The sequence below is a fragment of the Lepus europaeus genome, chromosome 1, assembly GCF_033115175.1.
Source record: "Lepus europaeus isolate LE1 chromosome 1, mLepTim1.pri, whole genome shotgun sequence".
NCBI classification, from domain to species: domain Eukaryota; kingdom Metazoa; phylum Chordata; class Mammalia; order Lagomorpha; family Leporidae; genus Lepus; species Lepus europaeus.
Genome location: NC_084827.1, coordinates 66,759,229 through 66,830,377, shown reverse-complemented (window position 1 = coordinate 66,830,377; position 71,149 = coordinate 66,759,229). Strand labels below are relative to the sequence as shown.

The following is a 71,149-nucleotide window of genomic DNA, read 5'->3' as shown; positions in this document are numbered from 1 at the left end:
CAAATTGTTAAGTCAGCAACAGGAGTCACTGTGTACTTACATCCCATGTGGGATCTGTCCTTAATGTGTTGTCTAATGTGCAGTGATGCTATAACTAGTACTGAAACAGTATTTTTACACTTTGTGTTTCTGCATGGGTACAAACTGATGAGATCTTTACTAATTATATACTGAATCGATCTCCTGTATATAAAGATAATTGGAAATGAAAAAAAAAAAAACCTGGTGTTAAATTGGAAATGGCATAGAAAATTAATTAATTTTTTTTAAAAAAATATGTAGGATCTCTGCCTTTAAAGTGCTGTACACTCTTATTTAATGCTATAATTAGTACTCCAACAGTATTTTTTTTTTCACTTTGTGTTGCTATATGGGGGCAAACGGTTGAAATCGTTACCTAATTTATACTAAACTGATCTTTTGTATATAAAGAGAATTGAAAATGAATCATGATGTGATTGGAAGGGGAGAGGGAGCGGGAGAGGGGAGGGTTGTGGGTGGGAGGGAAGTTTTGGGAGGGGGAAGCCATTGTTTTTTTTTTTTTTTTTTAACTTTTATTTAATGAATATAAATTTCCAGTATACAGCTTATGGATTACAATGGCTTCCCCTTCCCATAATTTCCCTCCCACCCGCAACCCTCCCCTCTCCCGCTCCCTCTCCCCTTCCATTCACATTAAGATTCATTTTCAATTCTCTTTATATACAGAAGATCAATTTAGTATACATTAAGTAAAGATTTCAACAGTTTGCACCCACATAGAAACACAAAGTGAAACATACTGTTTGAGTACTAGTTATAGCATTAAATCAAAATGTACAGTACATTAAGGACAGAGATCCCACATCAGGAGCAGGCGCACAGTGGCTCCTGTTGTTGACCCAACAAATTGACACTCTAGTTTATGGCGCCAGTAACCACCCTAGGCTGTCGTCATGAGTTGCCAAGGCTATGGAAGCCTTCCAAGTTCCCCGACTCTGATCATATTTAGACAAGGTCATAAAAGACAGGGTGAGGATAGTAACCAATGATCCTAAGCGTGGCATTTACCAGGTCTGAACAATTATACAGCATTAAGTGGGGAAGAGGACCATCAGTACACACAGGTTGGGAGTAGAGCCATTGGTGGTAGAGTAGAGGTTATGATTACAAAGGAATGAGGCCCAAGTGCACTAGACAGGGTCTAGAACAAAGGACAGAGTCATTATTAGAGGAGCTAAGAAAGGTGCTGTCTAAGCTACAATTAAGTTTTCTGATTGAGAGGCAAATAGAACCTGATAGAAGGGGCTTGATAATAATCTGGTGGGCTTTAGGCCTTGTAAGTGAAGAGGCCCAGACCTATCTATCTCTTCACATGGGGTACATCCTAAGGGAGGTGTGAACCTCCTAGGGGAAGGCACTCTGTTGACTTTCATTACTTGGCTGGCCTGGGAGGAGAGCTGGCCAGGTAAAGGCAGGTGGCATCTCTAACAAGAAATGTACAGTTCTGCCTGCAATGTTGCTGACCCTACTTGACCATCCCCTCAGCTGCAGTGGTCACTTTGGAAGTTGGGCTGAGTGAAGGGCTTTTCAGCTTGGAGCCAATAAGATCTGTGGCTCTGACCTGGGCAACCTTCGACTCCAGGGCAGGTCCATTTCCAGTGATCCAACTCTTGGCAGAGCTGCCAGGGCTCTTCACAAGCTGACTTCTGCTGAAGCCCAGACTTACCACATTGAAAGCCACTGCAGTGGACTGGCCTGTTGGGTCTCCTTGAGGGCAGATCACCGTAAAGATCAGCCATTAATAGGCCTGCCACCCATTGCTTCTGATGCCTAGCTTTCTTTTCTTCCTGGTTTGTGTTAAAACAGACCAGAGGATGCAAGTCAAGGGAGTGCCCAAGTCCCATCTCTAATCTTCGGTGGCCTGAACTACAAGTCTATAGTCACAGGCATGTTCTGTAGTAGTTTTTCTAAGGTAGACAATGCCCATGAGGAAAATTATATTCTCACTTTAAAACTTTCTTTCCCTTTGGTCTGAAAGGGAGGTTTTTTTTTTTTTTTCTACTTACTGTATACTTCGCTGATGGCGATGTGAATCTAGCTATGAGATTATTATTTAAGCTCTTATTTTGGCTATGCTATTACAGAAAAATGTTAGCCATCTCTTATAAGGTCTAAAGATTAAATTGTGCGTCCTACAGATTCCTTCATAATAGAATTAGTTCCCTACCTTGAAGAGAATAGAGAAATGAAAGAACAAGTTGGCCTTAGAATAGAGAAATGAGGGAGCAAGTCCTAGATCACTTGCTGACAATAGCAATATTACATGAATACTTAGCAAACCGTTTCAACCCTTAGATAAGAACTTAATAAAACATTTACCAGAAGGTCCAATGCCTTCTATAAATTTTAAGAATCATGTATTTGAAAACACCTCTTAAATATCTAAGATGGTGTAGTTTGTTTAGCCAGTAAACTTAAGCACAACCATGTAAAATGTTTTTAGTTTCTTTCTACCAACAAGTTTAAAACATATGATACACAGATTCAGGTCACACAAATTAAAATGTATCTTTGATTGATTTTAGCAGCTTAAATTTATGGACAATCCTATCTAAAAGCCATTTAAAATAAAACTCTTAATAAAATTTCCCCATGTGGACACACAATATGCACGCACATATAACACAGCATAACAGACCAACATCAAAATCCAAAATATCTGGTTGAACTAAGATTCCTTAAAATCATGACATAACATAGACCAAATTTGATCATTGTTACAAGGTGATTATTCAAGTCTTTGAAAATAAGCACATAGTTAAATAACCCATAGCTCTTAATAAAAATTCAGCTGTTTTTGAACAATTAGAATTTAACAGACATCAAGAGAACATAATAGATTACTTTAACACATTGCTCTAACAGTGCATCAGAGTTTAATTCTATGTCAAAGAGAAATTGAGCTTCCTATGATCTTTTGCTGTGAGGTTTCCTTCCTTTACCTTCTTTCATATTGGTGACCATGTTTCTGTGTTTCTGTGTGTAACACATCTTTAAGCATCTTTTGCAGGGCAGGATGAGTGGCAACAAATTCTTTCAGTTTCTGTTTGCTATGAAAAGTCTTAATTTCACCTTCATTCACAAATGAGAGCTTTGCAGGATATAATATTCTGGGCTGGCAGTTTTTCTCTCTTAGTACCTGGGCTATGTCTCGCCATTCCCTTCTAGCTTGTAGGGTTTCTGATGAGAAGTCTGCTGTGAGTCTAATTGGAGATCCTCTGAGAGTAATCTGACGATTCTCTCTTGCACCTTTTAGAATCTTTTCTTTATGTTTCACTGTGGTGAGTTTGATTATGACGTGTCGTGGTGAGGATCTCTTTTGGTCATGTTTATTAGGGGTTCTATAAGCTTCCTGTACTAAGATGCCTCTGTCCTCCAAACCTGGGAAATTTTCTGCTAGTATCTCACTGAAAATGCCTTCTAATCCTTTCTCCCTCTCCATGCCTTCAGGAACTCCTAGAACCCGAATGTTAGATTTTTTAATAGTATCCTGTAGATTCCCGACAATATTTTTTAGATTTCTAATTTCTTCTTCTTTTCTTTGGTTTGCCTGTTTCCTTTCCTGTTCTCTGTCTTCTAAGTCTGATATTCTCTCTTCTGCTTCGCCCATTCTGTTTTTAAGGCTCTCTAATGTGTTTGTCATTTGATCTATTGAATTCTTCATTTCATTATGATTTCTCGTCACAATCACCATTTCTTGTTCTACTAGTTGTTTCATTTCATTTTGATTCCTCCTTAATATTTCACTTTCATGAGAGAGATTTTCTATCTTGTCCTTTAAGGATTTCTGTAGTTCAAGAATTTGTTTTTGAGAACTTCTTAATGTTCTTATCAATTGTTTGAGATCCGCTTCTTGCATTTCTTCGATCTCATCTTCTTCATAATCTTGAGTTGGGGTGTCTTTTTCATTTGGGGGCGTCATAGTGTCTTCCTTGTTCTTGTTACCTCGGTTTTTGCGTTTGTTGTATGGCATGTTGGAGATATTTGGTTTCTTCACTGTGGTGTTTTTTTTTTTTCTTGTTATACTATGACTCTAGATTAAGTGGACTGTCTGCTTTTGGTGGAGCCTTAGAGGCTTGAGATGGGTGTGGACTGAGAGCTGTGTTTGGTTCCTCAGGGTTGAGGGTGTGTCAAGATGACACTCCCAGGTTAGGTGTGGTAAATGTCTCTTTCTTTTGTTGATTCGAAAGGGAAGTAATTCCACACAGCTGAATGTAATTGGAGGTAGTTAGCAGGCAAATGATATACCCACAGGAGCCAGAGATTGGAAGCTCTTTCCCAAGGACCACACAGGGAATCTCTGCTGCCCTCGGTGTGGGCTCCAATTCTCCTGCAGTCTCCCACTGGGTTGCCAAGTTAGATGCTAATCTCCAGTTATTTCACCCCTCCCCCCAGAGTCAGGTTTTTCTGCTAGGCTCAGGGCCAGTGCAGACCTGAGGTCGCCCTGCTTATGACGTATGTCCAAAATGGCGCCTGCTCTTTGTCTTGCTCGCCCTTGAGGGGTGAGCGGAGAGAGAGAAACTCGTGTCCGTTTCGGTCACTTTTTTTTTTCCCTCTCTCTCTTCTAGTTAGCCTGGTGAACTTTTCCCCACGGAGTTTCAAGCCTCGTTCCCTTTAGCCTCCTCTTTCCGCTTGCCCGCTGGTGTCTCGGGCTATGGAGGTTCGGCTCACCTCGCGTTCCAGCGCTGGTGCGTTGAGTCTGCTGCTGGTGTCCCGAACTTGGGCTCCCACGCTCTCCACGCAGGTCCACTGTGAATCACTCGTTCCGGAAGAGTTTCCTCTGCTGTTTCTTCCCCTACTCTTCCTTGACCCTGCAGTATCTCCACTTTTATTAACCTGTGTCTTGCCGAAGAATATCAATGTGCTCCCTTCCTATTCCGCCATCTTGGATTTTGTTCAGGGGGAAGCCATTGTAACCCATGAGCTGTACTTTGGAAATTTATATTCATTAAATAAAAGTTAAAAAAATAAATAAAAAAAAAAGTGGGTGTCCCTGGAGAGGGAGGGTATGGGCTGCCCTGATCATTTTTTACTTTAAATATTGGGTTGTTTTGTTTTGTTTTGAGAGAGAGGACACTCCCATGCACTCATTTATTCTACAAATGCCTGTAAGGGCCACAGCTAGGAGCCAGGAACTCAATCCAGGTTTCCCGCGTGGGCAGCAGGGACCCAATTCCTTGAGCCTTTATCTGCTACCTATCGAAGTCTTCCTCAGCAGGAAGCTAGAATCAGGAACCAGAGCTTAGCATCTGTCGAAACCAGGTGCCCGAAAATGGAATGTAGACCAAACACATGCCCCTGCTCCTTTTCATTTATCAGTCTCTTGTCAAGCTCTCCGCTGTAGTCTATGTGCGTGTATAATGCTGTTCTGGGAGGCAGTCTAGTGCAGTGGTTATGAGCCTAAACTCTCTGAGAGCCTGAGTGCTGAGCTCACATCCCTACTCTGTCGAGTATGGCTTTGCTAAGTTACTTCAGCTTCTCTGTTCTCAGATTCCCCATAAGAAAATTGGAGGTAACCATGAGGCCAATTCCAAGGGGTTTCTCATGAATATGAAATACATTAAAACACATTGAAATCTCAGGGTTGTGTGAGGGCAGTAATAGACATGTTATAAGGGTTAACAATTCTTATCTCAGGGGCCAGTGTTGTGGCCCAGACTGCAATGCTGGCATCACTCCTGCACCACTTCTTATCCAGCTCCCTGCCAGTGCAGGGAAGGCAGCAGGATAAATGCCTGGTTATGCCTGGGCCCCTGCCACACCTGTGGAAGACCCAGGTGGAGCTTCTGGCTCTTAACTTCAGCCTGGTCCAGCCCCAACCGTCATGGCCATTTGGAGAATGAACCAGAAGGCGGAAGATCTATCTCTGTCTCTCCATCTCCCTCTCTCTCTGTCACTCTTTCAAATAATAAAATAAATCTTTTAAAATACATTTATTATAAAGGTATAATAAAAGTTGACTTTAGAAACTGGGGCTGGTTCTGTGGCATAGTGGGCTACGCCTCTGCCTGCTGCGCCTGCATCCTGCATGGGCGCCGGTTCTAGTCCTGGCTGCTCCACTTCTGATCCAGCTCTAGGCTATGACCTGGGAAAACAGTAGAAGATAGCCCAAGTTCTTGGGCCCCTGCACCCACAGGGAGCTGGATCAGAGGTGGAGTAGCCAGGACATGAACCAGCCCCTATATGGTAAGCCAGCCTCACAGACAACAGCTTTACCTGCTATGCCACAATGCTAGCCTTGCCTAATATTTCATAAAGTACTCATTGTAGCCCCTACAAAAGCTACTTCAGTTGTTTTGCTATGACAAAAAATACTGCTTTATATTCCGATAACAGTATGCTTTGTAAATATCTCTTTAGGGTAAATTGTGACTGGGGGAGCAAGGATCTCAAGCAAGGGAAGTGGCATCAAAACAGAAGAGGTAAAAACTGATACATAGATTCATGGAACAGAACAGAGAACCCAGAAATTCATCCCCACACAGACATCCAATTGATTTTTGACGAAAAGGCTCAGACCATACAGTGGAGTGAGGATAATCTCTTCAACAATGGTGCTGGCAAAACTGGATGCATATATGTAGAAGAATGAAATTAGATTAATATCTCTCACCATAGACAAAAATCAACTCAAGATGAATTAAAACCTAATTTTTTTTTTTTTGACAGGCAGAGTGGACAGTGAGAGAGAGAGACAGAGAGAAAGATCTTCCTTTTTGCCATTGGTTCGCCCTCCAATGGCCGCTATGGCCGGCGCATTATGCTGATCCGAAGCCAGGAGCCAGGTGCTTCTCCTGGTCTCCCATGCGGGTGCAGGGCCCAAGGACTTGGGCCATCCTCCACTGCCTTCCCGGGCCATAGCAGAGAGCTGGCCTGGAAGAGGGGCAACCGGGATAGAATCCAGCGCCCCAACCAGGACTAGAACCCGGTGTGTCGGCGCCGCAAGGCGGAGGATTAGCCTGTTAAGCCACGGTGCCGGCCAAAACCTAAATTTAAGACCTGAGGCTACGACGTTGCTGGAAGAAAATGTCAGAGAAACACTTCAAGACATTGGAGAGGACCCCCCCCCCAAACATAGGCAACAAACACAAAACTAAACAAATATGACTACATCAAACCCAGAAGCCTTTGCACAGTAAAGGAAATGATCAACAGAGTGAAGAGACATCCAACACAACGGAAAAAAAATTCGCAAGCCACCTATCTCACAAAGGGTTAATGTCCCTAATATATCAGCAACTTAAAAAAAGTGAAGAATAAAAAACTCAATCCAGTTGAGGGATGGGCAAAGGACTTCAATAGACAGTTCTCAAAAGGAGAAATACAAATGGACAACAAATATATGAAAATGTACTCAACATCACTAGCCATCAGGGAAATGGAAATCAAAACCACACTGAGGTATCACTTCACCCCTCTCACAATGGCTAAGATCCAAAACACAGAGAGTAACAAACACTGGGGAAGATGTAGAGAAAGGGGAATACTCATACAGTGTTGGTGGGAATATAAATGAGTGCATCCATTGTGGTAACCGGTGTGGATATGTATTAACTATTAGAAATAGACTTGTCATATGATCTAGCAATCCCTCTTACTGGGGATACATAGGAAAAACTTGAACACAATGAATCAGAGAGATGCCTGCACCACCATGTTTATAGCAGCACTGTTCACAATGGCCAAAATTTGGAACCTACCAAGGTGTCCATCATCAGATGAATGGATAAAGAAAATGTGGTATATATACACAATGGAATATTACTCAGCTATTAAAAAAAAAAGAATGAAATTCTACCATGTGCAGCAAAATGGATGCAACTGCAGGACACCATGTTGAGTGAAATAAGCCAGACTCAGACAAATACTGCATGTTCTCCCTTGTATGTGGAAGCTAAAATTTTAAAAAAATAAAGAAGGAAAAAAGGAAGAAGTGTCTGCATATATCAGTATTGCTCCAAATATAATTTTGTAAAACTTTTATACTTTTGTCAAAAAATGGTTAAGAATGTTATACTACTATAGTGTTAATGATCTGTGATTATCTTAAAATTTACTGTATTTGGGTGAAAAAATAAAAACAACACAGAATAGGTGGCACATCAGAGGTATACAGTTGACATCCAATATCCGTGGAGGATTGGCTCCAGGACACCCACAGATACCAAAACCCTCAGCTGTTCAAGTCTGCTCTGTAGAAAAGCATCCTATTTGTGCATAACCTGCATTCACTCTCCTACAGTTTTAAAATCATCTCTAGGTTACTTATAATACCTAATCCAATGTAAATGCTGTGTAAATACTATACTGTCCAGGGAATAATGATGAGAAAAGTCTGTGTGTGTTCAGTACAAATGCAGCTTAAAAACAGTTTTTTTAGCCTGGGGTTGGTTGAATCCACCAATGCGGAGCCCATGGATTTGGCGAGCTGACTTTGTGCTGCAAAATTCCCAGTCTCGCTGCAGGCTTGCTCTGTCCTTCAGAGGATGGAGTCAACTCTTCTGCCTCAGGCGGAAACCCTGAAGATGTGGAATCTTCAAAAAGTTCATGGAAAATACATACTGTGAAAAACTATGCATGGGTTTCAAATATTTCCCACAACAAACTTATTTTCTAATTCTGTTTCCTGCTAACTTTTTTGAAGTGTCCTTTTAAAAAAATATTTATTTATTTGAGAGGTACAGTGACAGACACAGAGAGGGAGAGACAGACAGTAAGGTCTTCCATCTGCTGGTTCACTCCCCCAAATGGCCACAACAGCTGGAGCTTGGCCTATCCCAAGACAAGAGCTTCTTCCAGGTCTCCCATTCCAGTGAAAGGGCCCAAGGACCTGAGCCATCCTCCACTGCTTTCCCAGGCCATAGCAGAGAGGTAGATCAGAAGTGGAACAGCCAGGACTAGAACCAGCGCCCATATGGGATGCTAGTGCCACAGGTGGAGGCTTAGCAACAGTCCCTTGAAGTACCCTTATGTACTATTTCTATAACTTAGGCTCCTCTTCTTCAGTGTTCGATGACATCCAGAGCTCTGGGGTCAGATGTACCTGCTGGGTGACCTTGGACAGGTGTCCTTCAGTAGTTTCAGTTTTTCATCTATAAAAAAGGAGAGAGAGGAGAGGAGAGGAGAGGAGAGGAGAGGAGAGGAGAGGAGAGGAGAGGAGAGGAGAGGGGAGGGGAGGGGAGGGGAGGGGAAGGAAGGGAGAAAGAGGGCTGGTGCTGTGGCATAGTGGGTAAAGCTGCTGCCTGCAATGCTGGCATCTCACATGGGCGCTGGTTCACATTCTGGCTGCTCCCCTTCCAATCCAGCTCTCTGCTATGGCCTGGGAAAGCAGTAAAAGATGGCCCAAGTCCTTGGGCCCCTGCACCTGTGCATAGGAGACCTGGAAGGATCTCCTAGTTCCTGGCTTCGGATTGGCACAGCTATGGTGGTTGCAGCCAACTGGGGAGTGAACCAGAGGATGGAAGACCTCTCTCTCTCTCTCTCTCTCTCTCTCTCTGCCTGTCCTTCTCTCTCTATGTAACTCTGACTTTTAAATAAATAAATAAATCTTTTTTAAAAAAAGAAATCAACTATATTTACATAAAGTGGACAGCTATGGATGGATTAACCTGTATAAATGCTCGATTATGCTTGGCCCATGGTGGGTACTGAAACATAGCTGTTCCCTTCAGCTGCCTGGGGAAGTGAGTTTATAAAATCCACCACGTTGGAAGTGAGTTTGCGGAAATGTGATTTCTTTATCTCCTTTCCACCCAGCACTTAAAAATCTCTGCATCAGGACTTTGCTTCCCTTTCTTATTTGTATCCAGTTTGCACAATCCTCTCAGTAAACTCCTGTCTGTGATCAGAAATGACACAACAGGAGAGATAATAATAGCTTGGGAATTTTACAGACTGCTAATAGCGCAACTCCAGGCATTTTTGTTGTTGACAGTTTCACCACTCTCAGTACCCATCTCGGACTCCTGAGTTCCCAGATCTCAGCCTTGTTCAGGAGGCAGCACAAAGAGTCAAATCAAATGACAGGAGGGATCAAGCTGGGTTACTTTTACATAGTACCTCCACTCAAAAATGTTTCAGTGGACGCAGGGGCAGAGTTAGGAGCACTCAGAATCTCCCTGCAAGGGAGGGGATGGATGAGGCATTGTCAAAGACTCTCAGTCCCAGGTCTCTCCCCTCTGCATGAATCCAACCAGTTGGTAGTCTGTTCTCCCTACCAGCTGTGCCATTCTTGGGAAGATGGATACCTAGGGTCAGGAGCAGCTGTTCACAACAGGGCCTCCTTTGGGTGTGAGTTGCTATGGAATCTCTTGCTCTGTGTAGCAATCTTTGATATGTTGCAAGCAACAGAAGTGGATGGATGGCTGATTTCAGCTGAGAAGGAAATTCCTGAAAGACTATTGGGATGCCAGTAAGACTGCTACGACAGGCCTTGGAAAAGATCAGGGGTGGGGGGTGCCAGACCACAGCCAAAATTACACCTTCGAACCTGTCCTTTGAGGACACATCTGCTGTCACCATTGCTCCTGCTTAAGGGGTCAGGGAATGTTTGGCGTTGAGACCCCTTCCAGCTGCTGACCCTTTCCTGGGGTGATCTTTACTCCTCCTTTAAAAATGTGTCTCGGGGCCAGCATTGTAGTGTAGCAGGTAAAGCTAATATCTCCGACACTGGCATCCCATATGTGCACTGACTCCTGTCTCAGCTGCTCTACTTCTGATCCAGCTCCCTGATAATGGCCTGGAAAAGGCAGAAGAAGATGGCTCAAGTGCTTGGGCTCCTGCAGTCCACGTGGGAGACTCAGATGAAGCTCCTGGCACCTAGCTTCAGCATGGCCCAGCCCTGCATTTGTGCCACTTGGAGAAATGGAAGATTCTCTCTCTGTTTCTTTCTCTCTCTCTCTCTCTCTCTCTGTCTCTCTCTCTCTCTCTCTCTTCTCTCTCTGTAACTCTGACTTGCCTCTTCAGCCGCCTCCGTAGTTCATGGTTTCTGCCTGTCATTAGCCCCTCCAAGGTGGGAAAGACCAAACATTGAAAGGGCGCTCAAACACAGGTCAGTCTAAAAAGTTTATGTGTTCAGGGTTTTTTGCTTGCTTATTGCTATTTGCCTTAAAAAATGTTCCTTGGTGCAGAAGTTAAAACATTTGGGGACTTCCACCCTTTTGGCTCTCTGAGCATCACCATGGTGGTCAGCAAGAACAAACGCCTTACGAAAGGCAGCAAAAAGGGAGCCAAGAAGAAAGTGGTGGACCCATTTTCTAAGAAAGATTGATATGATGTGAAAGCACCTGCTATGTTCAACATACGAAATATTGGGAAAACACTGGTCACGAGAACCAAAGGAACCAAAATTGTGTCTGATGGTCTCAAGGGTCGTGTTTTTGAAGTGAGTCTTGTTGACCAGCAGAACGATGAAGTTGCATTTAAGAAAATTCAAACTGATTACTGAGGATGTTCAGGGCAAAAACTGCCTGACTAACTTCCACAGCATGGATCTTACCCGTGACAAAATGTGCTCCATGGTCAAAAAACGGCAGAGCATGATTGACAAGACTACCGATGGCTATTTGCTTCATCTGTTCTGTGTTGGTTTTACAAAAAAATGCAACAGTCAGATACGGAAGACTTCCTATGCTCAGCACTAGCATGTCCACCAGATCCGGAAGAAGATGATGGAAATCATGACATGGGAGGTGCAAACAAATGACTTGAAAGAGGTAGTCAATAAATTGATCCCAGACAGCATTGGAAAAGACATAGAGAAGGCTTGCCAATCTATTTATCCTCTCCATGATGTCTTCGCTAGAAAAGTGAAGATGCTGAAGAAGCCCAGGTTTGAATTGGGAACACTCATGGAGCTTCACGGAGAAGGTAGTTGTTCTGGAAAAGCCACTGGGGATGAGACAGGTGCTAAGGTCGAATGAGCTGATGGCCATGAACCACCCGTCCAAGAATTTGTTTAAAATTTAGACTTTAATAGTGACAAATAAAATGTCCTATTTGTGATGGTTTGCTTAAAAAAAAATTGGGGATGCCTGCATTTGAGTACCTGGATTTGAGTCCCGACTCTGCTTCCAACTCCAGCTTCCTGCTAATAGCAGCAGGTGATGGATCAAGTAGCTGGGAAACCCAAATTGGATTCCCAGCTCCTGCCTTCAAAAAGACCCACCCTTGGCTATTGTGGGCATTTGAGGATTGAACCAGCAGATGAAAGATCTCTGTCTCTTTCTCTCTCCATCTTTTTGCCTTTCATTTTGAAAAAACGTTCTTTTCAGAAATGAGCGAAATTCATTACTGTCCCCCTAAAAGAGGTTCAATAATTATTGGATTTGAATTGGTGTGAATTGGATTCTTGAGAAGTAATTCAACTATTTCAATTCTGAAAACAGTGAGTCTCTGGCTTGAATAAGAGTCAGTTGCACTCCTTGTAGTTAAGACTGATGAAAGTGGTGCCTTACCCAAAGCAATGGGGAGTACAGAATCAGTGGGTACACGTACCTGAGAGGTAAGCAGGAAGAGGGTTCAAAGAAGGCCCTGGAAATCCTTATGCAAAGCTAGGGGAGTCCGAGTTGTTCAACCATATGCAATAGCAATGAAATCTAGCCATCTTAGCAAGAAGAAATTTATTGAAAGAATTTCATGTCCAGATTTGATAGAAAGAACTGAACTTAGTGAAGAAAGCAAGCAGAAAACAGGGCAGGGCTGGTCAGGTGGCAAGAACAACCTGCTCAGAACAGCACTGCTAAGAAGGAGTAGAACCCTAATTATTTTTAGATAATTGTCCCTCTGCTCAAGACCATGGCAGGGACCTTGCCAATCCTTTGGGTGAGTCACCGCAGGGCCCCTGATTAGAACTGCAGAGGACTGAATACCAACCAGAAAGGGCTAATTCTGATCAAGGAAACTGGGGTGCTGTGGAGGAAGGGAGAGGGACTCTGGCCCGCACCCCAAGCCTGTATGTGTCCACTCCAGCAGCCCTTAGCAAATACGCGGCACAGCTTCACTCTTCTCCACCTGAGTCGGAGCCTGGCTCAGGTCCCACAGTCCAGTGAGTGCTGTTCTCACCTTTCTGACTTCAGCCTGACTACATCACCCTGCCTCCCACCACCCCAACCCAGGAGCCACCTGGCGCCCTTCTACAGCCAATGTGAAGTCAATACGACTCATGAATTCTGTTTGGATAGAAATTGCCAGCTGTCTGCCATGATGTAGCAACCACTGATCGCCAAACTACCCATCCATTAGTCACATCCAACAGTCACTCACTGCTCACTTCCTGCTCAGAGCCTCCGGCTCTGGAGCTACCCGAGTTCAGACAAACTCTTCTTCATGCTGCTTTTCCGGTCCCTGTGACCATTCCACCCTCAGTCCTAGTGTCTAGAAACGAAAGTGAGAAGGAGAAGAGAAACCTCAGCCATCACTCCAGCCCTGGGTCCTGTTTCACAAGCACTAGCTTCTGTATTTCTTCGTTCATTCTTGGACCTCCCAGGGAGTTTTATAACACTGAAGAGCTGCTGAATGAACCCTGATTATCCCCAAAAACTGTCCCTCCAAACTCAGACTTCTTGGAGACAGTGGGGGCAGGGGCAGGCTTGAGGGTTGAGAATAGAAGATAAACATCCGTACTCAAGGTTCACTAGATGTTAAGCTCCTGCTGTCCAGCAAAGGATGGTAATAGGTCTTTCTAGCTAATCTGACTTTTTTTATGGTGGGAAAGTATACATAATATTTATCATTCTTATCATTCTAATCATTTCTAAATGTGCATAAGTTGTGGTGGATTATGCTTTCATTGTCATTCGTCTCCAAGTATTTTTTATTGTTTATTTATTTGAAAGGCAGAGTGACAGATAAAGAGATAGGAAGAGATCTCCCACCCACTGGCTCACTCCCAACAAGATTGCATCATCCAAGGCTGTGCCAGGCTGAAGCCAGGACCTGGGAACTCCATCCAGGTCTCCCATAAGAGTGGCAGGGGCCAAAGTACTTGAGCTGTCCTCACGACCTCCCAGGATGCACACTAGCAGGAAGCTGGATTGGAAGTGGAGCAACCTGGACTCTAGCCAGGCACTCTGATATGGAAAGCAGGTATCCCAAGAGGCGGCTTTAACTTTAGTGTCCCAATGCCTGCCTGCTCCATCTCTGTACATTTTCTAATTTACCTTGTGACTTTTTTCTTTGCTCCACGGGTGGTTTGAGAGTGTTCTGTTTGATTTCAACACATTGGTGAATTTTTTAGCTTTCCTTCTGTTGCTGGTTTCAGACTTCATCCTGTTGTGGATGGAGAAGACATTTTGTGTGATACCCATCTTTTAAAATCTGCTGAGACTCTCGAATGGGCCAGCATGTGATGTATCCCAGCGAGCGTCCCCTTTGCACTTGGGAGACTGTGTATTCTGTTCATGTTGGATGGAGTTGCTGAATGTGGCTGATGGGTCCAGGTGGTGGATTGTGTTGTTCAAGTCCTCTGTTTTCTTACTCGTCTTTTTTCTTATTGATCTGTTCATTTTTGAAGCTGGGGTATTGGAGTATCTCTTTCTCCCTTCAGTTCTGTTGAGTTGTTTCTTATATTTTGAGGGTCTTTTATTAGATCTGTCTGTGCTTCTATAGCAAAATATCTGAATATGGGTAATTGATAGAGAATAGAATTTATTTTCTCACAGCTCTGGAGTCCAAGATCAAGGCAGTAGCAGGTTTGAGCACCTACCAGGGGTTCACTCTGCTCCAAAGAAGGCTGTGTCCTTGCCTGTTGGAAGGTGAAGGGCAAGTGAGTGGAACATGACGTGAAGCCTTTGTGTAAGGGTCTTAATCCTGTTCACAAGGGTAATCATCTAACCACCTCTTAAAGGTCTCACCTTTTTTTACAAAGATTTTTTGCTTATTTGAAAGGCAGAGTGACAGGGAGAGATAGAGAGACAGCACACGCATGCACAAGAGAGAGAGAGAGAGATCTTCCATCCACTGGTTTACTCCCTCAATGGCCACAACATCCAGATCTGGGCCAGGCCAAAGCCAGAAACCAGGAGCTCCACTCTGGTCTTCAACATGGGTGTCAGAGGTCCAAGTATTTCCCTCATCTTCAACGGCCTTCCCAGGTGCATTACGAGGAAGCTAGACCAGAAACAAAGTAGCCTGGACTGGAAGTGACATTCTAATACGGGATACCAGCGTCATGAGCACTAGTTTTAATTCCTGCAACCACAGTGCCAGCCCCAGTGACCCCACCTCTTAATGTCATCACATTGGCCATTAAGTTTAAACTCCTGAGGATGTACTCAAATAGAACCACCTATGTTTAAAATGTTTAAAATTGTTCTATCTTCTTGCTGGATTGAATGTTGTATCAGCGCATCATGTCCATTTTGATCTCTTGTAACCTTTTTAAATTTAGAATGTATTTTTTCTTTTCTTTTTCTTTTTCTTTCTTTCTTTTTTTTTTATTGACAGGCAGAGTTAGACAGAGAGAGACAGAGAGAAAGGTCTTCCCTTTCCGTTGGTCACCCCCCAAATAGCCGCTATGGCCAGTGCGCTGCAGCCAATGCGCTGCGCCAATCCAAAGCCAGGAGCCAGGTGCTTCCTCCTGGTCTCCCATGCTGGTGCAGGGCCCAAGCACTTGGGACATCCTCCACTGCCTTCCCGGGCCACAGCAGAGAGCTGGACTGGAAGAGGAGCAACTGGGACAGAACCGGTGCCCCAACCGGGACTAGAACCCAGGGAGCCAGCGCCGCAGGCAGATGATTAGTCTAGTGAGCCGCGGCACTGGCCAGAATGTATTTTTTCTGATATCAGTATAGCCACTTGTTTTTGCTTGCTATTTACAATGGGATATTTTATTACATCCTCTACATTTTACTACATCCTCTCATTTAAACCCATTTATGTCTTTGAATCTAAACTGAATCTCCTGTAGATGGCATATATTTAGGATCATGCTTTTATTCATTTTGCTAAGCTCTGCATTTGGAGTGGAGGATTTAATCCATTTATATTTAAAGTAATCACCACCAAGGAGGGGCATCTTCTGTGTTGCTGCTTGTCTTCTACGGGCTGATGGCTTCTTTGCGCCTCAGAGTCTCCATGACTCTTTTCTTTGTGTTTAGTTGACTTTTTTTTTTTTTCTTATAGCAACATGTTTTGATTCCCTTGTCATTTCCTTATGTGTGGATTCAATAGATATTTTCTCTGTGGTTACCATGGGGATTACATTTAACATCCTGTAGTTATAACAATCTAATTTGAATTTACAACAGCCTAGCTTCAACAACATACTAAACTCTCTTCCTACCGCATCCCATCTTCTCTCCGTTACTGATGTCATAGCTTAACTCCCACATATTGTGTGTCCAGCAATACTGATTTTATACATTTATTTTTAATCATGTAGAAAATTAGAATTATAAACCGAAGTTGCATGAACACTAGTTTTTTCTAATCGCCTCTATGTTTCCCTTCACTGGCACTCCTTATTTCTTCGCCTGGCTCCACATTACCATTTAGCTTCCTTTCATTTCAACCTGAAGGACTTTCTTTGGCATTTGTAACAACCCACTGCCTTCTGATCTCCAAGGTTTCTGATGATCTATCAGCTAAAAATCTTATTGAGAGCCCTTGTATGTGGTAAGTCACGTCTCTCTTGCTGCTTTTAAGGTGCCCTCTGTGTCTTTTAAAATTTCATTACAATGTGTTTTATTGTGAGGCTGCCTTCACAAACATCTCTGTTGTACTTTTTTCACTTTAGTTACTGTACTTTTCAGCTCCAGAACTTATTTCTGGTCTGCCTTTATATTTTCTATCTCTTTATTTTATTCTCATTTTGTCCATGCACTGTTTTCCTGCTTTTGTCCATGACTGCCTGTAGCTCTTTGAGTACCTCTAAAAGAGCTGTTTTAAAGTCTGCCTAGTAAGTCCAATATCTGGGTTTCTTTAAGTACGTTTTCTGGTCATCTATTTTTCTGTCCATTTATTTTATTCCTTTGAATGGGATATACTTTCCTTTTGTGCTTATTTTGTTGAAAGAATAACATTTCAACCTTTTAATGTGGCCTTTTTTTGTTAGTTAGTTTATTTTTTTTAACCTGATTGGGTATCCCTGTGATGAGAATGAGCCTAAGATGAAAGCTTTGCTGGTCTTTTCTGAGCCTACTCTTTCCCTGGGCATGCACAGTGACTTTCTAAATGCCTTCATATACAAACTGGCGTTTGAATGTCCACACAGGTGCAGCTCCTTTAAGTCTCCTGAAAGCTGCTCAGCTGGTGGAGGTTGAAGCAAAGGCATACAGCAGCCGTCCACAGCCAGAACACAGAACCCTACTATTTGTATGGCAAAGTCTTTATTGCTCACTCAGACAAGTTGTCCTCTGACAGATGCAAATATTCAAATAAATACCAGAGTTTCAAAACAGTCACCTGAGACTAAGTATAATTGTTGTGCAGGTGGAGAGAGAGACTCTTACTGCCGCTGCTGTACTGTTTTCCCTGATAGCACTCCTAACTTCTATATTAACAAGAACACTCTGGCTAATATACTCAACATGGACTCTGTAGTAGCAAGGACAGAGAAGTCTGAAGATTAATTAGAATGGTGGCTACTTTGGGGCCAGTGCCGTGGCACACTAGGTTAATCCTCTGCCTGCGGTGCATATGGGCACCTGTTCTACTCCCGGTTGCTCCTCTTCCAGTCCAGCTCTCTGCTTTGGCCTGGGATAGCAGTAGAAGATGGCCCAAGTGCTTGGATCCCTGAACCTGTGTGGGAGACCGGAAAGAAATTCCTGGCTCCTGGCTTCGGGTCAGACCAACTTGCTGACTGTTGTGGCCATTTGGGGAGTGAACCAGCAGATGGAAGGCCTCTCTCTCTGTCTCTTCCTCTCTCTGTCTGTAACTCTACATCTCAAATAAATGAACAAAAATCTTAAAAAACAAGAAATGCTGAGTGTGAATTTTGAGATGTCTGATCTGGAAATACAAATTGGGAATCATAACTTGTAGGTAGAATTTAAAACTGTGGGACTAGTTAACATCCCTCAACTAGATGGATATTCATAGAGAGACAACAAAGGTTAGAAACATTATCTCCAACCTTAAGACTTAAGGAAAAAAGAGAGGTGGACATTTGGCGCAGCAGTGAAGATCCTGCTTAGAACATCCACATCCCATATTGGAGGCCTGAGTTCGAGTCCCGGCTCTACTTCCAATTCCATTTCCTGCTAATGTGAACTCCGTGTGGAGTTAGTCGCAGGTGAAAGATGTCTTTCTGTCTCTCTGTCTCTGTCTCTCTCTCTCTGATTTTTAAATAAAATAAAAATAAAAAACAGTTAAAGAGAGAAGGAATCAGTGCAACACATTGAGAGTGACCAGAGGGTAGGAAGAATGTCAGGAGACTGCCGAGCCCATGAAGCGCTCCTGACGAGTGACGAGGACTAAAACTTAGCCATGCGATGTTACCACGTGGATGTACTAGTGATGTCTTTCAAAATAGCTATATATTCATTTTTATGTATTGGAAATGTGTAGAGAGAGAAAGAGAGAGAATCTTCCATCTGCTGACTCACTTCCCAAATGCCCATAATATCTATAGCTGGGCCAAGCCAGCCCAATAGGGCAAGGACCCAAGTACTTGAGACATCATCTGCTGCCTCCCCAGGAGCACATTACCAAGAAAAGCTGGATTGGAATCAGAGGCAGGACTCAGTCCCAGGCACTCAGCTCACACTGGACCCAGCCTAACCTGCTGCACCACAGTGACAGCCCACATTTGTTGGTGATACTAACACGAGAAGCTTTGGTTGAGTGATGGCGATGAAAGTCCCAGTAGAGTTGATACAAAAGGACATGAGAGGAGGGAAATTAAAGACAGTAGGTACAGACAACTCTTTTGAGATAGTTTATTAAAAAGAGAGGAAAAAAATTGGGTAGATTGTAGGGGAGTGGATAAAGAGTAGGTGTTTTAGGATAGAAGAAATAATGGTATAAATGCCAGGCAGTTGGGCAAACTCCAGCCGAGACTGTAGAATCAGTGTTGTAGAGGACAGAAAAGGAAGAACAGCAGCAGGAAAATGCCCCTGCACAGGTGATAGGGGTGGGATTTAGAGCACAGGTGGAAGAGTTGGATTTTTTTTTTAATTTTTTTTTAATTTTTTGACAGAGTGGACAGTCAGAGAGAGAGAGAGATAGAGAGAAAGGTCTTCCATTGCCGTTGGTTCACCCTCCAATGGCCGCCGTGGCCCGCGCGCTGCAGCCGGCGCACCGTGCTGATCCAAAGGCAGGAGCCAGGTGCTTCTCCTGGGTCTCCCATGGGGTGCAGGGTCCAAGCATTTGGGCCATCCTCCACTGCACTCCCTGGCCACAGCAGAGAGCTGGCCTGGAAGAGGGGCAACCGGGACAGAATCCGGCGTCCCGACCGGGACTAGAACCCGGTGTGCCGGCGCCGCTAGGCGGAGGATTAGCCTAGTGAGCCGCGGCACTGGCCGAGTTGGATCTTTTTAAAAGTTGTTTTGTTTTTCGTCTACTTGAAAGGTAAAGTCAGAGCATGCATGTGAGAGAGATCTTCTATTGCTTGTTCACTCCCCAAATGCCCACAACAGCTAGGAGCAGGGCCAAGCCAAAGCCAGGAGCCCCATCTGGGTCTCCCACGTGGGTAGCAGGGACCCATGCACTTGAGCCATCATCTGCTGCCTCCCAGGAAGCATTAGTAGGAAGCCGGATTGGAAGCGCAGTAGCCAGGACTTGCAATACAGGCATCCCAAGAAGTGGCTTAACCTGCTGTGCTACAATGCTTGCCCCAGGAATTTGGAAAGTTCATCTTGGTCATAGCAAGGCAGGCAGACTCTTTGGTGCAGCTGTCATTGGTGGTGAGAGTCCAGAGAATTTTCCTTTAAGGTGCTTGATTTTTCTCAGTGAAGAGGAGGACAAGGTTATGAGCCAAGAGAGGAGACAGGAGAAGAGGGGAAGAAGACAAGTCTCCCAGAGTTGCTTGAGAGAATGAGTTGAATAAAAATTACCCTATGATTGCCAGACAGGATTAAGGTTCATTTCTAGTTCATGTCACAAAATTAAGCAAGACCATCAGCCCAATCACACGGTTAGTTCCAGCTGCATGGAGGGTTGGATCTGTCCAGGGTTGGGTTTTATACCAGGAAGCAAAAAAAAAAAAAAAAAAAGAGGGACTGGGGAGTGGAGTGGGGATGTGTGTGAGGAGATGGTTCTAAGGACTGTGAATTTAACCTGATCAGGTGGGAGAGAAAGGACACAAAGTGGATGAGAGCCATGGGAGGGTGGCAGGGTAACAGATCAGAAGCCCTAGAGTTAGTGAGTTTAAGAATGAGCTGGAAGGATAGGAGGGGTGGCCAGAGAATGGACTGGATGAACAATTGGGAAGGAATTGCAGTTATTAAGACCGACAAGGTGGAGTATGACCTTGGAAGCATGTGACCGATGGAGTGTGAATAGCAACCTCATTGGAGCGGGTATGGGTCTGTTTTCTTTTGTTATTTTAAAAGATATCTATTTGTTTGAGCGACAGAGAGAGGAAGACAGGGCGCCTATCTGCTGGTTCACTTCCTAATTGCCTGCAACAGCCAGTGTGGGGCCAGGAATTCACGTGGATAGCAGGAACCCAGTTACGTGAGCCATCACTGCTGCCTCTCAGGGGCTGCGTTAGCAGGAATCAGGAGCTGGAGCAGGGTATTGAAGGCAGGGACTCTGGTAACATACACAGAAGTCTCAACCACTAGCTCAGCCCTCACTTGTGTTTTCTTTACTGGCGTGGAGCCTGGAACATCGTGAGCATACAATAAGCACTGGTTGCTGTATGAGTGAGTAAGGACTAACTGCCACCTTCTCAGCAGTTCTTGTGGATTCCGTGGTTTTTCCACCCCCTCCCCACCCCCCCACCCCCCCACCACTTGCTCCAAATTCAGAGTTGCTAAGGCAAACTTGATCTTGGTCCTTGGTTCAACTGGGAAGCCTGCGGAGTTTCTACTAGCAGCTCTCGCTCTTCTTTCAGGGTGTATTTAACACCTTCTTATGAACAGAACTCCGGAGCCTGGGTGCACCTGCTGTCCCCAGCCCCCCAGACTTGCTCCGAGAAAGGAATAATGCTGCTCACTTACACATCAGTCTGAGTCTCCTTCTTCTCATGGGAGGACAGGCAGTTTTTTACTTCTTGTTTCTGGTGAGGGGAATTCAAGGCTTTTCCCCCTGTGAAAATAGCACAGAGGCCAGGAGGGCAGGGGGTGGAGTCTGGGGTCCGGAGAACTTGTGCCCTTGAAATCATACAAGGGAGGCCACTGTCTTCCAAGCCTTTGCCCTGTCTGTGCCCAGGCTGGGAGCAGTGGGTCAGTGGGAGAGACTCACTCTAGGCCACTTTGCTTCTCTTTCCTGCTGTCTCTTCTCAGGGAAGACACTGCAGTCCAGGGCCTGTGTAAGGATCTTGATCACGGGCAGTGGTCTGCACCTCTCCCTGGGCGGTGGCACCTCCGGGCCTTCAAAGGTGAACTTATATGAATTGGGCCAACGTCCAACAGCAATGATGCTTATATGATCTTCCTTTAACTTTACTGATGTATAATAAATGTCCATGTTTAATGTGTAAAGTGCAGTGAGTTCTGTAGCCCGTGCCCCAGTCAAAACACAGAACCCTCTTATCTTCCCAGAAATGTCCTTTGTTCTTCTCTGTGGTCACCACTCCCCTCCTACCACCCCCAGACACCATGGCTCTGGCTTCGGCCACTTTAGATGACTCTTCTGATTCTGGAGCTGTAGGTAAACAGGACCATCCGACGTGAGGGTACTTAAAAAACATCATAGAAAATAGACTTGGAAGATGTGGACTTCCCTGCAAAAATTTTGAAATCCAGGCAGATAAGGGGGCTTTTAAAAAATTCATGGAAAAGTTTTAAGAAAAAAAGAGGTGCATGGATTCCAAAAAGCTTATACACCAAAATCAACTTGTCTTTCCATTCTGTTGTGAATTCCCCACACATAGCCTCTGTGATTTTGAAATTCATCCATGTTGTGGCTTTTTTATGTCTGGTTAGTGCTCTGTTGTATGGATATACCATAATTTATTCACTTCTTGATGGTCATTTGTTTATTTTTATTTAATGGAAGGGGAGAGAGAGAGAAAGAGAGAGAGATTGTCTATCTGCGGGGTCACTCCCCACATGGTGGCAATGGTCAGGCTGGAGCCAGGAGCTAGGAGCGTCATCTGAGTCTCTCCCATGTGGGTGGCAGAGACACACGCACTTCAGCCATCATCTCCCAGGATGTACATTAGCTGAAAGCTGGATTGGAAACGGAGGCAGGACTCAGTCCCAGGCACTCCCACACAGAAAGCAGGCATTCCAAGCAGCAGGCTAACCTGCTGGGCCACAACACCAGCCCCACTTAGGAGACCTGGACTGAGTTCCAGAAGGTTAACTTCAGTCTGGTCTAACCCTGGCTGCTGCTGACGTTTAAAGACTGAACCAGCAGATGGAAGATCTCTCTTGGTCTCTGTCTCTATGTCTCTCCACCATTCAAATAAAATAAGTATTTTCTTTGGAAAGGTAATAAAAGAAAAGAAACAAGTACAAAAAGCAGCTTTATAAAAATAAAAATAAAAATAAAAGCACTGCATTAAAATATCACCTGTCTTGATGTCTAAATCTTCTGCACGCAAGGCTAAGACGTGCCGACTGCCTCCCGGTCCCACTGCAATCGCTCGGCTCTGAAGGGTGGCTGGATTTGCCTGAGTCAGACAGAGCAGCCATTTATGTCTGAACAAGGGATGCTTATCAGTCATTTCCCAGGGCTCCCCCCCAGGGCCCCCCGCCCCGGGATGGAGTCTCCAGGGTGCCCACAGGTTGCCATGGCTGCATGCCAATGCCGCGTTATCTGCTGAGAGCCCTAAGCCTGGCTGTGCATCAGAGCTGCTCCGGAGCTTTGGCTGAAGCCAGGGCCTCAGCCTAGGGGTGGGGAACATGCATGTGTGTTTTCCTAAAGCTCCCCTCGTGCCAGCCTCTAAGATTGGGGCCCCTGGATTAAAGCAGACGGCAGAGGCAAGGGCCCTGTGTTCCTCTTCTGATGCCAGCCTTCTGGAGCCATGAAGCAAGGTACAAGTCACCGTGAGTGAGGAGTAATGCATGGGGAATGCAGAGCACAAAACATCCTCGACCACAGGAAATGCTCCCAGAGGCTCTGACTTTGTCCCGAGGTTCAGGGAAGTTAAGGATGTCAGCCAAGGGCACACAGCGACTTAATGAAAGACTTAGATTTGGGACCCAGGTGTGCCAGGCCCCATTGCCAGAGCTGAAGGGACTATACAGGACACCCACCCAATGCCCTCTCCAAGAACAAGAGCCCTCAGCAATGAGCCCGGGGCATTTTCAAATGAGCAGCCTCCAGACTCCTATTCGGGTCAGCCCCGGGGCTGAGCAGGCAGAACAGAGCAGGGAGGCACTGCCAGCCTCAGGGGGCAGCTTCCCTGGCCTGGGGGATTTCTCTCCCACAGGGGAAGCCCCCTGCCACCTCCTTATCTGGCCCCAAACCTCTGTCTGCAGCAGCCAGCTGTCTTCACTTCCTTCCTTCCAGTTCTCTTCTTTAACCTCTCCTGTCCCAGCTTCTGCTCCCAGCCCTCTGCCAAAACCAGTGCCTTCCTGGATGTGGAAATGAGGGGTGCCCCTGGGGACCGCTGCCTGGCTGGGGACAGCCAGGAACTGGCTGGCCTGCGGTTCATTCTCCTTTCACTTTCTGCCACAACACAGGCCTAAGACAAATGCTTGGCCAGGCCGAGTGTCCGCTCCCAGCACCTCTCCTCTCACCTCTGCTGTTCCAATTGGAGTTACTGTCCCCTGGGGCCCCTGCACCCGGCCAGTCTGCCTCAGTGAACCTGCATGCACTCTCTTTCCTGTCCCAGGCTCTCACCCTGTGTAGTGTCCAAGGGTCACTCCCCAGTTGCCCCTTTCAACTCAGCTCTGATAGGTCCTTGATTCAGAGTGTCAAGCTGTTTGTGATACGCCCACCCCTGCCCATGCCTGCTGTGGGCCACATCTGTCCTACCAGCTGGGAGCCAGCTCCACCCTGCTTATGGGACCGTGAGCATCTTTCAGGCCATATCTTTATCTCCCTGGCACCCAGCAGGGATGCTGTGTTGCCAGTGAGAATAACAGCAATATGACCATCTTAATTAGTTTTCTTAGGCTAATAACACAATAACTCAGACTGTGGAAGTTATAAAGAAAAAGATCTATTTTAGCTTATGGTTCTGGGTCAAGGTCAAAGAGATGTATCTGGTGATGATCTTCTTGCTGGCAAAGTCCTGAGGCTGCTTAAAGCATGTCAAGGTGAGACAGGTAATATTTGTGTGCCTGTGTGCACATGTGTATGAACGTGTATATATACATGCGTATGTGTGTGTACATGTGTGTTTCTGTGTCTCCATATTTATTTATTAATTGGGAAGACAGAGTTACAGAGAGAGATCATCCATCCACTGGTTCACTTCCTCAAATGGCTGCAAAGCTGGAGCTGGGCTGGTCTGAAACCAGGAGCCAGGAGCTTCTTCTGGGTCTCCCACACAGGTACAGGAGCCCAAGCTTGGGCCACCTCCCTCTGCTTTCCTAGGCACATCAGTAGGGAGCTGAATCAGAAGTGGAACAGCTGGGATTTGAACCAGTTCCCATATGGGATGCCAGCGTCGCAGGTGGCAGATTAACCCACTCTGCCACAGTGCCACCCCAGTGTGTCTCCTTTTTTTTTTTTTTTGACAGATAGAGTCAGACAGTGAGAGAGAGACAAAGAGAAAGGTCCTCCTTCTGCCGGTTCACCCCCGAAATGGCCGCCATGGCCGGAGCTATGCTGATCCGAAGCCAGGAGCCAGGTGCCCCACACCCCAGTTTCCCATGCGGGTGTAGGTGCCCAAGCACCTGGGCCATCCTCCATTGACCTCCCGGGCCATGGCAGAGAGCTGGACTGGAAGAGGAGCAACCAGGACCAGAACCCGGCGCCTACATGGGATGCCAGCACCACAGGCAGAGGATCAGCCAAGTGAGCCATGGCGCCGGCCCTATGTCTCCTTCTTATAAAGCCACCTAGATTCAACCATCAGGCTTTACTATGATGACTTCACTGTATCCTGATGACCCCCAAAGGACCCACCCATAAAAACCAGAGTTGGATTCAGTTCCCACCCTCTTATGTGGCACGATGGGGATGAAATTGCAATGTGCCTCTTCATAAGGGGCAAACCATAGTAATGACCAAAGTTTTTTTTTATCACATCAGGTACATCTTAACCACCTTAATTATTTATTAATTCATTTGGTACTCACAACTGTGAACATCTTCCTTGCTTTACAAGTGAGGGAATCAAAGGGCTCCCAGCTTAACTGATTTGCCCACAGTCACACAGCTCCTATGTGAAAGAGGTGGAATTGGAACCCAGGCATCCTGGTGTCTGCGTCTGTGTCCTTACCACCACGTTGCACAACATGTGTAGAACTTCAGGGATACCCAGCATAAGGGAGGGAGGAGGAGGACCCTCCCCACAAGGAGCTCAGATGTGACACACATGCACATGGCACAGGCACAGGCACACACATGCATGTAGATGAAATGTGGGGGAACAATGAGAAATATACACGGGGGTCTTCTAAATGTTTGTGAACAATCAGGGAAAAATTATGCATGGACTGAAACATTTCTTTGTGTCAAATAGACTTATCTTCTTTTGTTTTATTTAAGTTATCTGAGAAAGAGAGGGAGAGAGAGAAACAGAGAGAGAGAGAGAGAGAGAGAGAGAGAGAGAGAGAGAAACATTCCTATCCACTGGTACACTCCCCAAATGCCTGCAATGGATGTCTTTGGGACTAAGCTGGGAACCTAACCCAGGTCTCCAGTGTGGGTAGCAGGACCCTAAATACTTGAGCCATCTCCACTTCCTCTCAGTGTGCATGTGAACAGGAAGCTGTGGTTGGGAGCTGGTGCTGGGATTCCAACCCAGGTACTCTGACAGGGGATGCGGGCATCTTAACCACTAGGGTAGATGTTGGGCCCTAAACGTTATCTTCTAATGCTGTTTTCCAGGAACTTTTTGAAGTATCCTTGTAATTGCATACTAAGTGTGTGGTCTAGAGCAGTGTTTCCCAGACTTCACAGCATGTATAAATCACTGTAGATCTGGATTCAGTCTGCAAGCCATGGACACTAAAACTCTGCATTTCTAACCAGTTTCCAGGAACCACATATGGAGCAGCCAAGATGAACTCTAAGGCAGAGAACCAGATAAGTGTGGCTGGAGTGTGCACTGGACAGCAAGCTGGGGCTGAGCTTGGATATGCAAAGAGTTGGAAAAGGAGCCTGGAATAGGGGGATGCCCCAAAGCCCCCTGGACATCCCCCCAACCCCCCCCTTAGCAGCCAGCTGCATTAGGCAGGAGCTCCACATGTGAAGATCTCGTTTTTGAGAAATGCCCGATCCTGATGATGTCAGGAAACAGTTTGCAAATTCAGGAATCAGAGCCAAAGGGAAGTGCTGCGCAATCTACAACTCTCTGCAGTGGTTAAATAGGAACAATCTTTTCCAAGTGGTTCCTCTTACGGGGAACATTTCTGCTGCTATAGGACTTTGGGCTACTATAAAGCTTAGCAATGAAAAATAATAGCATCCTCAAGGAAGAAGAGATCTTGGGTAGCACCAAAGAACCAGCAGCCTTCCAACAAACCATGGGCTCTATGATGGAGACCTTTGAACTGAATGGTAAAGTACAACTCCCTGGTTATGGGATTGTGCAGTAGTATAGTTTTTCTGTTAGTGGGATGCAATAGTCAGTGGGGGAGAGAGTCTAGGCTTGCACCATTGTCACAGTTTTGCATGTAACTCTCACTAGTGCATGTCTGGAATGCTGCAGTTAGAAATTTCTGGAATTCTAAAAATAGAGGCTGCATCTTTAGTGTAAAACTTGTTTGGAGTATTTTTAGCTTCATGATTCTTTTAAATGTTATTTAAATAATTTCCTTTCGATGAATGACAAAGCTTATTTGCTGTCCCCCCCTTTATGAGTATCTTATTCTGGCACAACAGAATGTGTGATGAAGATGGCAATGTAAGACAAAGCAGGTGAAAAAATTCCATGAAACCTGCTGAGTGCAACTTAGTTTTGGACACAATTCCTTTCAGATTCCTTAAGGAGGCTTCGGGTGTTGCTGGTCGGGGACTCTCTCCATTTTGTGTTGGCTAGGAAAGGTCTGTAGCTTCATAATTGGCACGCCATAGTTACATTCAGGCTTTAAAGCTTCAGTCAACTCTGTTGTTTTTATTTTCTCATGGGGTTCTACAGGTGATGCTTGTTAACAGCTTCTAGAATTTGTGGCATGTAGAGGCATGGGGTGAGTTTGCTTTTTTTTTTAAAGCTTTTATTTAATGAATATAAATTTCCAAAGTACAGCTTATGGGTTACAATGGCTTCCCCCCACCCCATAACTTCCCTCCCACCCGCAACCCTCCCCTTTCCCGCTCTCTCTCCCCTTCCATTCACATCAAGATTCATTTTCAATTCTCTTTATATACAGAAAACCAGTTTAGTATATCTAAAGTAAAGATTTCAACAGTATGCCCTCACATAGCAACACAAAATGAAAAATACTGTTGGAATACTAGTTATAGCATTAAATCACAATGTACAGCACATTAATGACATAGATCCTACATGATATTTTTTTAAAAAATTGATTAATTTTCTATGTAATTTCCAATTTAACACCAAGTGTTTTTTTTATTATTTTCAATTATCTTTATATACAGAAGATCGATTCAGTATATACTAAGTAAAGATTTCATCAGTTTGTACCCATGCAGAAACACAAAGTGTAAAAATACTGTTTCAGTACTAGTTATAGCATTACTTCACATTGGACAACCCATTAAGGACAGATCCCACATGGGACGTAAGTACACAGTGACTCTTGATGTTGATTTAACAATTTAACACTCTTGTTTATGGCGTCAGTAATCTCCCTAGGCTCTAGTCATGAGTTGCCAAGGCTATGGAAGCCTTTAGGGTTCACCGACTTTGATCTTATTCCGACAGGGTCATAGTCAAAGTGGAAGTTCTCTCCTCCCTTCAGAGAAAGGTACCTCCTACTTTGATGGCCCCGTTCTTTCCACTGGGATCTCACTCGCTGAGATCTTTCATTTAGGTCTTCTTCTTCTTCTTCTTCTTCTTCTTTTTTTTTTTTTTCCAGAGTGTCTTGGCTTTCCATGCCTAAAATACTCTCATAGGCTCTTCAGCCAGATCCAAATGCGTTAAGGGCTGATTCTGAGGCAAGAGTGCTATTTAGGACATCTGCCATTCTATGAGTCTGCTGTGTCTCCCACTTCCCATGTTGGATCGTTCTCTCCCTTTTTTATTCTATCAGTTAGTATTAGCAGACACTAGTCTTGTTTGTGTGATCCCTTGACTCTTAGACCTATCAGTTTGATCAATTGTGAACTGAAATTGATCACATGGACTAGTGAGATGGCATTGGTACATGCCACCTTGATGGGATTGTATTGGAATCCCCTGGCACGTTTCTAACTCCATCATTTGGGGCAAGTCCGATTGAGCATGTCCCCAACTGTACATCTCCTCCCTCTCTTTTTCTCATTCTTTTTTTTTAAACTTTTATTTAATGAATATAAATTTCCAGTGTACAGCTAATGGATTACAATGGCTTCCCCCTCCCATAACTTCCCTCCCACCCGCAACCCTCCCCTCTCCCGCTCCCTCTCCCCTTCCATTTGCATCAAGATTCATTTTCAATTCTCTTTATATACACAATATAAATTTAGTATAAAGATCTCAACAGTTTGCACCCACATAGAAACACAAAGTGAAACATACTGTTTGAGTACTAGTTATAGCATTAAATCACAATGTACAGCACATTAAGGACAGAGATCCCACATGAGGAGCAAGTGCACAGTGGCTCCTGTTGTTGACCCAACAAATTGACACTCTAGTTTATGGCACCAGTAACCATCCTAGGCTGTCGTCATGAGTTGCCAAGGCTATGGAAGCCTTCCAAGTTTGCCGACTCTGATCATATTTAGACAAGATCATAAAAGACAGAGTGAGGATAGTAACCAATGATCCTAAGAGTGGCATTTACCAGGTTTGAACAATTATACAGCATTAAGTGAGGAAGAGGACTATCAGTACACACAGGTTGGGAGTAGAGCCATTGGTGGTAGAGTAGAGGTTATGATTACAAAGGAATGAGGCCCAAGTGCACTAGACAGGGTCTAGAACAAAGGACAGAGTCATTATTAGAGGAGCTAAGAAAGGTGCTGTCTAAGCTACAAGTAATTTTTCTGATTGAGAGGCAAATAGAACCCGATAGAAGGGGCTTGATAATAATCTGGTGGGCTTTAGGCCTTGTAAATTCAGAGGCCCAGGCCTATCTATCTCTTCACATGGGGTATATCCTAAGGGAGGTGTGAACCTCCTAGGGGAAGGCACTCTGTTGACTTTCATTACTTGGCTGGCCTGGGAGGAGAGCTGGCCAGGTAAAGGCAGGTGGCATCTCTAACAAGAAATTTACAGTTCTGCCTGCAATGTTGCTGACCCTACTTGACCATACCCTCAGCTGCAGAGGTCACTTTGGAAATTGGGCTGAGTGAAGGGCTTTTCAGCTTTGAGCCAATAAGATCTGTGGCTCTGACCTGGGAATCCTTCGACTCCAGGGCAGGTCCATTTCCAGTGATCCAACTCTTGGCAGAGCTGCCAGGGCTCTTCACAAGCTGACTTCTGCTGAAGCCCAGGCTTACCACATTGAAAGCCACTGCAGTGGACTGGCCTGTTGGGTCTCCTTGAGGGCAGATCACTGTACAGATCAGCCATTAATAGGCCTGTCACCCATTGCTTCTGATGCCGAGCTTTCTTTTCCTCCTGGTTTGTGTTAAAGCAGACCAGAGGAAGCAAGTCAAGGGAGTGCCCAAGTCCCATATCTAATCTTCGGTGGCCTGAACTACAAGTCTATAGTCACAGGCATGTTCTGTAGTAGTTTTTCTAAGGTAGACAATGCCCATGAGGAAAATTATATTCTCACTTTAAAACTTTCTTTCCCTTTGGTCTGAAAGGGAGGTTTTTTCTACTTACTGTATACTTCGCTGATGGCGAAGTGAATCTAGCTATGAGATTATTATTTAAGTTCTTATTTTGGCTATGCTATTACAGAAAAATGTTAGCCATGATTTTAAGGAATCTTATTTCAACCAGATATTTTGGATTTTGAGCCTTCTTGGCATTCTTGACAGGCATTCAAAAAATCAAAGTTTCAAACAATCTGGTCTCTAAAATTTCCAGTAAATCCTGGGCTTTGGTTTTTCCAGTTTGGGCCCAACTGAAAAAATCGAAGGACCTATGTCTCTCATCTTATAGAGACACCAACTAATCAGTCTATTTGGATTATATTAGAAGGACTGTCAAGATGTGATGTGGTACCAGACTTTAAGTTTCTATAATGGAAAATGCTACTAATACAAATGTTTGAGAATTAAAAAGTCTAATGATCTTGTGCTACTAGACATGATAGTTATCTTAATGAGAAAGCCCCAGAGGCCTAAAGGGTTAAATACTTGTAAAATCCTACAGGTGCTTTCAAAAATACTGTGAAGTAAGCAAGTGCCTCTTGTTGGTTGATGAGTTTATAATTTTAAACATGGCGACTTAAAGTCTTTTGTCATCCATAGTTATATATGATGTGCTGCTCATAAAACTAAAGCGTTGTTGGTTCTGTGTGTAGCTGTCCTCCTATAGGTTCCTATGGACTTTTTCCAGCCACTTTTATTGTATTCAGTACTTTGGGATGGCTCTGTAAACAGATGAAGCCAATAATGTATTAACAGTACCAACTGAGAGAAAGTATGGTTAACTGAGGTTACTAAAAAGAAAAAGCAATTCAAATCAATTGGCAATCTACAAAAAGAGTTAAAGATTTTAAAAGCTATTATTAAAATTGCTATATTGGTCTATTATGCTATGTTATATGTGTGTACATATTGTATGTCCACATAGGAAATTTTATTGAGTTTTATTTTAAATGGCTTATAGATAAGATTGTTCATAAATTTAAGCTGCTAAAATCAATCAAAGATACATTTTAATCTGTGTGACCTAAATCTGTGTATCATATGTTTTAAACGTGTTGGTAGAAAGAAACTAAAAACATTTTAGATGTTTGTGCTTAAGTTTACTGGCTAAACAAACTACACCATGTTAGATATTTAAGAGGTGTTTTCAAATACATGATTCTTAAAATTTATAGAAGGCATTGGACCTTCTGGTAAATGTTTTCTTAAGTTGTTATCTAATGGTTGAAACGGTTTGCTAAGTATTCATGTAATATTGCTATTGTCAGCAAGCCATCTAGGACTTGCTCCCTCATTTCTCTATTCTAAGCCCAACTTGTTCTTTCATTCCTCTATTCTCTTCAAGGTAGGAAACTAATTCTATTATAAAGGAATCTGTAGGACGCACAATTTAATCTTTAGATCTTTTTCTCATTCTTATATTTAACCGGGATCACTTTTCAGTTAAGATTTAAACACCTAAGAATAATTGTGTGCTAATTACAGAGTTCAACCACTAGTACTAGAACAAAAAAATACTAAAATGGATAAAGTATTACATTGTACATCAACAGTCAGGACAAGAGCTGATCAAGTTACTGTTTCTCATAGTGTCCATTTCACTTCCACAGGTTTCCCCTTTGGTGCTCAGTTAGTTGTCACCAATCAGGGAAAACAAATGATATTTGTCTCTTTGGGACTGGCTTAATTCACTCAGCATGATGTTTTCCAGATTCCTCCATCTTATTGTAAATGACCGGATTTCGTTGTTTTTGACTGCTGTATAGTATTCTATAGAGTACATGTCCCATAATTTCTTTATCCAGTCTACTGTTGATGGGCATTTGGGCTGGTTCCAGGTCTTAGCTATTGTGAATTGAGCTGCAATAAACATTAATGTGCAGACGGCTTTTTTGTTTGCCAATTTAATTTCCTTTGGGTAAATTCCAAGGAGTGGTATGGCTGGGTTGAATGGTAGGGTTATATTCAGGTTTCTGAGGAATCTCCAGACTGACTTCCACAGTGGCTGAACCAGTTTACATTCCCACCAACAGTGGGTTAGTGTCCCTTTCTCCCCACATCCTCTCCAGCATCTGTTGTTGGTAGATTTCTGAATGTGAGCCATTCTAACCGGGGAGAGGTAAAACCTCATTGTGGTTTTGATTTGCATTTCCCTGATTGCTAGTGATCTTGAACATTTTTTCATGTGTCTGTTGGCCATTTGGATTTCCTCTTTGGAAAGATGTCTGTTGAGGTCTTTGGCCCATCTCTTAAGTGGGTTGTTTGTTTTGATGTTGTGGAGTTTCTTGATTTCTTTGTAGATTCTGGTTATCAACCCTTTATCTGTTGCATAGTTTGCAATTTTTTTTCCCATTCTGTCGGTTTCCTATTCACTTTCCTGACTGTTTCTTTTGAAGTACAGAAACTTCTCAATTTGATGCAATCCGAATAGTTAATTTTGGCTTTGACTGCCTGTGCTCCTGGGGTATTTTCCAAGAAGTCTTTGCCAGTACCTATATCTTGCAGGGTTTCTCCAATGCTCTCTAATAATTTGATGGTGTCGGGTCATAGATTTAAGTGTTTAATCCATGTTGAGTGAATTTTTGTGTAAGGTGAAAGGTAGGGATCTTGCTTCATGATTCTGCACGTGGAAATCCAATTTTCCCAGCACCAAAAAATATGGAACGCTTCACGAATTTGCGTGTCGTCCTTGCACAGGGACCATACTAATCTTCTCTGTATCGTTCCAATTTTAGTATATGTGCTGCCGAAGCAAGCACAGTGAGTTTGCTTTCGATTCATGCCTTCTGAGTTGCCATTCTAGAACTTGCTCTTGGAATCAGCTTCCAAGATGATCAGTCCTTCCCACTCCTGGGTTTGTCTGGAAGGTGTCTATATGGGAACATAGTAGCTGTGCCGCTCGCCTGAGTCTCCCCTTAGTGAACATCCACCTGTGCAGGTGCCTGGCTGGAATGAATGTGGGTACAAAGGTAAAAGTTTTGGGGCTCTGCCTCCAGGATTTCATGGTGTGGCCACAGAGAATGGCATGAGTGTGGGTGGCTGTGATCGTTGTTAGCTCTTCAGAACTTCTCGGAAGGCATCCTTAGGGGTATACGACTTCTTATGATACTGGGAATGTTCAGGAAAGTCAGCTGAACAAACGCTCAGCATCTACTGCCTGCTGGCTACTGCACTCAGTACAGAGAAGGCCTTGGGGCTTACATTTACATCAGTGATGCAGGAGGGTGGCAGGTGAGCCCAACCAGAAACCGACCATCTGAGTTCACTGCCAGCTGAGACCTAGATTTGCACAGGTCACTGGGGAAGCCTCTAGCCTGTGGGAGACCCTGGGGGTTGAAGCTGACACCTCTTCTAAGTGAAGAGGACAAGAGGGGTGGTTATAGAAAGGAGGCAGTTCGTGGTCAGGGTGGGGTACCACCTGTTGTATCATATTCCTATGGAATATTCCACAAAGGACAAATAGCTCCATGCTGTTCAGCCAAACTTGTGTGGAAAGCAACAGGGAACCTGGAAGAGCTTCAAGTATCAACCAAGAGGCCCTGGCTTGCTTGGAGATGGTGTTCCCCTTCAGAGCAGGGGGCAAGCTGGAGACACAGCTGAAGACAGCAGCAGCTTGGGGAAAGTGACCATGAGGGACATGGCTGCAGGGCAGGGTGGGAGGGAACACTCTGAAGAAGTCTTGGAGGTCAGATTCATAGGACTGGGATGGTGGGATCTGGTTGGTGCAGGGGATGCTAGAGTCAAGGGCAAATCCCAGATTTTCCATTCAAGTCGTGGGTGCCATGAACTAAAACGGAACCAAATACATTCCCAATTTCCTGCCTTCTAATAAAAGGAACAGAATGAGAGCCATCCCTTAGGACTTATTATATCTAATAATATGACTTGGACAGCTACAGACATTGTAACTTGTTATTGATTTCTTTTTTAAAATGCATTTACTGGGGCCAGTGCTGTGGTGTAGCAGGTAAAGCCGCCGCCTGCAGTCCCAGCTGCTCCACTTCTAATCCAGCTCTCTGCTATAGCCTGGGAAAGCAGTGGAAGATGGCCCAAGTCCTTGGGCCACTGCACCCTCATGGCAGACCTGGAGAAAGCTCCTGACTCCTGGCTTCTGGCCTTGGCAGACCCAGCTCCGGCTGTTGTGGGCATCTGGGAATTGACCCAGCAGATAGAAGACCTCTCTCTCTCTCTCTCTCTCTCTGTAACTCTGTCTTTCAAATAAATCTTTAAAAATAAAATAAAATGCATGCATTTATTTGAGAGGCAGAAACATAGAGATGAGTTAGAAATAGAGAGAGAAAAGGGGGTGGGTCTCATCTGCTGGTTCATTCCCCAAATGCCCACAAAGTCAGGAGCCCAGAACTCACTCAAGGTGTCCTACATGTGTCAGGAACTTGCATACTTAAGCCATCCCTGCTGTCACCCAGGGTGCATATCAGTGGGCAGCTGAACCCTGGAGTGGAGCCAGGACTCACACCCAGGCACTCCGCCGCAGGATGCAGGGGGTTAACTGACACTGAAGCTGTTGTACCTAGTGTCTTACCCTTCCTTCTTTTTTTGTCTCTTGAGATTGTTTTACTTACTTACTTCTGCTAGATAGAGTTAATTCTGCTTTCTTTTGGGAAAAAAAACCCATCTTAAAAGTTCCATATACTGTTCACCAAAAACACTATTGAATACCATGTGCAAAGTCATTTTCTCACTTATTATTCTACATTGTTGCCAGCACTGAAATATAAAATGTTGCCTTTCCCTGTTGCTTGATCAAATATTCATCTTTTTTCTTTAATTACTTAAGGATACAGGATCAGGGATGTCTTAACAACACACTGCAGAAACATATAGAAGTGAGCTAGAGAAACATTTAGAATGTAACTGCTTTTCCCTAAAATTAATTTTAAAAATGATGATGGGTTTCAAAGTCACAGAACATTCTAAACACAAAGTATACTCTGCCTCCACCCCTTTGGCACAGCATGATTTCACACCCTGATTCCATCAGCAGCCAGCCCTTTATTTCATTATCAGCACTGCAAGCAAGATACTCCCATCATGCCAATGCTTTTTTGTTCCTAGCTTTCTCTAGGTGTGGAGGAAGAATAAAAATCATACCTATTGACAGTGCACATGTGCTGATTTCATGTATGCATCCGTTGTGAAGTGGTTACCACAAAGATTGCTTTACTTTCCTGGAGGGACTGGACATTGGCTGTTGTTCCATTTAGCCTCCAGCAAATACCCAGGAACCGAAACCGGTGCCACCTCCTATCACCCCTCACCCCAGCCAAGGAGCATTTGCACTTGAACGTGGGAATTTGTGTTTGTTCCTGTGACAGAATCTTTCACATCCTGCTTCTAGCTTGTGGAAGAGTGGGAACATTTGTCCAGCTCAAGCCCTGCTGTCCAAGACCACACCAGCATGCATTTAGCCTGTGTGGGCTTCTCACCCCCAACCTCTCAACTATTTCAGGCTTCACATCTTTCTTCATAATATTTTTCCCCCAAGAACTTCTGCCTGAAGTCCGTATTTCTTCACAGAGAAGACTCAGACAAAATGCACATAGAGAAGTTAAGATTTTTGTTGTTTTAATTACAATGAACTGTTGGCTCCCAGCGAGACTAGTCGTCCCTTTTTCCTGCTCTAGAGATAACCGGAAGATAACTTTTGTGCATTCCCCTAATAACTTAACCCTCCAGTTCACTCAGGTTCAGTCTTGCTGGTGTGGCTGCTATCATGCCATGAACTTGTTCTGAGTTGTTCTGTTCACTCTCAACATCTTCTAAACATTAAAACTTACTGTAGAGGTTTGTAATTTTTTTTTTTACTTTTTATTGTGAAATAATTATAGGTTCCCTGAAAACTGCAGAATATAAGCAAGGAGGTCTTGGTGACCCTTCACCCAGCTTCCCTCAGTGGTAACCCTTTCCATTGCTTTAGTGCAAGATCACAACTAGGAAGTTGAGTCCAGAGAGCTTCCTCATTTGTGTGCATGTGAATATAATTCTGCGCAGCTCTATGTTTTAGAGGCACACACACCTCTCACTCTGCCGTCAGCAATCACTAACTCCTGGCAGTCACAAATGGGTTCTACATGTCTATGATGTTGCTATTTCAGGAATGTTATAAACATGTTATTACATAGGCTGTAACCTTCTTAAGGTTGGAATTTCTTTCTCATATACATAGTATCCTTGGGATCCACTTAAGTTGTTACAGATATCAACACTTGGTTCTTCTTACTAAGGAGCACAGTATTGTGACAGGAATATACCACAGGGGTTTTTTTTGTTTGTTTCTTTGTTTGTTTACCATTCACCCACTGGAGGGCATTTGGACTGTGTCCAGGCTTTGGCAATTACAAATACAGCTACTATGACCATGTACATAAAAGTTTTTGCGTGAGAGTTAAGTTTTTTTTTTTTTTTTGACAGGCAGAGTGGACAGTGAGAGAGAGAGACAGAGAGAAAGGTCTTCCTTTGGCGTTGGTTCACCCTCCAATGGCCGCCGCGGCTGGTGCGCTGCAGCCGGCGCACCGTGCTGATCCGAAAGCAGGAGCCAGGTGCTTCTCCTGGTCTCCCATGGGGTGCAGGGCCCAAGCACTTGGGCCATCCTCCACTGCCTTCCCGGGCCATAGCAGAGAGCTGGCCTGGAAGAGGGGCAACCGGGACAGAATCTGGCGCCCCGACCGGGACTAGAACCCGGTGTGCCGGCGCCACAAGGTGGAGGATTAGCCTAGTGAGCCGCAGCGCCGGCTGAGAGTTAAGTTTGAATTTCTCTGAGATGAATGTCTAAAAATGCAATTGCTCGTTTCTAAGACATGTTGGTTTTTACAGGAAGCAAGCAATGCATTGCCCAGTGTGACTGTATCACTACACTGAAACGTGCACCGAAAACGTGCAGCTTCCCCTGTGCCTCCACAACCTTGCCAGCGTTTGACATTCTCGCCGGTTTTTATTTCAGCTATTCTCATAGGTGTCTGCTGTTATCTCATTGTAGGTTTCCATTTGCATTTTCCTGATGGCTAATGATGCTGAATCTTTTCATGTGCCTACTTGCCATTTGTAGGCCCTCGTCTGTTTAATGTCTCTTTGTACCTTTTGCCCATGTTTTAATTGGATTTTTTTTTTTTTACTATTTAGTTTTGAAAGTACTTCATACATCCTAGATACAAATCCTTTGTCAGATACATGAATTCCAAATATTTTATCCCTAGAAGTAACTATCTTTTGGCTCCATAACAGGATCTTTTGCAGAGAAAGAGTTTTTATTCTGAAGGGATCCAACTTTACAATTCTTTCTGTTAGCTATGCTTTTGTCACGGATGCTAAGAATTGTTTCTTTAACCTTAAGCCCCAAAGGTTTTCTCTTAAACTTTATTCTAAAATGTTTATAGATTTACATTCTACCATTATGTCTATAATCCATTTTTAATTGATTTTTATATAAGGTATTAGCAAGGCTCTTTTTCCTTTCTTTTTCTGGTCCATGAAAGGCCAATAGCTCCAGCACCATTTGATTAAAAGGCTCTCCTTCTTCTATTGAATTGCTTTTGTACCTCTGCCAAAATCAGTTGGGCAAGTTTGGGTAGGTCTATTTCTGGGTTCTTTATTCTGTTCCATTGGTGTACATGATTATCCCTCTACCAATATCACACTAGGTTGATTGCTATAACTGTACTATAAGCTTTAACACAGAGTTACACCCCATGCTTTATTCTTCTTTTCAGGATTGCTGGCTATCAGCTTTTTGTCACTATAGCAAATACCTGAGAGAAGATACTTTTTTAAAAAAAGATTTATTTTATTTATTTAAAAGAGTTACAGAGAGAGATAGAGCCAGAGAGAGAGAGAGAGAGAGAGAGAGAGAGAGAGAGAAAGAAAGGTCTTCAATCCGCTGGTTTACTACCCAGATGGCCACAATGGCCAGAGTTGAGCCTGTCCAAAGCCAGGAGCCAGGAGCTTCTTCTGGGTCTCCCACATGGGTGCAGGGGCCCAAGCACTTGGGTCATCTTCTACTGCTTTCCCAGGCCATAGAAAAGAGCTGGATGGGAAGAGGAGTAGCCAGGACTAGAACCAGCACCCATATGAGATGCCATTGCTTCAGGCCAGGTCTTCAACCCACTGCACCACAGTGTCGGCCCCTGAGAGAAGGTGTCTATTTTGACCCACAGTTTTGGAGGTGCATATTCCAAGATTGGCTAGGTATCTGGTAAGGCCAGAAGATTGGCAATGATGGAACATCACAGAGGCAGAACCACGTGGTAAGCCAGGAAGCAGGGGAAGCAGTTAGGCCCAACTTGGCTCCATAATCAACCTCTTATAGCAGCTATCTTCCAAAAGCATGCCCCCGCTGATCTAAAGACTCCCACCAGGCCCACCTTCTAAATACCATTATTGGATCAAGCTTCCACTCTCTCAGTATCACTAGTTTATGACTTTAAAGATGAAGCATCTGCATCTACAAGAGCTCAGGAACCAAATTTTATTCAAACTATAGCACAGAGCTTGGGGTTCCTCATATATGTTGAATAAATGCTTGTTTTCTTGTTTTTCATATAGAAAGAGAGAGAAAGGTTTTCCATCCACTGGTTCACTCTCCAATGCCACAATGGCCAGAGCTGAACCAATCCAAAGCAAGGAGCCAGGAGCTTTCTCCAGGTCTCCCACAAGGGTGCAGGGGCCCAAGGATTTGAGCCATCTTCCTTGGTTTCCCAGGCACACCAGCAGGAAGCTGGAATGGAAGTAGAGTAGCTGGGACTCAAACCAGCAGCCATTTGGGATGCTAGCACTGCAGGCTGTGGCTTTACCTGCTACACCACAGTGCCGGCCCCTACATGCTTGTTTACACCTACCAAAAAACTTGCTAAATTTTAGTAGCAATTGTGCTAGACCTATAGATAAATGTTGAGAGAACTGACATCTTTACTATATTAAAGCATGTCCATGAACATGGTATGTCTTTCCATTTATCTAAGTCATTTATTACTTGTTAAATCAGAATAATTTTTAGCTTTCAAGAGACTTATACATAAATATTTCATTTTTAGTAATTATGAATGCTTTTGTGTGGTTTAAAAAATATTTATTTATTTGAAAGGCAGTTATAGAGAAAAAGGGTAAGATAGATATATAGAGAGGGAGATCTTCCATCTGCTGGTTCACCCAACAAATGGCTGCAATGGCCAAAGTCAGGAATCTGAAACTCCATCCAGGTCTCTCATATAGGTGCAGGGACCAAGCACCTGGACCATCTTCTACAGCTTGCTCAGTTGCATTACAGAAAGCTGGATCAAAAGCGGAGCAGCCAGAACTTGGATTGGTGCTGATACGGGATGCTGGTGTTGCAGGTGCTGTGATACAGTACCAGCTCTTCCTTTCTTTTCTTTTTTCTCTTGTGTTTTAAATTCCATTTTTCAGTTGTTTTTTTAATTCGTCTACACAGGTTCTTTAAAAAAGTTTATGGAAATTGCTTATCATGAAAAAATTATGCATGAATTTCAAATGTTTTCTCACCAAAATAAACTGACCTTTTAATTCCATTTTCCCAACAAGTTTCTGAAGTATCTTCACACATGATTTTCATATGTTACATCCTGCAACTTTGAAGGGTTAACTAGTTCCAAGAAGGGTTTTTTTTTTTTCATACAAATTCTTTGGGATTTTTCTGTATACCAAGTCATGTCCTTTACAGATAGGAATGGCTTTATTCCTTCTTTTCCAATATGTTTCCTTTTTTTTCCCTTTTCTTGTCTCATGCCCTAGCTGAACTTTCCAGCACTGTGTTTAATGAATGAGAATAGACATCCTTGCCTTGGTCCCTGTCTTAAGGGGAAAGCATGATACTACCCTTAGATGCTTTGTAGGTACATTCTTAGAAAGATTTTTTTTTTTGAAAGGCAGAGTGGTAGAGTGAGGAAGAAAGAGTTCTTCCACCCACTGGTTCGCTCTCCAAGGAGCCACAATGACGAGGGCTGGACCAGGCCAAAGCCAAGAGCCTGGAACTCCATCCAGATCTCCTACACAGGTGGCAGGGGGCCCAAGCATTCCTGAGCCATCTTCTGCTGCCCTCCCCGGTGCATTAGCAGGGAGCAGGATCAGAAGCAGAGAAGCTGGTGCTCCAGGATGGGATGCTTGGTTCACATGGAGCAGCTTAACCTGCTGCACCTCAACAGTACCCTCTGGGTCATGCTTTTTTAACCCAGTTAAATAGTGCATGGAAAATGCATATTATGAAAAAATTGCTAGGCTTGGATTTCAAGTTGTATTGCACCAAAACACTTGTAATTTAACAGTATTTTCTATAAATTTTTCCCTCATATTTAGACCATTTCCATTTAAATTAATTACTAAAATGCAAGGATTTAAATCTGCCAAGGTACTGTGCATGCATGTTTGTTCTCTCTGTTTCTAAATGATCTATTTTTCTTTCATTAACTTCTGATGCATAATTTAAACAATTTCAGAATTTCCTGTTTACTTACCTATAGTGTTCTTAGGACTATCACTTGGAAAAGCTTTCCCTAGTAGTTGTGCAATGTCTCTGCACAACTTATCCCAGTGTACCAATAGCAAGGTTTACCAATTCAATAAACTGTAGAAATATTCCTTCCTTTGATGTCCTTTTATCGTCTCCACTTTCAAAATAAAATTTTCTTAAGTATTTCCTCTAATACATGGAGTATCACATCAGATGGCTTTATAATTTTTCTTTCAAATGCAAATGTAGCTTTAAAAGCTTATGAGGAGAATGGTCTACTTATTGTTCACTTTCCTTGTCAAAAGTCTAGGCCTTCTTCTATTACCATTTTTTTTTTCTTCTTGGAGGACTCTGTTAGCCAATTTTAAAAGTTCGGTCTACTAGCAAAAAATTCTTTTTGTATAATTTTCCCATTCATTCCTGAAGGATGTTTTCATTGACTATGGAAACCATGGTTTACAATACTTTTATTTCAACAAACTACATTGTCACACTTGTGTTTGGCATTCATGGTTTCAGATGGGAAATCTGCTGTCATTCAAATTGGTATTTCTTTATAGGTGATGCAGCATTATCACTGTTTTTGAGATTTTTTTCTTTTCACTTAGATTTTTTAATTTTTTAAAAGATTATTTATTTGAAAGGCAATGTTAGAGATGCAGAGGCAGAAAGAGAGAGAAAGATCTTCCATTCGCTGGTTCACTCCCCAAATGGCCTCAACGTCCATAGCTGGGCCAATCAGAAGTCAGGATCCAGGAGCTTCTTCCGGGTCTCCCAGGAGGGTGCAGGGGCCTAAGGTCTTGGGCCATCTCTACTGCTTTCTCAGGCACATTAGCAGGGAGCTGGATTGGAAGTGGAGCAGCAGGGACTCGAACTGGTGCCCATATGGGATGCTGGGACTACAGGCAGCAGCTTTCCCTGCTATGTCACAATGCCAGCCCCTTTTATTTAGATTCCAGTATTCATTGTCTTTATATATACTTATAAAATTATATATATATATTATATTTTTAGTTACAATACTCCTTGATGTAGACTTATTTGGATTTATCTATCATTTAGGGATTCACTCAGCTTCTTAAAACTGGCAGTTTACGTCTTACACCAAATTTAGGAAGTTTAAAATATTAAACTTGCTTTTTTTTTTTTAGCTCCAAACTCTTTTTTTGTTATCAACCTACAGGTGTCTGAGGATCTGTTCGTGGTTTTTTCTTTCCTATTGGTACTCTCTGCTTTTCAGATTGTGTAATTTCTGTTGTCCTGTCATTGAATCCAGTGATTCTTATCTCATATTTATTATACTTCTGAGGCCACAAGTGAGATTATCTTGAAATTTTTGGTGTTCTTTACTTCTAACGTTTTTATTTGTTTATTTTTATCTTGTATTTCTTTGGTGAGGTTTTTTTCTTTATTTAAAATTTTATTTCAAGAATATTTGTAATTGTTTATTAAAACATTTTTGTTAAAGCTACATTAAAATTCTTGTCAAATAATTCCACTTTCTGTGCCATCTCTGTGATGGTATCTCTTGACTGTCTCTTCTTCTCTTCAAATAAAAACTAATTTATTTATTTGAAATGCAGAGTTGAAGTGAGAGAATCTTCCATCTGCTGTTCACTCCCCAAATGGCCACAATGACCAGGGCTGGGCCAGGCTGAGGCCAGAAAACTGGAACTCCATCTGAGTCTCCTTCATGGATGGCAGGGGCCCAAGCAGTTGGGCCATCTTCCGCTGTTTTCCTAGGAGCATTAGCAGGGAGCAGGATTGGAAGTGGAGCAGCCAGGACTCAAATTGGCACCCATGTGGGGTACCCACATTGCACATGGCAGCTTAATCCACTGTGCCACAATCCCAGTCCCAGAAGATCTCTTTTTATTCAAGTTGTGATTTTTCTCTGTCCTTGCCCTGACGGGTGATTTTCCATTGTATCCTGAACATTCTGTATAGTATGTTCGGAAGCCCTACGTCCTATTTAAGTCTTCTAGTTTTGTGGGCTGTGGCTACTTTTGTGGGCTGTGGCTCCAATGACAATTTAGTCTTCACAGCCCTGTGTTGCTCTGGCTCACTGCGCTCACCCGGTGCCATCTGTGTTCTTGCTCGCCCCCTGCTGGTGGTGCCTGAAGGGACAGGACGTTTTCCAACACCACGCAGAAGTTGGGATGCATCAGGCTGCTGGGGCAGACACTGCTTCTCTGGGTATGCTCACCAGGTGGTCCCGGGCTGGGAAGGTGGGACACCTACTGGGTGCCACTAGTGTCAAGGCAAGGGAGAAGAACACCTGTCCAGGCCATCTTCTGCCACCGGGACAGGGTAGGCCTGGGGAGGCTCAAGTCTTTTGCTTCATTGAAATCTTTGATGGAATTGAAACCTCATTTTTATTTCCCCCTGGAGCAGACTGTTATTTTGGATCAGACAATAGAGCTGTCAAGTTTCTGAAACTCGTTTGCCTCCTGTCTTTGTCCATACTGCATGGTTTGCTCCAGGGAAGGCTGCCTGCTCTTGTTTACCAGAGGCTCTTCGCTCTCTCACCCTGAGGAGCCTCCTTGGCCAAACCCCAGCCAGAAGGTGTGTTTCCTTAGCAGCTTTTTCTACCCTTGATGGAACGGTCAGCATCAGGGATAAAATCTTCATCAGATCCTCGGGTGGTCGCACAGTTCCTAACAAACCTGGTTTCTATGCCAGGTGGGAGGTCTGCATTTATAGGCATTCTGGGCTTGGCTGGACCTCCAGGAACGACTCTGACAACACTATGTTATCTTTCCCCAATGGTTCCACCATGCCCCTCCCACTTGATGTTAACCTATCCGTATAGCCCAAGCTTGCGCTCACTTCCACCTCCAGCCTCAGTCGCCCCTGTGTCCCTGTGTCTTTCCATTCCCACCCCATGCTAGGTTTCCCCAGGTCTGGTGCTGTCTCTGAGGCTGTATCTTGTGCTAAACCTGAGGCCGGCCTCCCTTGTGCAGCCACACGAATGAGTGAACTGAAGGAGGACCGGGGAAGACTTGAGAATTGTGGGCCTTTCGTGTCTTTCCCATATGACTCCTGGGGGCCCACTGCTCATACCATGGGGATCCTGGCACACGGCACCCATGTTTGGTGCCCTCTGCAGTTGCTGCCCTCTGTCCTGCATGTGTTTCAGATCCAAAGCCCAAGAAGAAAATCAGGGTGAACTTCTTCATGGCACTAGTGGTCATCTACTTGATCCTGCTAACCGTGGGCACTGGGCTGCTGGTGATGCAAGGTAAAGCCGTCTCGGGGCTGTGTGGTCCCTCTGGGTTCAGACTGAGCAGAGATCCTGGAGCCACCTCTCCTTCTTACTGGAAGAGGGTGCACACCCCCTGGTCAGCCACAGTGATGGGAGGAGCAAAGGGGATGGTGTGCTTTGTGCCTGAAAGAGTGAAAGGGAGACAGAGAGGGAGAGAGAGAGAGAGAGATTTTCTATCTGCTGGTTTACTCCCCAAATGACCACAACAGCTGGGGATGGATCAGGCCAAAGACAGGAGCCAGGAGCTTACTTCAGGTCTCCTACATGGGTAGCAGGGGCCCAAGGACTTGGGCTATCTTCGGCAGCTTTCTCAGTTACATTAGCAGAGAGCTGGATCAGAAGTGGAGCAGCCGGGACTTGAACTAGCACCCATATGGGATGCTGGCGCTCCAGGAGGTGGTTTAATTCACTATGCCACAGCACTGGCCCCTCAAGCAATGGCATTAATCAGGGTATGCTATGCACACCTGACACCAAGGCTCCCCAGTCTCTGGGCAGGAGAGGGCTTTGTTGATGGAGGTGTTCATTTGAAGATGGCTTCATTTTCAAAATGTCTTCAGCTCAGATGTTAAAGTCTTGATGCCATGCCATCAGTAGACACTGCAGTCTTTCGAGAGTGCTGCATGCACAGTTGTCATAAACACACGTCTGATACATATTAAGGTCATGCGTGCACGTGGCTTGGACACATTAAGCCAGAGCAGCATGGTAGCTGTCATGCATCCACCCTCAGAGTATGTGGGAAGGGGTTAACTGCACAAAGGTTGGAGGCCGATGGTGAGTGCCAAGGGCACAGCCTTAGGCAAAGCAGGGCCATCCTGGGGCTGGATAAGGCCATGCCCAGGAGTGGAGGACATGCATTCAAGATGCAGAAGAAGCTCTGTGCAATGTCCCGACAGCATGTGAACGTGGCGTTCGGGGACTCAGGGGTGACCCACATTATGCACACATGGCCCAGGGACATTGGGAGCTGCTCCAATGCCTTGGTCTTCAAGGAGGTCCCTTAAAAGGATGCTGGGGGGCGGGGTCCAGTTCTGAATCTGCAGGAGCGGCTCAGAGCGCTGGAGATGTACTTCCTCAACGGAACGCTGCCCGTGGAGGACAACCTGTCCTTCTTCAAGCACCCTGAAGCACATCTGGCAGGGGGCACCCTGCAGCTGCAAAGCTTGCAGGCCCAGCTCCTCCAGGTCCGCACGAGCCAGGAGCGCCTGCAACAGTGGGTGGACAACTTCTTCCAGAACCCAGGTTTGGCCCCCACCCCTCCGGATTGGGGTTGGGACTCCTCAGGAGAGGACGGGAAATGGGAAGCTATTTGTTCACAGGCTGGGGCTTGAGTCCCCTTCCCTGGCAGGGGGACAAGGGCTTCCAGAACCCTGGCCTGGTATGGGGCTTCGGGAGACCATGCAGAGTGTGAGAGCCATGTGGGGTGAGCATGAAGTAGCCCTTTAGGGAAGCTGCAGTCAGGAACCTAGGGACCAACCAAGGGGCCTGCCAAGTGAAATGTGACCTCCAAGAGCCAGGAACTGGAGCCACTGCCAGCCAAGGCAGTGTCTGAATCACCAAGCTCCCAGACAGATCCAGCACATTCAGGAGGGAGGGTCTGAGCCAGGGCCTGAGGCGCTGCTGGTGACCACGCCCATGCAGCTGGCCAACCAGGGCGTGGTCATGGGTAGGAAGAACCAGAGCCAGGGCAGGAAATGCCAGGGGTCCTCCCTGGCCCCGGCTTCTCCACCAGGGCCTTGTGGCTGCGGGCAAACGGATGGCGCTCAGGCCAGTCCTGCTGACAGCCTGAGAGCGTCTCTCCCTTGTTTGCCATGTGGAAGAGCGGAGCTTGTTTTGACCAACATGAGGGGGTCCCTCCTTAACCCAAGGGGCCTGGTTTGGAGCAATGGCTGGTGCACAGGCAGCCCTAAACCCCTTTCTGCACCTCCATGGTTGTCAGGGTGTAGACCACACAAGAAGGGCTTTTCCCTGAGAACGCCCAGGTGTTTGGTGTACAACCTCCCCGACCCCAAATCTGGCCAATGTCCCTGTTGCTGACCTGGGTGGGCCCAGACTCCACATGTGGATCTTGGGAGCTCCTGTTGTGGGTGGGGCAAAGCTGAGGTGCCCCTGCAGTAAACCTGCAACCCACTCTCTCTCTTTAACTTGTAGAGATGCTGAGGATCAAAGGTGAACGAGGCGCCCCAGGTAGGTGCACGCTGTCACCCATTCTGCTCTTCCCCCTCAGCTCCCCCAAGGACTCCTAGGCATATGTCATCCTGGGACTGCATCAAATCTGACCCCAGCTTCCCTTGCACAGGTCCCCATAGCCTCCCCCACACCCAGCCATGCCTGCTTGGACTCTCAGTTGCTTCTCCTGGCCTGAAATGACCCTTCCTCCTCATGCTCCCCACCAATGCACCATCTTCCCAGGCCTGACTGAGTCCACCCACCTCAGCTCCCCACTGCCCAGGGGCCCCAGCTGCCAAAGCCTCTTTTCCAGATCTCCCAAAGTCTCTCTTTCCAGGTGCCTTTCACCTACAGCTCAGCACTTGTCTCCAGGTGCTGTGCTCATCCTGTGCCGAGCTCCTCTGACCCCAGTGTCTGTAATGATGGAGGGGGGTGACATCACGGAGGAACAGGCTGAGCCTTCAAGCTGACTCAGGTTCAAATCCAAGGTCTCACTGGCTGTGTGGCTTTGGGTCATTTCCTTAAGTTTACCTCAGCAACTCACCTGCATAGAAGATTCCAGGGCTCATGTGATCTACCTGGGCAGGGCTGGTGACAGACGCAAGTGAGGCGAGGCACACACAGTGCAAAACGATGCCCAGTGCTGTGTGAGGACAGGGCCCATGGCTGCTTTGCCTTTCCATATTCCTCACCCCGCATGTGTGTCGTGTTGGGTACATGCACATGCACATAGGTACATATGCACATGGTCATAGGCACACACACAGGCACACACACAGAGACACACATGTGCAGTACACACACATACACACACAGGCACACACAGAGACACACATGTGCAGTACTCACACATACACACACAGGCACACACAGAGACACACATGTGCAGTACTCACACATACATACACAGGCACACACACAGACACACATGCACACAAGCACAGTACACACATAGGCACACATACACATGTGCATAGCACACACATGCACATAGAGACACACATGCACACATGTAGAGCACACGCCAACAGACATGCACACATGTACACTACATAGAGAGAGATACATGCACACAAACACAGTACACACATAGGCACACATGCACACATACACATGTGCACACAGGCATGCACAGGCACACATGCGTACATGAACCATACACACACAGGCACACATGTACAGTACACACAGGCACACATAGACACACATGCATGTACACACATGTGCACAGGCACACATACACACACAGGCACACATGTACAATACACACAGGCACACATAGACACACATGCATGTACACACATGTGCACAGGCACACATACACACACAGGCACACATGCACACACACAATCCACCCACAGTTCTGCTTGTTCCATCAGCACAGAGTCAAGATTTCACTCTGAAGGGAAATATGCACATGATGCTCCTGAGACAGAACTCTTGGGTCTGAGAGGCTCAGCACACACCATGCCACTGGTCATGAGCTCTTTGCAGTAGCCTCCTGCTGTGGCAGGAGCGTGGACTTGGATGGCCAGGGACAGATGCTGGCTCTGCCCCTCACGAGCTGGGTGGCTTGAGCAAGTTGCTTAACATTTTTGAAGTCCACATCCTCCCTGTCTCAGATGGAGATAATGAGAGGACCCCCTGGGACGGGTGTGAGGATAAAACAATAAATGTAAAAGCTTACTGGCCAGCCCCGTGGCTCATTAGGCTAATCCTCTGCCTGCGGTGCCAGGACTCCAGGTTCTAGTACTGGTTGGGGCGCTGGTTCTGTCCCGGTTGCTCCTCTTCCAGTTCAGCTCTCTGCTGTGGCCCAGGAGGGCAGTGAAGGATGGCCCAAGTGCTTGGGCCCTGCACCCACATGGGAGTCCAGGAGGAAGCACGTGGCTCCTGGCTTCAGATCGGCGCAGCACACTGGCCATAGCAGCCATTTGGGGGGTGAACCAATGGAAGGAAGACCTTTCTTTGTGTCTCTCTCTCTCTCACTGTCTAACTCTGCCTGTCAGAAAAAAAAAAGCTTACTGAAGGGCTTAATGCAGGGTCAGGACTCAACACCGTTATTAATATCATCTACTGATGTTATTGTTGGAAAGATTAAATGAGCTAATGCTTGAGTAACCCACCCTGATGAATGCTGACGTCTCCCCTCTAAGGAGGGATTGTTCCAACAAAATCCGCACATGAACAAACTTCTGTGGATTGAGTCTGACCTTTAAAATCTGCCCTTCTCAGGGCAAACATTCAGACTGATGGTTAAGATACAGGTTAGGATGCCTGCAACTCCTATTGGAGTGCCTAGATACAAATTATAGCTTTGCTTCTGATCCAGCTTCCTGCTAATGTACAACCCAGGAGACAGTGGTGATGGCAGTAGTTGGGTCCCTGTCACTCATGTAGGAAACTTGGGTTGACTTTCTAGCTTCTAGATCTGGCCTGTCCCAGCCTACCTCAGCCATTGCAGGCACTGGGGGTGGGGGTGGGGTTTTAGCAGAGGATGGGGAGCTCATTGTCTCTCAAATAATTTTTTAAATGATCAGATCTTCCCCCTCCTCTGATATCTCTTAATCTCTCTACACACACACGCACACACACACACACGTATATATATATATTTGTACGTACAGGTGCTCCTCAATTTATGATAAGGTTTCAATCCATCATATATCTCAAATGCATTTTTTAAAAGATTTGTTTATTTGAAAGAGTTACAGAGAGGCAGAGAGAGAGAGAGAGAGAGAGAGAGAGAGAGAGAGGTCTTCCATCCACTGGTTCACTCCTTAAATGGCTGAAACAGCCAGAGCTGGGCCAATCTGAAGCCAGGAGCCAGAAGCTTCTTCTGGGTCTCCCACATGGGTGCAGGGGCCCAAGGACTTGGGTCATCTGCTGCTGCTTTCCCAGGCCATAGCAGGGAGCTAGCTCAGAAGTGTAGTAGCTAGAACTCAAACCGGCACCCTTACAGAATGCCAGCCCTGCAGGCAGCAGCTTTACCTGCTGTGCCACAGCTCCAGCCCCTAAAATACATTTAATAACCTGGTAAACCCATTACAAAGTCCAAAACTCCTGTGTAGAACCATCATAAGCCAGGGCCCAGGGGCCATATGTCATCACTAGCTGTCTCCCCGTGTCTTTCTGTCTCTGACTTCATCTGTCAGCCTCTCTTCCCACTCCTTCTGCAGCCCAGAAACCAGGAGAGGAGAAAGCTGAAGAAGCCAGGGGTGCTCCTCAGGCACCAGAACCTGCCCCACCCCTGGCCCACTGCCCACCGGAGCCTGGGCCTCTGCCCTTTCCCACGGCTCGCCCTGCCTTGGCCAGACCTCTCCAAAGCCCATTCTAGGGCAAACCCCCCTGGAGACAAACAGGAGGGGAGGAGCAGACGGCTGGCTGAGGCGTTCAGAGTCACAAATTTAGCCTGGGACAGAGACGGCAGCCAGGGGCGGCTCCCTGGTCTGGCCCCGGCTCCCTGGACATGCTTGTGGTTAATGGTGCCCCAGCTGAGTTTCAGGGAAGGGGACTGTGGAACCAACCCCTCCCTTCCCCAGCCCACCCTTGTCTGTCCCAGACATCTTTCCTTCCTCCATCCAAAATATGTACTGAAAGCTGTATGGATGAGGTCCAGGTAGGCACTGGGAATCCAGACATGAGAAGTTCCCGCCCCCATCAACCTCCCTATTCCGGAGCAGACCAGTAGGGAGCATGATGCGGTTCCTTGCAAGGCGCACGCACGCACTGGGACCTTGCACAGCCTGAGTAACTGGCACACTAAGGTCATTTACTGGAGGAAGTTGAGGCTGAACATGTTGAAACAATTTGCCTGGCTTACACTTGAACTCCAGTGTGTCTGGCTCAGCCTCTCTCAGAAGACATCACCGACACATGTACTTCCTTGCCCTCGGATGCCCCATGAACTTCTTGTAGGGAGGGGTTCTTTTGTCTTTTCTTCCTTCCGCTATTGGGCTGCTCCTCCGGGTTCAGTGAGAGTGTGAGTGAGGGGCATTTTCCCTCCATCTTGTGGGTTGACAAGTGAGTGTCTCTGCTCTTCCTCACATTTCCCAGGTCAAAAGGGGGCTCAGGGTGCACCTGGCCTGCCGGGGTCTCCTGGCCAGAAGGGAGCCACGGGAGCTGCAGGAAACAATGGAGCCACAGGTACGGTCGCTGCCTCCTGGCCCCATCATCTTTTACTACACTGTGTCCAGGCTGGGCTCTGAATTCCCTTTCCCTTTCAGGTGCTCCAGGTCCCCAAGGCCCACCTGGCATCAAGGGAGAGAAAGGTAAGCAAAGGCTGTGTGTGTGTACAGGGGCACCCAGTGGGCTTGCTCAGTGTGACAGCTGTGGGCTGTAGCCAGGGACCCACGCCAGGGTCCAGACCCCCAAAGGGAGGCTGCCTGGCAGGAGGGCACCTGTGGGCTGATTGGCAGGGTGGGCGGGAAGGGTGTGGGAGCCACTGCAGTCTCCTCCCTGTGCACACCCCCAGAGAAAGTCAAGCTCTGTAGTCCAGCAAGGACTGCGCGTCTGTCAGACGTGTCTCTGTGGCTCTGACAACATCCCCCTGCCTTGGTGAATCCCAGTTTCTCTGCCTATAAAATGGGGTGAGAGAGCTCCAGAGAATTTCTGGAGATCATGATTTAAAGCCCATCATCATTACTGGGAAAGCATTGGTTCACCTAAACCTGCCCAGCCAGGGACTTGGAGCTGTCCCTCGCGGGGACAGCAGGCTCTGCAGCTGATCCAGCCTACTCTGCCCTGCACTTGGACCATGCGTTCCAGTTCCCTGAGGGGCTGGGGCTGCTGAGACCCTGGCCAGAGACGGAGCCGAGGCAAAGGAATTACAAGGAAGGGCACTGACGCAGACCTGGCTGCACAGGCAGAGAGCAAACAGCGGCAGCTACAGAGAGGACCCCTGTTAGGAGGGAAGATCTCCCTCGAGGAGCTGATTCGGGGGGTGAGCAGAAGGGACCCCTGAGAGCTTCTTGCTCTAAGTCTGTCTCCCGGCAGCATTTTCGGTGCACACACATGCACTCACATGCACGCAGCCACACCCTCACGTGCACGCCAACACACACCAGCACCATCATGTACACACACACACACACACTCGCAGCCTGGGGGAGCTTGGAGCAGACCATCGGGGCTGCCTTCCTCCCCCTTCTGCCCACAGAGAGAGTCCGAGGGAGGCGGAGTGGGATCCACAGCTCTCCAGATGGGAGACACTGAGTCTTGCCCCTCTGGAGCCTGCCCCTCTCTCCAGGACCCTGCCTGGTGTGCATGTGACACAGGCTCCTGCCTGGGGCTCACAGCAGGGCCATGCAGTCTCTCCAACACCCAGCTACCCTGCCTTCAGCTCCAGGCCTCCACGGACCTCACGTACATACCCAGAGCCCAGAAGCAGGCTGCAGGGGATGCACAAGAAATGCATCAACTCTGCCTCCCCCCGCCCAACTTCTGCTGGGTGCATCCCTGACCCAATCCCCTCAACTGGCCACACCCAGCAAAGCTCTGTAATCCATCAGCTCCTGTGGGGCCTCTCTCAACCCAGCCCCTTCATCTTCCGCTCTTTCCCCTCCCTCCTTTCTCATGCTCCCTCCTGTATCCCCCCAGTTTCCCATCACACCATGTCTGTCCTGTACCCGTCCCTCCTCCACATGATATCCCCTCCCCCTGGGGACACACCCTCTGGTCTGTGCTCCCTACTAGGTTACCTGGACTGGGCAGAGGGACACATTATTTCTCAATTCCACAAGCTGTGCACCTGCCCAGGACTGGCTGGCCATCACCAAGCTGGTTTTACAGATGAGGAAATCCTGGTGTGGCTTTTCACAGCCGTCCTGCGTGTCGCGTGCAGAGCTGTAATTCATGTGGACTTGCCTCTCCTGAAGTCTTTTTGCACCAATGCATCCCCAGGCTGTTCCATGCACTGGGAGGAAAATAAATGCTGCCTGGGCTTGCCAAAGACTCTGCTGTGTGTGTGAGTGTGTGTGTGTGTGCATGTGTGTGTGTGTGTCTCTGAAAGAGAGTGGGAGAGAAAGGGCCAGTGCTCTCTTGCTGGGTGCTTGCCCTCCTCGGAGGCTCTGGAAGATGAGCTGCTTGAGCCGAGATCACAATGACTGAGCCTCTCTCTTCTTCTTCACAGGCTTCCAAGGACCCCAGGGTCCACGAGGGCAGCCAGGAGTCCCCGGTAACTCGCGCTTCCCCTGCTTGTTGTCAGCGATGCCCTGCCTGGGGCACTGGGGCTGCTGCCCTCCCGAGTCCTCACGCCAAAGCCCCTCCCTGGCTCCAGTGGGTTATGCCTTCCCCACCGTTGTCTTCTCTTGAGCCTTCTGCTTTGTCAGGACCACCCAAGAGATGAGCTAATACAAGCCCCAGACTTCCCGGGGCAGGGGAGAGCCCTCGTCCCTTCCCTCCAAATGCTTCCTGCCCCCCAGAGCACAGGGGAGCCCCCCTCACTGCCATTCTCTTTGCAGGTGCTCCAGGGCCCCAAGGAGAGAAGGGCAGCCAGGGCGGTGGGGGCCTCATGGGCCTCAAAGGGGAACCAGGAGCGAAGGGAGACAGAGGAGACCCAGGCCTCCCAGGTAAGGGCAGCTCTGGGGGAGTCGGGGCTCACTGGATGGCACGTAGTAGCTGGGGCCTGAACTGTGCCACTCAGGTATGCTCAGTGCCCACTGAAGGCAAGGCTGTGCCCAGCCCCCAGGCTGCCCCCAGGCACTGCATGTGATCTCGTCTTTCCAGGCGAGCAAAGGACAGGATGCGGTGTGAGAGGGAGGGCACTGTCACTGTAGGCATAACTTGTCCCTTGAGGCAGTGGGGGGCATAGGCAGGACCAGGGGCTCAGGAAGGAAGGAGAGGGACCCAAGAAAGCAGGCCTGTGGTGGCAGGGGGGGGGCACCTTAGAAGGAAGACTGGCAATGAAGGTAAGGGGGTTGGCTCCAGACGCTCAGATCCCCCATCAAGAGCAGGTGCTATCTCTCCAGCAGGGGTCCTGTGTAAGAACCATCAGGGCTTGCTCAGAATCTGGACTGAGCCCCAGAGTTTGTGTTTTAAATGCCCTCGAAGGCTAAGGCGTCCTACTCAGAAACTCGGTCCTGGGGGCCCTGGATTTGACCAAGCCCCTTTGCTCCCTGGACAGCTACACGGTGCAGTGGGGGAGGTGGGGAGCCAGGCCAGCTTGGCTTCCATCCCCGCTCCATCTCTTGTTCACCTGTGTGATGAGGTACAAGAGCGGCCATTGGATTACAACAATAATAATTAAGCCACACAGATTTTGCAGGACAGTTCTGGGGGTTAGAGGCTGTTTTCAAACTGTCTGCCACATGGCAGGCACTGAATAAATAATAACTGTCATTAGTTCTTAGTAGCAGTGCTAGCTGTCCTGTACGGTGGAAAGGGAAGGACTTGGGTTGCTAGATTCTTCCGCCAATGACTTCATCTCTCTGAGCCTCAAGGTACTTGCTTATGAATGGGGAATAATACACCACTCTTTAATGAGAGAACATTGTTTTTTTAAAGATTTATTTATTTATTTGAAAGTTGGAGCTACAGAGAGAGAGAGAGAGAGAATCTTCTCTCCACTGGTTCACTTCCCCAAATAGCCACAACAGCCAGGGCTGAGCCAGGCTGAAGCCAGGAGCCAGGAGCTTCATTCAGGTCTCCCACATGAGTGGCAGGGGCCCAAACACTTGGGCCATCTGCTGCTGCTTTTCAAAGGTGCATTAGCAGGAAGTTGGATCAGAAGTGGAACAGCTGGAACTCAAACCGATGTCCATATGGGATGCCAGTGTCACAGGCAGCAGCTTTACCCCTACGCCGCAACGCTGGTCCAGATAAAGGATAATTGTAACAGGGATAAAAGACGTGTAACATCACTTAGGGATTATTTGCATTATAAGAAATGAGGCGAAGACTCAATCAGGGATTCGGAGCGGCAAGATGGCGGAATAGGAAGGGAGCACATTGATAGTTCAGCAAGACACACAGGTTAATAAAAGTGGAGATACTGCAGGGTCAAGGAAGAGTAGGGGAAGAAACAGCAGCGGAAACTCTTCCGGAACTAGTGATTCACAGTGGACCTGCGTGGAGAGCATGGAAGCCCAAGTTCGGGACACCAGCAGCAGACTCAACGCACCAGCGCTGGAACGCGAGGTGAGCCGAACCTCAATAGCCCGAGATACCAGCGGGCAAGCAGAAAGAGGAGACTAGAGGGAACGAGGCTTGAAACTCCGTGGGGAAAAGCTCACCAGGCTAACTAGAAGAGAGAGAGGAAAAAAAAAAAAGTGACCGATACGGACACGAGTTTCTCTCTCTCCGCTCACCCCTCAAAGGCGAGCAAGACAAAGAGCAGGCGCCATTTTGGACATACGTCATAAGCAGGGCGACCTCAGGTCTGCACCGGCCCTGAGCCTAGCAGAAAAACCTGACTCTGGGGGGAGGGGTGAAATAACAGGAGATTAGCATCTAACTTGGCAACCCAGTGGGAGACTGCAGGAGAATTGGAGCCCACACTGAGGGCAGCAGAGATTCCCTGTGTGGTCCTTGGGAAAGAGCTTCTGATCTCTGGCTCCTGTGGGTATATCATTCGCCTGCTAACTACCTCCAAGTACGTTCAGCTGTGTGGAATTACTTCCCTTTTGAATCAAAAAAAAAAAAAAAAAAGAGAGAGAGAGATTTACCACGCCTAACCTGGGAGTGTCATCTTTGACACACCCTCAGCCCTGAGGAACCAAACACAGCTCTCAGGCCACACTTATCTCAAGCCTCTAAGGCTCCACCGAAAGCAGACAGTCCACTTAATATAGAACCATAGTGTAACAAGAAAAAACACCACAGTGAAGAAACCAAATTTCTCCAACATGCCATACAACAAACGCAAAAACCGAGGTAACAAGAACAAGGAAGACACCATGACGCCCCCAAATGAAAAAACACCCCAATTCAAGATTATGAAGATGATGAGATAGAAGAAATGCAAGAAGCAGACCTCAAAAAATTGATAAGAACATTAAGAAGTTCTCAAAAACAAATTCTTGAACTACAGAAATCCTTAATGGACAAGATAGAAAATCTCTCTCGTGAAAATGAAATATTAAGGAGGAATCAAAATGAAATGAAACAACTAGTAGAACATGAAACTGTGATAGTGACAAAAAACCACAATGAAATGAAGAACTCAATAGATCAAATGACAAACACATTAGAGAGCCTTAAAAACAGAATGGGCAAAGCAGAAGAGAGAATATCAGACTTAGAAGACAGAGAACAGGAAAGGAAACAGGCAAACCAAAGAAAAGAAGAAGAAATTAGAAATCTAAAAAATATTGTTGGGAATCTACAGGATACTATTAAAAAACCTAATATTCGGGTTCTAGGAGTTCCTGAAGGCATGGAGAGTAAGAAAGGATTAGAAGGCATTTTCAGTGAGATACTAGCAGAAAATTTCCCAGGTTTGGAGAAGGACAGAGGCATCTTAGTACAGGAAGCTTATAGAACCCCTAATAAACATGACCAAAAGAGATCCTCACCACGACACATTGTAATCAAACTCACCACAGTGAAACATAAAGAAAAGATTCTAAAAGGTGCAAGAGAGAAACGTCAGATTACTCTCAGAGGATCTCCAATTAGACTCACAGCAGACTTCTCATCAGAAACCCTACAAGCTAGAAGGGAATGGCGAGATATAGCCCAGGTACTAAGAGAGAAAAACTGCCAGCCCAGAATATTATATCCTGCAAAGCTCTCATTTGTGAATGAAGGTGAAATTAAGACTTTTCATAGCAAACAGAAACTGAAAGAATTTGTTGCCACTCATCCTGCCCTGCAAAAGATGCTTAAAGATGTGTTACACACAGAAACACAGAAACATGGTCACCAATATGAAAGAAGGTAAAGGAAGGAAACCTCACAGCAAAAGATCATAGGAAGCTCAATTTCTCTTTGACATAGAATTACACTCTGATGCTCTGTTAAAGCAATGTGTTAAAGTAATCTAAAAACAAAAAGCAATTCAAATCAATTGGCAATCTACAAAAAGAGTTAAAGATTTTAAAAGCTATTATTAAAATTGCTATATTGGTCTATTATGCTATGTTATATGTGTGTACATATTGTATGTCCACATAGGAAATTTTATTAAGAGTTTTATTTTAAATGGCTTATAGATAAGATTGTCCATATTTTAAGCTGCTAAAATCAATCAAAGATACATTTTAATTTGTGTGACCTGAATCTGTGTATCATATGTTTTAAACTTGTTGGTAGAAAGAAACTAAAAACATTTTACATGGTTGTACTTAAGTTTACTGGCTAAACAATCTACACCATGTTAGATATTTAAGAGGTGTTTTCAAATACATGATTCTTAAAATTTATAGAAGGCATTGGACCTTCTGGTAAATGTTTTCTTAAGTTGTTATCTAATGGTTGAAACTGTTTGCTAAGTATTCATGTGATATTGCTATTGTCAGCAAGCGATCTAGGACTTGCTCCCTCATTTCTCTATTCTAAGCCCAACTTGTTCTTTCATTTCTCTATTCTCTTCAAGGTAGGAAACTAATTCTACTATAAAGGAATCTGTAGGACACACAATTTAATCTTTAGACCTTATAAAAGAGATGGCTAACATTTTTCTGTAATAGCATAGCCAAAATAAGAATTTAAATAATAATCTCATAGCTAGATTCACTTCGCCATCAGCAAAGTATACAGTAAGTAGAAAAAACCTCCCTTTCAGACAAAAGGGAAAGAAAGTTTTAAAGTAAGAATATAATTTTCCTCATGGGCATTGTCTACCTTAGAAAAACTACTACAGAACATGCCTGTGACTATAGACTTGTAGTTCAGGCCACAGAAGATTAGAGATGGGATACGGGCACTCCCTTGACTTGCATCCTCTGGTCTGCTTTAACACAAACCAGGAGGAAAAGAAAGCTAGGCATCAAAAGCAATGGGTGGCAGGCCTATTAATGGCTGATCTGTACAGTGATCTGCCCTCAAGGAGACCCAACAGGCCAGTCCACTGCAGTGGCTTTCAATGTGGTAAGCCTGGGCTTCAGCAGAAGTCAGCTTGTGAAGAGCCCTGGCAGCTCTGCCAAGAGTTGGATCACTGGAAATGGACCTGCCCTGGAGTCGAAGGATGCCCAGGTCAGAGCCACAGATCTTATTGGCTCTAAGCTGAAAAGCCCTTCACTCAGCCCAACTTCCAAAGTGACCACTGCAGCTGAGGGTATGGTCAAGTAGGGTCAGCAACATTGCAGGCAGAACTGTAAATTTCTTGTTAGAGATGCCACCTGCCTTTACCTGGCCAGCTCTCCTCCCAGCCCAGCCAAGTAATGAAAGTCAACAGAGTGCCTTCCCCTAGGAGGTTCACACCTCCCTTAGGATATACCCCATGTGAAGAGATAGATAGGTCTGGGCCTCTTAACTTACAAGGCCTAAAGCCCACCAGATTATTATCAAGCCCCTTCTATCAGGTTCTATTTGCCTCTCAATCAGAAAACTTAATTGTAGCTTAGACAGCACCTTTCTTAGCACATCTAATAATGACTCTGTCCTTTGTTCTAGACCCTGTCTAGCACACTTGGGCCTCATTCCTTTGTAATCATAACCTCTACTCTACCACCAATGGCTCTACTCCCAACCTGTGTGTACTGATGGTCCTCTTCCCCACTTAATGCTGTATAATTGTTCAAACCTGGTAAATGCCACTCTTAGGATCATTGGTTACTATCCTCACTCTGTCTTTTATGACCTTGTCTAAATATGATCAGAGTCGGCAAACTTGGAAGGCTTCCATAGCCTTGGCAACTCATGACGACAGCCTAGGATGGTTACTGGCGCCATAAACTAGAGTGTCAATTTGTTGGGTCAACAACAAGAGCCACTGTGCACTTGCTCCTCATGTGGGATCTCTGTCCTTAATGTGCTGTACATTGTGATTTAATGCTATAACTAGTACTCAAACAGTATGTTTCACTTTGTGTTTCTATGTGGGTGAAAACTGTTGAAATCTTTATACTAAATTGATCTTCTGTTTATAAAGAGAATTGAAAATGAATCTTGATGTGAATGGAAGGGGAGAGGGAGCGGGAGAGGGGAGGGTTGTGGGTGGGAGGGAAGTTATGGGAGGGGGAAGCCATTGTAATCCATAAGCTGTACACTGGAAATTTATATTCATTAAATAAAAGTTAAAAATAAAATAAAATAAAATAAAATAAAATAAAATGAGGCATGCTTGCCCTCGCAGGCATATGTCACCTCCTCAAATTCTTCCAAGTTCCACGTGAGGCAGAAAATAAACTTGCTCTGAGACTCGTCCCAAAGCCAGCATGTTGCAGGGCTCCTTGCAGTGGAAAAGGGAGACTCCCACTTTCTGGAGACTCCTGGAGAAGGGGCAACAGCCAGGCCTTTGCCCTGCAGCCTGAGTCCAAGCCGTGGTATTTCTGCCCCAGGGCTGGAGCACAGCCAGAAGAAAGGTGTGGAGCCCACGCGCAGCTGCGAGCCTGGAAGCCCTGTGTTCGAGAGGGGAAATGCTCCAATTTCAGTTCTTCTGAAAGCAGGGGGCCAACCCACCCCTCCTCTTCCCAAATTTCCTCTCTCAAGATCATGAGATCACAGCTTCCCGCTGCTTGCCCAATCCACTGGCGGTGACTGGGGCCAGTACAGCTGGGACGGACCTCACCCCAGGAGTCTGCAGTTTTACCCACGGCCTCCACCCCAGCGGTTTTGCCATTTCAACCCCAGGGTAGTTCCTGGGAAAGGCTGTCTTCCTCATCCCACCTTGGGGCTGTGCCTGGGAGACTCCGGAGTCAGAAGGAGCTGTGCTGCCTTGTTGGGAGCCACAGCCCGGTCCTGGCACTGATGTCACACTGTCCTGCCTCCCAGAGTTGTCCCTCCCATGCGAACCTGGGAGCTGCAGGAATGTGCATGCAAGCCACACCATGCTGCAGAGACCTCACACAGTCAGGCCACCTTGCTTTCTGCCCAGGACCATGAGGCATCAAGAAATTCCACCAGGGCAGTTAATTTCCCAACCCTTCTAACAGGCGCCGTTGGACCCTTCTCCAAAATCAGCATGGAAGCACCGAGAACGGCCTTCAACCTGTTTGCACCTTATGCTCTGATAGGAGACAGCAGCTTGAACCAAGTTCTTTAGGAGTGCCCTATTTTCCATCAAGGAACCATCCATCCTCCAAGATCCAACCATCCCAAAGAGTCCAATTCCCCAGGATTTCATCTAAATTCACTCAAAACTCAGCCTTGGGAAGGTCTTTTGCTAAGTCACAGGAGAGACAGCTGCACCCTCTCCAGCGCCAATCTTGCCCAGAAGGATTATGGGAGCAGTACGTGCTTTTCAACAACCTTCCATCCCAGTACCCCTCCCCGAGGGCCCCAGAGGGGAGCCATTTCTGCTTAGCCCTTCACCCGGCTCCAAGCTCTGGGGGTGTGGAGTTTCACATCCCCTCCCCTGGCTGGAGGAGGCCTCCAGCAGCTTCCTCAGCACTGACCAGCCATCCTCGTAGGCTGCTGATGGGAGAACGCTGTGTGCTGGGGCCCCCGAGGACTATGCAGCCCCCTCCCCAGCCCAGCTTACGGTTTGGGAAGGAGACCCAGAACCCCGTCCCCAGGAAATTGATATGCGCCAGGCACTGACAGGAGAGGAGGAGGGAACAATGGAGGACTCAGGAGAGGACGGGCTGGACGAGGCCTGAATGCTGATGACAAGTGGAAAATTTGAAATCTTGGGCACCAGGAAAGCCAGTGTCTGACGGCTGGCTGGAGTAGGAGACGCTGCAAAACTTTCTCTCCTTTGGGGCCTCAAAGCTGCTGGTCTGAGGATTGGGGACCTGCTTTCTAGAATGTTCAGATTGCAACTTGAAAGGCTTTGAAGAGTAATTTCCCAACTGCTGACACGGGCAGGGCACGTCGTGGTGCAGTGGGTTAAGTCACTGCGGGGGACACCCATGCCCCATAGGGAGTGCCACTGCAAGTCCCAGCTGCTGCTCTCTGATCCAGCTCCCTGCTCACGCACCTGGGAAGCAGCAGATGATGGCTCAAGTACATGACTCCTTGCCATCCACGTAGCCGACCTGGATGGAGCTCCCAGCTCCCAGCTCCTGCCCTGCCCAGACTGGGCTGTTTGGGGCATTTGGGTAGTTGGGGTGACATCTTAATTCCCTCCTCCCCACTTTCAAATAAACACATATGGTTATAAAATAAAATAAATCAACTGGACAGTGCTGGGTGAGGCTGGGCTGTAGCCCCTTCTGAAAGGACCAAGACTCTGACCAGGGCCCTGAGAACTGAGCTGTGGTCCATCGGCTGTGCCCAGTCACCTTGACAGCTCCTTACACTGGGGCAAGGCAGGTGTGCTCCTGGAAGACACCAACGGTATCTTTCATTTCCGGGGTCCAGGCAGGAGCTCAAGGTGTTCCAAGTTGGGGATTTGGCTGAAACTCCTCCCTCTCAGATCTGATGGTGATCCCCCCGGTTTTTCAGGGAGCAAAGGAGATGTGGGCATGAAAGGAGACACAGGAGCCATGGGGCCCCCTGGGCCCCCAGGAAGCAAAGGTGACTCTGGGAAGCCAGGCCCACAAGGTAAGAGGCCACTGATGCGCAATTATTACCTTATTTTCTGTGGCAGGCTGGGCCAAGGAGGTGGCGGGAGCAATTCCTGAAAGTTCTTCTTCATTTTAGGTTTAGTTGGATTGCCCGGAGCCAAAGGAGATCAAGGTAAGCGCTGTGGACATCTGGGAGGAGTCAAGTTGAGGACCCACCTCCACCACTTTCCATGTCACTGTGGTGTGAACCCAGAGCATCTGGGGTTTGTTAAAACTCTGGCCCTCTCCTGGGAGGACCAGAGGTGCTGCTGGCAGAGGCTGAAGTGACATCCCTCAGCCATCCAGGGTGTCCCACCCAGGGACACTAACACATCGTCAAGTCCCTGTGTGTTGCAGTAAATGGGAAAAGACTCACCCGCCTGCTACTAATGAGGCTAGCTCTAAAGACCCACTGCTAGAACTGCCCAGGGCTCTGTAGGGTGTGAGACAGCATCTCTACCTCTTGCTGCTAATGACAGAGGCAAGGCATGGGCTCGGGGGATGGCAGGACTTCTGCCCACCGCCGCTAGTCCTACAGCTGCCCCTTCCTTTGCAGGTCACTCTGGAGTGCCTGGGGTTCCCGGCATTCCTGGCGTAGCAGGACCCTCAGGTGCCAAGGGTGAGCCTGGCAGCAGTGGCCCCATGGGGCCAAAAGGTGAGCTCCTGGGTCCTGCCCGGGTGAATGGACAGAGGGCTAAGGGACACGGCTGGCCTGGCCTTTACACCCCCTATCTTGCCTTCCATTTTCCAGGCTCCCCGGGAAGTCCAGGGATCCCAGGAGTTGCAGGACCCAAAGGAAGCAAGGGGGACACAGGTAACAGGGTGTGAGTGCATGTGTGTGAGCATGTGTGTGTGTGTGTGTGGGGGGTGGTATTATAGGTGTAATACAGGGTGTAGAGGTGGATGAAGAGGGGGCTTTCCAGAGGCCTACAGTGGGAGGGCCCTGGCCTATGAGGCTCCCTGATTAAGGGGGGTACTTTCTTCTGCCAGGACCCCTTGAGCCCAGGCCCTGGGGTTGTGCTGCCTGTGCTCAGGGTTCCTGGAAAGCCTTGAGTGCCAACACCAAGCCTTAGGGGTGACTTCTTAATTCCAGCAGCCCACATAGGCATGATGGATCACGTTTTTGGTTTGGGGCATTTGATAATCACCGCTCATGTAGAGTCGCACGGGTTTGCCACCAAAGTCCAAATGTGTGCCTTGATGTGATAGCTGGTGGTCCACATGGGCATCTCAGAGAAGTCCCATGGGGCCATAAAGGGCCTAAGCTTAGCCAGGTCTGGACCCCTTCCTGCAGTCGTGGGCTAGAGGACCTCTGGAGAGATTGGATTTGAAAGTATTTGAAGGGAGAGAAAGAGGAGTGGGTGGCAGGTGACAGCCAGATCTTCCCATCATGGAAGATGATGCACACCCATGAATGTCAGGGCCTTGGTATTCCCCAAACCAAAGCTACCATGGTGATTGTCCTGTTTTGATATATAACAAGCTGGGTTTTCAAACTGATGTGCTTCCCATCTTGTAAATAAAGTCATTAATCTCTCAGGAGAGTGTCTAACCCCTTCGGATGATAACAGAGTTCACACAGGCTTGATCTAGGCGACAAGTGAAAAGTGAGAAGTTCACTTGTGAATAGCAGTGCCTCTGGGGCAGGCAGTAGGCTTAGGACTTTACTCCTATGATCCGAGTTCACCCACCCTGACTCCTGGGTTTTCTCAGCCCTCTCAGAGAGGCAGAACTGTGACACTCAGAGTCTCACGGTTGGCAGCCACTGAACCCAAGAGTGAACCCTAAAGTCGTCTCAAAGCCGTGCTTCCTCAAATGTTTCTGTGTGGAACCACAGGAAGTGACTCTACTTTGTTGTATAAGATAACATTGGCTGTGACCCTACCCTTGCACTGCCACCCCCTGGCTCTGTCACCAAACCTTCCTCTCTTGAGCAACAGTCACTAGCGTGCCCCAACCCACTCAGGTGGACCAGCTGCCCCTGTTGGCACTGAGGAAGAGGATCCAATTTAGATGAAAGAAAACCAGGAGGAAACTCCGTCCATCGTGCCAAGAGGAGAAACACCACTTTTGCAAGCAGGGCGGACACCCAGTAGGGATTGGTCTACTTCGACCTGAGAGAGTGTCAAGCTTTTTTCCAACCCCCAAACTTGGCTTTTCCAACCCTTTCTCTTTGAAAAGATTGCAAAAGAAAAAGCAAATTCCAGCTCTGAATCCCTTAGTGACTTTGGAAATTAAGGCAGGACTCCCCTTCAAGATTTACCGTTTCCACTGCATGAAATGTTAGAAGCAGCCAGAACGTTTATGCTTCACCACACCAGTCTGATCAGAATTCTTCCTCTCACTGTCTAAAATATAACAATCTGGATATTCCGTGCCAATTTTTTCTTCTGCAGGCAAAACCAAGGTGAGAATAAGTTGATATTCATTTTCTCATCTGGATTTTAAAATGTTTTACCTTAAAGATAGGCAGCAAAGATAATCCACATAGCAGTTAAGCCCCATATCATGAATGCTGTTAATTCAGTTTCTCATATCCAAGTACAGGGGTGGTTCGAGAATCCATTAAATTCTACCAAGTCAGACTACAAAACTGTCACTTACAAACTCTTCCTCATTTTCCTCTTAATTTCTTAGAGACATCCGCAGAAGTCCTCACATTCCCCAATTCGGGGTGGCCTAGCCGCCACCTCCTTCTTGCTACTTAGTTCAATTCCTCAGTTGCCAAGATGAATCCTAAAATTCCCCAGTTACACCTCACCTGTGAGGTTACTAATATTCTAGAAATGTCTACAACTTAGCTCAGCATCAGGATGCCTGAGCCTCTCCTGACCGGCTGTACCTCTGTTTCCTCCTCTGTGGCATGTGAGTCCCTCAGAGTGGCCAGGGTCCAGCCCACTCAGCAGCAATCTGGGCTTGAAACTGGCCACTTCATCTTGGACTTGAACAATCGAAGCTTTAGTTGGAGTATCAGCTAAACGCCAGGCGAGAGGAAGGCGTGCACTTTCTAACTCAACAGACCACTTTCTGGGGTGAAAATCGATTCTCTAAAAACTCCTTGCCCTTACATATATGGGGCCCTCTAAGTTTAGCAGTTTCAAAAAGCCACTTTGCTTTACTCTGCATCCTGTGAGTTTTTTTTTTTTTAAAGATTTATTCATTCGAAAGCTAGAATGACAGAAAGAGAAAGGGAAAGAATGAGAGAGAGAGAGAGAGAGAGAGAGAGAGAGAGAGAGAGAGAGAGAGAAGGAGAGATGTTCCACTTCCTGGCTCACTTCTCCAAATGGCCACAACAGCCAGGTCTGAGCCAGGCTGAAACCAGAAGCCAGAAACTCCCTCCTGGTCTCCCACATGGGTGACAGGGACTCAAGTACTTGGGCCATCATTTGCTGTCTTTCCAGACAGGCACATTAGCAGGGCGCTAGATCAGAACAGAGTAAGCAGAATTTGAACTTGTGCTCCAATATGGGACATCAGAGATCCAAGCAGTGGCTTGATCTCTGCTCCACATCACCGGCCCCTCTCTAGTGTCATTTCAGAACTTGCCAGTCTAGGTCCTGGCTTTCAGCAAGTTTTTGTCTAATGTGCAGGGCCGACCTGGGAAGAATACTGCCTTGATTTACAGTGAAGCAATTACATGTCCCTGCACCAGTTAGTCAATGCACAGCCTCTCAGCCAGAGTCCTCTTAGTCCAGAGAGTCTTGGAGAGAAATCACACAAAACGAAATTCTTCTTTCCTCCCCCTGTAGATGGGCATTTTGAAGGCAACACTGACACCCAGGAAGCACACACCAGAGGGCGCCTTATCAAGGGCCAATCTCTGCCCTCTAGAACCCTGGTTCTGGGCACTCAGTCTTGGGAGGAGCCATGAGCTCCTGCAGGGCCAGGAAGGCTGTTTGGAGGAGGTGGGCTGTGAGCTGGTCCCTAAAGAAGGAGTGAGATTTGTTTAGGGCAGTGCCACTCAAAGTGTGGTTGCTGCACCAGGTACATCAGCTTCACCTGGGCACTTGCTAGCAATGTAGATTCTCAGGCCCCCACCCCAGGCCCAAGGAATCAGCTCCAGGTGGGGCCTCACAAGCTGTTTTTTTTTAAACAAGCCTGATCCAGGTGAATTTTTAAAATTTTTATTCATTGATTTCATTTTATTTGGAAGGTAGAAACAGAAACACACACACACACACAGATTTTGCACCCTCCCCAAATGCCCACAACAGCCAAGGCTGGGCCAAGCAGAAGCCAGGAACCCAGAGCTCAACCTAGATCTCCCATGTTGGTGATAGGAACTCAAATGAGCCATCACCTGCTGCCTCCCAGGGTGTGCATTAACAGGAAGCTGGAATCAGAAGCAGAGTGGAGCTTGAATCCAATTCTGATGTAGGAGGCTGGCATCTTAACTGCTCTGCCAGATGGCCTCCCCATACAGAGATCATGATGCACACTGTGGTCTCACCACTCCCCTTCTAAGGGAAAGGGATGACCCAAGGTGTGGGGGGAGAAGTGGGCAATGCAAGCAGAGATGCAGGGAGGAGGGAGTCTGGCATGCTGGTGGAACATGGGTGACTGCAGGGCACGGTAGCAGACTGAGCCTGGGGTACAACCCAAGTCACTATTCCCTCCCATGTGAACCTGGATAATCACTTTGCATTACTGAGTGCCGACTTCCTCCCTGGGGAAGGCAGGGAAGCAGTAGGGTAGCTAAAGGATGGAACAGAGTAATGCATATGCTCTTACCTGCTGGTTTACTCCCCAAATGCCCGTAGTGGCTGGGGGCTGCGCAAAGCTGAAGCCAGGAGCAAGGATCCAGGAATTCCATCTAGGTTTACCATGTGGTTGGCAGGGACCCAACTATTGGAGCCATCGCCTGCTGCCTCCTCGGGTACACATTAGCAAGAAGCTGGAGTCAGAAGCCAGAAAAAGGACTTGAACACAGGCACTCAGCTAAGAGAGGCAGGCCTCCCAAGAGGCATCCTAACTGCTGTGCCAAGTGTGTGCCCCTAGGGAAAGAGCAGGTGCTTGTGCAAATGGCATGGGGCAAGCTGGGGCTTGAGCTGACCTTGAAGGCAACTTCAGGTCTTGGAAGAACCTGCCCCAGCCTCCATTTTGTCCCCATCTCTAAAAGGAGGGGTTGTGGTGTCAGGATGCCCAGTGCCTCCGGCTCCTGGTGCAGTAGCTTGACTCACCGACTGTCCTCCCAAGCAGCACCAGTTGGAGATGCTGCTGAGAGCAGAGGCTCCTCTTGCTCATTTTCTGAGAGGACGTCCTGAAGGACCCACCCTGGGCCTTTGCTTCTTGCCCTCTGCCGACCAGCACCCTGCAGGTGCTTAGGAAGGTCGGGAAGGAGGTGGCAGAGGCAACTCAGGAAGGACTTAGTCCAGACCATGGCCATGAGCAAGACAGAGCGTGCTCTGGTTTCAATGATCCTGGGAGGGCGGCTCTCAGGTAAAACCGGGCTGTGTGTCTAGGGCATGACAGTGAGCACAGTGTCTCCCTCTCATTCCCTTCTGGGAGCTGTCGCTTGAGAGTCCTGGGCTTGCACTGGCCCAAGCTGGTGTAACTGCCTTGGGGAGTCCAGCGGCTCTGAAATAAAATCAATACTGGCACGTAAAATCGAGAGCATGATGCTAAATGAGTACATTGTTATCCTACAGTGACCTAGCAGGTGTGGGGACGGGGGTCTTCCATGACCATTTACTGAATACAGGGGTGAGCAAGAGGCAGGAAGTGGGAAAGGGAAGGAAGGAGGGAGGGAGGAAAGAAGACAGGGAGGGAAGGAAAGGAACAAACTACAGATAGGATCATCAGCTCTCATTGCCATTATTATTTTTCCATCTCCTGGGCATGAGACCCTTTAGCTACATGAATCATAGCCACACTGGGGGCCACAATCAAATAAACCAACAAGTGCTGCTAGAGCACTTGCTACACCAGAGAACGCAGAGCTCCTTGTGGCCTCTGAGACCCCTCGGCTGACTTTTGGGACTCAAGACCACTTCATTTTCAAACTAGCTCCCCATTCACTTCTTATAAGGGCAACGGCAGGTAATGGGGGTGGGATGTAGACCCCGAACCTGGTCAGCGGTGGGCAGGGAAAGCCAGCCAGGCAGTCTGGGGTCTGTGCAGCCCAGACTTCCACCCGGCACATCGCTGTCTCACACTGACACCCCCATCCCCATTCATCTTTAGGCTGTCTCCTGTTACGCTGTGCGAGAGAGGTTTTGAGCAATCGCAGCGAACCGATGTATCTTTCCGTCTGCATTAATCAGACAAAAGCTAGAGGTTGTGTAAGATTAAAAGTGTCTAATATCTAAGTTTTATTATCTTCTCCCCCTTTTCTTTGTTTTGCTCATAGGACTTGAAGGACAGAAAGGAACAAAAGGAGAATCGGGAGTGCCAGGTACAGGGCCAGCATCATTTTAATTTCTCGGGCTGATGCGGGGCGGGTCTTGCTGACTTTCGAGCGCTGCTGTGACCTTCCTCACAAAGCTGGGCAGAGACTCTAGGATTCTGTGCCCCCAGCCCGAAGCCCTCCCTCCCCCTGTGAAACCTGGGAGATGTCAGGAACTCAGTGTCCTGAGGGGTGTAAGGTGTGGGGCAGAGGCGAGGGGTCACCAATGTCAGGTGCGAGTGGCAGCATCAGACTGAGCAGCCAGCACAGAGTGAGACCACCCATTTGGTGTTGGGCTTGTGCTCTGGCCTGTTCTTTGCCTATTTTTGTCCCCTACAGCCCCTTCCCTCCTACTGCAACTGCTTCTCATTAGGTCGTCATCATCACCATCCTCATCGTCCTTGCCTCCCCAGCCCTTGCTGCTAGGTGACGACCGAGCTCAGCACTCCCGACAGCCAGCCCCGAGTGAGCCTGAGGCAGAACACTGCAGATACATGTCACAGCTAGCTCTTCCTTTTAAATGTCTTTGCTTATTTTGGAAAGCAGAGATAGAGATAGAGATAGAGATAGAGATAGAGATAGAGATAGAGATGAGAGAAATAGATGAGAGATAGAGATGGGGGGGGGGGGGGATCCAAGTGCTAGCAAGGACAAGAACCAGGCCATGGGAGTCAAAAGCCAGAAACTCAGCCCAGGTCTCCCATGCATGTGGGTGGCAGCTATCCAACCGCTACCATCCCTGCTTCCTCTCAAGGGTGCACATTCATAGGAATTGAATATTGGGGGCAGCACTGGAACTCGAACCCAGGCACTGTGATACGGGACACCGGAATCCCACACAGAGTCTTGACCATAGCGCCAAATGCCTGCCTCTCCCATGAGCAATGTTTCTCACCAGCTACAAATTCTGTTAAGCCTTTCATTTACTGAAGGATGTATGGAGGCCTAGGAACATTCTAGCAAAGTCTCCCAAGACGGCTAGAACTTCAGCACAATTAGTGGAACCAAATGAGGACCAGCAGTCCCAGGGATTCGGCCAGCCACTTCCACCCTGTGTTCCTGAGACCATGCCTGTGCTGGGGGTTGGGCACCGGCGCAGCCCCCTGGCCAGAGATGCAGGCTGCAGGCTCCAACTGCCACTCACAGGGAAACTTGGCTGTTACAGACAAGCCAGGCACGCCAGGCCAAGGCAGGGTATCTGACGGGTGTGGTCTCCTTTCTCCCAGGCCCTGCAGGTGTGAAGGGAGACATGGGGAGACCTGGGCCAGCAGGCCCCAAGGGAGACATTGGACCAGCTGGTCAGAAGGGAGAGAAAGGTAAGTGTGCTTCTGGCTCGGGGGATCTTAGGAGAGGCCCCCATTTTCAGGGCCCTGGGGACCTTCTGAACCCCAGTGGGTACAGATGTGTTTATTCAGTTGACAACTTGTGTGCTGGGGACTTTCCTGGGCTCAGAGCACACAGCAGTGAAGAACACCCAGGCCCGGCCTCCCCAGGTGCAGATTCATGGCCGTGCCCATCCCTGCCTGTTGGAAACCCCAGTTCCCACGACCAACTAGATCTTTGCATCAAAGAGATGGTCCTGTCTCACTCCATGTCCCTTACCAGTCCAGCCTCCCTCCCTAATCTATCCTCCAGCCTTCCTGCTTCAGCCCCTTTCCTCTTGCTCAGTCACCACGATGTCACTCACAGGAGAAGCTGGAGGGGAGAAGCTGACCCTCTCCTGCCCCACCACCTGCCTGCGCACTGCTGGCAAGGGGGGGGGGGGGCGCGGATCCTGGCTGAGGATTGTGTGTGTTTTTCAGGATCTTCTGGGCAGCAAGGAGAAAAAGGAGAAAGAGGTCAAAAAGGTAATTACCATTTTTGGTGCTGTATTGTAGAATTGTGTGTGTGTTTTATTTTCCATAATCTGAAAACAGAAAGGAAGAGCCTGCATTTACACAATGCTCCAAGGTGCTTCCCTCCCCACTCCCACGTGTGTTTGTACCTAGGCGAGTCCTTCGTCTCCGTCCGAATCACTGGCAGCAGAAACCGTGGCCGGGCTGAGGTTTACTATAACGAAGAATGGGGCACGATTTGTGACGATGACTGGGACAACGCGGATGCCACCGTCTTCTGTCGCATGCTCGGTTTCTCCTCTGGAAGGGCCCTGAGCAGCTATGGAGGGGGTAAGCGACTCGTCAGCCAGCGCCTCTTCCCCGGAGGCCTGACGTGGCTCTCTCTCACTGCTGAGGCATTCGCCAGCCTTTGGTTGCAAGGGACTCTATGTGCTTTCTTCAAAAGAAAAGTATGGGTCCCAAGCAGCTGACGAGTCCTGACGAGTTCTGCAGCTCAGGAGCTGGAGGAGCAGGGCACAAAACAGGCATCCTGAAACGGGATGCAGGCATTCCAGGCACAGTTTTAACTAGTCCCCCTGACTCCTGCCTCTTGTAGCTGTTTGCGAGAGGTGTGAGTGCATCTGAGAAGCAGGAAGACAAGGTGTAGAAGGCATCTGAGGGTCCAGCTTCTTAGCACAGCAGGTTAAACTGGCACCTGCAATGCCAGCATCATGTATGCGCACCAGTTCAAGTCCCAGCTGCTCCACTTCTGACCCAGCTCCCTGCTAATGCACCCGAGAAAGCAGCAGAGGATGGCCCAAGTGCTTGGACCCCTGACACCCACATGGGAAACCCAGATGGACCTCCTGGCTTCAGGTTGGCCCAGCCCTGGCAGTTGGAGCCATTTAGGGAGTGAACTTAGGGAGTGAACTAGCAGATGGAAGATCTTTCTTTCTGTCTCTCTGTGTCTCGTTCTCTCTGTCACTCTTTCAAATAAATAAATAAATCTTTAAAAATGGCATTGGAGAAAGGTGGATGTGGCAGTAGAAATTTGTAGGGAAGAGACTGAAGGCAGAGAAGAGGATATTTCAGAGAGCATGTGGATTAAGTATTGAATATGTAAATGAGGCTTTTATCCAAGGCTGGGGACCAAAACGGAATCAGAGTCACCACAAAGTCAGCAGGTTGGGTCTGCTGGGGGGAGATGGGCCTGCTAGCCCAGAGGGACCACGCAGCTGCTTTGCCTCGGCTCTAATCCCGCCCCCTCTCCTTGCCTTCTCTGCGTCCAGGCACCGGGACCATCTGGCTGGACGACGTTTCCTGCCGCGGGACAGAGGTGAACCTGGCGAGCTGCGGCAAGAGGGAATGGGGCTCCCACAACTGCGGACACAGCGAGGACGCTGGCGTGGACTGCAGCTGACATGGAGGACCTAGGGTCACCGCTCTGCCCGGAGATGTGCTCTGGCTCGCACGCATACGTGGACTGGGAGCCGCTGGGCGGTCTCTGGGGACGGGAAGGCTAATAAAGCTCCGAGCTCTACCTGCAGTGGCGGGGGCTGTGGCTGTGTGCCGGTGAGTTAGCCCCTCCCACCCTCTGCACACCCTCACGGGAGAGCCTCGGCCGATGGCCAGGAGGGAGGAGCAGAGTGAGACGCAGAAGCTGAAGGAGGCTTGGACTCAGAAGCAGTCTTGAGCGCCCCTACGGTCGCTCAGACGCAGCATCCCTGAGGGCCAGCGCTGCCCGCAGCTCGGAGGGCCGCTCCTCGCCCCTCTGGCCGGGCAGCCAATGAAGAGGTGGCTGGCAGCCGGCACCAGGTTGCGTGATGCACGCAAAGGCTACCTTGCAGCCTGAAATTCACTTCTCCTTAGGATGTGAGCCCCACAAATGCAGGAACTTTGGCCCGTTTTTGGTACCCCTGCAGGCACTCAGCTAATATTGATGGAAGGAGTGAATGAATTAAACCAAGCAGGTGGAAGGACTCACCTTTGAGAGGCCTGGCCTGGCTCCCCTCTCCCCTGTCAGGCTTCCCCTGGGATATACAGTCTGCGCAGAATCCCAGAGTGTCTCTCTCACGCTCTCTCTGGTGCTCGCATGCGCTGAGTGCTGTAAATGTTGAATTGGGGCGCATGAAATGCCTGGGTCACAGGACTCGGTGGAATCTTTCCCGTTCCTTGCTGACCGATGCAGCGGCTCAACCTGACAGTATTAGGAAAATTGCCCAGGGTCACTTGTCAAGGGCGGAGCCAAGTTTGAACCTAGGGATGAGTAGACAGGAAGGCTGAGGGATGGGGTGGCCAAGGTTT

The 71,149-nt window shown here is 47.1% G+C and overlaps 1 protein-coding gene, 1 non-coding gene and 1 pseudogene across 2 annotated transcripts; 2 read left to right on the top strand and 1 right to left on the bottom strand.

Moving 5' to 3' along the window:
- The first annotated feature begins 11,221 nt into the window (after positions 1 to 11,221).
- On the top strand, positions 11,222 to 12,002 carry LOC133765651 (small ribosomal subunit protein eS1-like; annotated as a pseudogene).
- Positions 12,003 to 26,617: 14,615 nt separating this feature from the next.
- On the top strand, positions 26,618 to 70,385 carry MARCO (macrophage receptor with collagenous structure). Its single transcript, XM_062199187.1, has 17 exons — positions 26,618 to 26,772; positions 43,764 to 43,865; positions 44,922 to 45,134; positions 46,044 to 46,079; positions 50,115 to 50,204; positions 50,285 to 50,329; positions 52,189 to 52,233; positions 52,520 to 52,627; positions 60,546 to 60,644; positions 60,744 to 60,779; positions 61,203 to 61,301; positions 61,398 to 61,460; positions 66,996 to 67,040; positions 68,258 to 68,347; positions 68,834 to 68,878; positions 69,020 to 69,196; positions 70,135 to 70,385. Exons 1-17 carry the CDS (start codon positions 26,664 to 26,666, stop codon positions 70,263 to 70,265), a joined length of 1,533 nt encoding a protein of 510 aa, XP_062055171.1. The 5' UTR covers positions 26,618 to 26,663; the 3' UTR covers positions 70,266 to 70,385.
- Positions 32,800 to 32,906, bottom strand: LOC133768455 (U6 spliceosomal RNA). The gene has a single exon (XR_009866970.1). It is a non-coding gene; the product is annotated as a U6 spliceosomal RNA (small nuclear RNA).
- Positions 70,386 to 71,149: the final 764 nt, after the last annotated feature.

Excerpts from the sequence above, each read along its gene's own strand:
- MARCO (XM_062199187.1), top strand. The coding sequence starts at position 26,664 with ATGAAAAATAATAGCATCCTCAAGGAAGAAGAGATCTTGGGTAGCACC. Across the intron at positions 52,234-52,519 it reads AGGGCAGCCAGGAGTCCCCG|GTGCTCCAGGGCCCCAAGGA; the intron begins GTAACTCGCGCT and ends TTCTCTTTGCAG. Across the intron at positions 61,461-66,995 it reads AGGAAGCAAGGGGGACACAG|GACTTGAAGGACAGAAAGGA; the intron begins GTAACAGGGTGT and ends TTTTGCTCATAG.